The sequence below is a fragment of the Symphalangus syndactylus genome, chromosome 12 (assembly GCF_028878055.3).
Source record: "Symphalangus syndactylus isolate Jambi chromosome 12, NHGRI_mSymSyn1-v2.1_pri, whole genome shotgun sequence".
In the NCBI taxonomy this organism is placed as follows: Eukaryota; Metazoa; Chordata; class Mammalia; order Primates; family Hylobatidae; genus Symphalangus; species Symphalangus syndactylus.
The window spans coordinates 69,023,165-69,086,018 of record NC_072441.2 but is presented as its reverse complement, the minus strand read 5'-3'; the positions used below and the strand labels follow the sequence as shown (position 1 = coordinate 69,086,018).

General features: G+C 44.4%; 1 protein-coding gene, 2 long non-coding RNA genes and 1 other non-coding gene across 5 annotated transcripts; 2 read left to right on the top strand and 2 right to left on the bottom strand.

Annotated features, from left to right (window-relative positions):
- The first annotated feature begins 3,628 nt into the window (after positions 1–3,628).
- On the top strand, positions 3,629–12,647 carry LOC134733850 (uncharacterized). The gene is made up of 2 exons (XR_010117393.1): positions 3,629–3,799; positions 12,186–12,647. It is a non-coding gene; the product is annotated as an uncharacterized lncRNA (long non-coding RNA).
- Positions 4,965–13,674, bottom strand: LOC134733852 (uncharacterized). Its single transcript, XR_010117395.1, has 4 exons — positions 13,421–13,674; positions 8,800–8,940; positions 7,080–7,295; positions 4,965–5,092 (listed from the first exon to the last, which is right to left on the bottom strand). It is a non-coding gene; the product is annotated as an uncharacterized lncRNA (long non-coding RNA).
- LOC134734982 (U6 spliceosomal RNA) lies at positions 8,454–8,557 on the top strand. Its single transcript, XR_010117849.1, has one exon. It is a non-coding gene; the product is annotated as a U6 spliceosomal RNA (small nuclear RNA).
- Positions 13,675–17,593: 3,919 nt separating the features above from the next.
- Positions 17,594–49,499, bottom strand: ATP1A1 (ATPase Na+/K+ transporting subunit alpha 1). 2 transcript variants are annotated; one of them, XM_063624664.1, is made up of 23 exons: positions 49,151–49,499; positions 38,568–38,678; positions 37,845–37,904; positions 34,892–35,095; positions 34,161–34,274; positions 33,626–33,760; positions 33,379–33,496; positions 32,691–32,959; positions 31,987–32,185; positions 31,507–31,616; positions 29,401–29,535; positions 28,637–28,829; positions 27,060–27,235; positions 25,629–25,765; positions 24,334–24,484; positions 23,591–23,759; positions 23,296–23,450; positions 22,838–22,961; positions 21,378–21,523; positions 21,120–21,250; positions 20,726–20,827; positions 18,396–18,487; positions 17,594–17,952 (listed from the first exon to the last, which is right to left on the bottom strand). In XM_063624664.1, exons 1-23 carry the CDS (start codon positions 49,160–49,162, stop codon positions 17,924–17,926), a joined length of 3,072 nt encoding a protein of 1,023 aa, XP_063480734.1. In that variant the 5' UTR covers positions 49,163–49,499; the 3' UTR covers positions 17,594–17,923. The 2 variants fall into 2 exon arrangements, with proteins under 2 accessions (XP_063480734.1, XP_063480735.1); XM_063624665.1 differs by lacking the exon at positions 49,151–49,499 and adding an exon at positions 48,434–48,805.
- Positions 49,500–62,854: the final 13,355 nt, after the last annotated feature.

The window sequence follows — 62,854 nt, the reverse complement described above, 5'->3', positions numbered from 1 at the left end:
TGATTCTCTATTTTTAAAAAATGTTCCTCTGCTAAATGAAAGCTTGAAAGCCATTGATACAGATGAACTTTATCCTTTTGTCTACTGCTAAAATTCTCAGATTTATTATTTCACTTTAAAAAGGTAGATTATGGAGAAATATTAGACACTTTCTTCTTTCATGGTAGCATCAAGACAGGAGGGCCAAGGGTTATTCATGTGAGAGGTTGTTCTGTTCCAACTGCTTCTTCCTCACTGTTCCTGCTGCGGCCTCGCCTATAAGTGAGCCCTTGGGAAGGAAGCAGATTTGCCCAGTGTCTTGGTCTCCTATTGCTGCTGTAACAAATCACTACAAATTAAATGGCTTAAAACAACATAAATGTATTATTTTACAGTTTTTTAGGCTAGAAATCTGACATGGGCTTGAATAAAGGTGTTGGCAGGGCTGCACTTCTTTCTGGAGGCTCTAGGGAAGAATCCATTTCCTTGCCTTTCACATTTTCTGGAGGCCACCTTTATTCCTTGGTTTGTGACCCCCTTCTTCCATCTCCTCCAGCAATGGCGAGTGAGTACTTCTCACATCTCCCTGATTCTCTTCCATAGTCACATCTCACTCTGATTCTCTTCTGCCTCCCTCTTCCACATCTAAGGATCCTTGTGATTACACTGAGCCCGTTAAATTCAGTATAATCTTCCTATTTTAAGATCACTTGATTATCAACCTTAATTCTATCTGCAATCCTGATTTCCCTATGCCATGTAAGTCGTCTTTGGGGCCATTATTCTGTCTTCCACACCTAGAAATAGGAGTTGTAGTGTGACAGGGCTCGTGAGAATCAGAAAAAAAAAAGTGGCGCAAAACAAGCTGCAAATCTATAAGCTAGCCTATTTTGAGTTGTGACCTTGTCCCCATGTTATTGCTAGATAATGTTTATTAAACAAGGGACTTATGGAGTAGCACATAAATATTTCATGTGGGATTGGTGTCACAGGTTGAGCTTCCCAGAAGCTGACCCAGAGATGGAAACTTCCATGAGGGACATTTATTAGGAATACTCTTGGGATTAACACCTTTGGAATAGAAGGAAAATGAGAAACAATTTGTGCAGAGAGAGGTTGGGCTGCAAAGCAGTCTCAACAAAGGTCTCTGCTGACCCCATAGGGAACTTTGAAGGTGGGGTGAGGGTGCCAGACCAGTATACCTCATTAGATGTGGGCTGCTCCAGGAAGGGGGGTGAGGTGTGACTTTGAGTGAGGCATCTGTCTTCAGCTAAGGCACTTCCTGTAGGGGTCTGTCTGCCAGCAAATCCCCAGCAGCTTGAGGGAATAAGTTCACCAGTTCTAAAGAGAAATCTGGGTGGTGCATCCCAATGCCCACTACAAAAGGACTCTAGTGTAGGGAGCTTGTCAATGTACTGGGGGGAACTCTCCAAGGCTTAGGTCCTAGAGCAGAGAAAGTGTGGATAGGAAATGTAGAGATTTGCCCAGACAGGCAAAGAGTTGATTCAGAAGGGATATTTTTTTCATCTTCTACCTATACCCTAGTCACTGCAGAACTCTGAGGCTTCCTACCCATAGGGAGACAGTATGCCTGCTGGTCACCTCCTACTCATCACTGGGAATCACAGACAGAACAAGTGGTGGCAACACCGGCCTGAAGATTCTGGACAGTGAGTAGATTTACACAGAGTAAACAAGAAGCTGGACTGAGTTTGGTTTAATCTGTCACTCCAGAAACCCACAAGCTGACAGCAGAGTCAATTCCACAGTATTTATGTGCCTTGATGGCTGCTGCTCATGGTGGCTATTTCCCGTGATCACATCTCATTATTCTGTATTACCTTGTCATGTGGAGGAGGAAGGATATCATCATCAATATTCTCTGAATTCCTAAATTATTTCACTTCTTCCAAATGAACTCTGTCTCACCAGCCTTGTGACCTTGGCATCCCTCAGAACTCTACCCAGGGCTGAGAGTCTAGTTTAGCCTTAAGTGAAGGCAGAATAAGTGGCTCCCCGACTCAGGGTCACCAGAAAAATCCTAACCCGTGAGAATCTTCCTACCCTGTTTTCTGATGTCTGAAGTCCCACCATTAGGGCACAAAATTGTCAACTTCAAGCTCTGATCCCAATTAAATGTAGACACATTCAGAAAGAGTCACTATCTCTCAATGAAAGTGCATTTTAGCCAGGCGCGGTGGCTCACGCCTGTAATCCCAGCACTTTGGGAGGCTGAGGTGGGTGGATTACAAGGTCAGAAGATCCAGACCATCCTGGCTAACACGGGGAAACCCACTAAAAATACAAAAATTAGCCGGGCATGGTGGCGGGCGCCTGTAGTCCCAGCTACTCAGGAGGCTGAGGCAGAAGAATGGCGTGAACCTGGGAGGCGGAGCTTGCAGTGAGCGGAGATCGCGCCACTGCACTCCAGCCTGGGCGACAGAGAGAGACACCGTCTCAAAAAAAAAAAAAAAAAAAAAAAGTGCATTTTAGATGTTTCCTGGGGGGGAAATGGGATATAAGTAGCAGTGTTCCAAGTACCAAAACCTCCCTGAGTCACCTGTGAAAAGCCATTTGGCAATAATACCGAAAGCTTTTAAATGTTCACACTCTGACCTAGCAGTTTCACTCCTGTGAATATAACCTAAGGAAACTGATCTCAGTACTGAAAGGACTTTATACACAAGAATGGGCTGGGCGGCCTGGCTCACTCCTGTAATCCTAGCACTTTGGGAGGCCGAGGCGGGGTCGAGGGAGAAGCACCTGAGGTCAGAAGTCCGAGACCAGCCTGGCCAACATGATGAAACCCAGTCTCTAATGAAAGTACAGAAATTAGGTGGGCGTGGTGGCAGATGCCTGTAATCCCAGCTACTCAGGAGGCTGAGGCAGGAGAATCTCTTGAACCTGGGAGGCAGAGCTTGCAGTGAGCTGAGAACGCGCCACTGCACTCCAGCCTAGGCGACAAGAGCGAGACTCTGTCTCAAAAAACAAACAAACAAACAAAAAAAAACAGAGAATGAATAATTTATAATGGTGAAGCTTTGGAAGCCACTTGAATGTTAAACATTTCCAAGATGCTCAGAGAAGTGACAGCGTTATCAACCCAATTTTTTAAAGTCTTGCCGTTAAAAATTATAGGTAGGAAGCGTTTGTACTAACACGGTGAAAATGTTCACGTTACAAAGTGGAAAACAACCCTGGATTCAGCTTAGTATGTGCGTTTTACCACCGCTGTGTAGAAACAAATCCATACACATGGACATCGAATGAAGTGAAACGCGTGCAAGTGGTAATGGTGCTGTGCTTGGAGGCAGAATTGGAAGCAGTGTTAAAGTTATTTATCATCATTCGTGTTTTTAAAATGCCGTGTGATGGCTGCAATACTTCTGTAACAAATGATGTTTAAGAACGGAGCCCTTCACTGGCCGACGCGCGGATGGGAGATAGGAGCCGCGCCCAAGCTCAGGTGGCTGCTGCGGGCAGGGCCGGCTGGGGCCGCAGCCGGGCGCGCTCCCGGCGGCGGACCCTCTGCTATCCTTGCAGACAGAGGGAGGCCGCGCCAGGTTGGGAGGCGCCACGCAGCCTCAGGCCGAGGACCCGCCGCGAAGCGCCGCCTCCGCGGGTTGATCCTCGGCAGCCGCCGTAGCGCAGAGACGAATCCGCGCTCCCCCAGGCTGCCGCGCGAGCTACTCGGAGGCTCCCACGTGAGCAGCGCATCCTCAGGGCCTGGGTGGGCCTGGCCTCCTTGGCTATGAGATGGCACTGCGACAGTGCCCACCTCGTGGGCTGTGTGAGGGCCGAGTGAAATCGTGCATTTGCGGTAAGAAAGTGCTTATCACGGTGCCCAGTCCTAATATGGGCTGCCAGCCTAAGTACAGAGTCACAGTCCCAGCCCAAAGGCCAGTTTCCAGGTGAACCCCTGTCGGGGAGACGACCAGACGTAACAGTCCCAGTCTACACTCCTGCACCGAGCAGGGGACAGTGTGGACGGCAGAGAGGTCCGAAGTCCCTTTAGAATAAGGTTGGTGCTTCAGGGTTGTTAAAAGGATTAAATGAGATGATATCTAAAGGGATTAGCACAGTGGCTGGTGCTAAAATAAATCATTTTCTCTACTGCCACTGCTCTTACAACCAGACACCTGCAACAGCCTGCTGGTTCGTCTCCTCATGTGTAAGCTGGAGTTAGTAGGTGTGTTGTGAAGATTGAGAGAGTACGCATAGGCAGAACCTGGCGTTTAATATTTGGGAAGTGGCAGCAATTCTTTCTTCACTAATCTACAGGCTGCACTGTGGTAGGCACATACCCTTAGCACCGATTCTTATAAGTGCAGGTAAAGAGAGAGAGAAGATATATTGTGTAAGTCGAAGGAGCCAGCCGTGTCCAGGGCGCTGCAAAACCTCAACAGTACTGTACCAGCCGTGTCCAGGGCGCTGCAAAACCTCAACAGTACTGTACCAGGGCCCTCTTCAGTGAATGAATCTCCTCTTTGGCCTGTTTGCTGTCTGTTTGCATTTGCTGCACCGATCAGTTCCCAAACCTGGTCTCTAAAGTCAGGAGCTCAAGGATGCTTGTCCCAATCCTAGAAAACAAGTACAGCATACACCAACAGCAGCATCCCTAAAAGCCAGCCCTACTGGCAGTGCGGGCCCTGCAACCCGTAGGTAAGTGGGACACTCTAAGCTTCTTGGAAACAGCTAACTCAGGGCCTGATTAGCTTACTCCCACCTCCTCTCTTCAGGAAATCAGACTGTGTAAAGTAAGAGAGAAAAGAAAATTGACATAAGTCTATTCCACTGTCTAATGAAATGTGTTTCCCTTGTGTTTAAAGTGAATTGTGGGCTGGCATGATGGCTCATTTGCCTATAATCCCAATGCTTTAGGAGGCCAAGGCAGGCAGATGGCTTGAGCTCAGAAGTTTGAAACCAGCCTGGCAACATGGAAAAACCCCATCTCTACAAAAAATACAAAAATTAGCAGGGTATGATGGCGCATGCCTGTAGTCCCAGTTACTCTGGAGGCTGAGGTGGGAGGATGGCTTGAGCCTGGCAGGTCGAAGCTGCAGTGAGCTGTATCCACGCCAGTGCACTCCAGGCTGGGTGACAGAGTCAGGTCCTGTCTCAAAAAAAAATAAAAGTGAATTGTAGTACCAGCTGCATTTATAGAGCCCTTTCTCTTTACAGTCATGGTGCTAAACTCTCTGATTTCATTTAATCCTCACAACCACCCACACAATGCTGTGTCCATTTTACATATTGAAAAACTAAGAGTCAGGTTAAGAGAGACTTGTTGAAGGTCACAGCTAGTAAGCTGCAGAGAACCAGAAAGTGAATCTGGGTTGATCTTGACTCTAAACAGTTTGCTTTTAACAACTATACTCCTTTGAACATATTTACCCTATTTTCTTCATTAAGTAAAATGCCTTCCGTATCTTAATTTTCAGAACCTCTAATAAAACATTTTGCAGAACATATTTTCTAAGTATCCCCGATCCCCACAAACCAGGCTGCCTTCTCTAACCTTTTAGTCATTGCAAATACATAATAGATGCATGCCGAATTTGTGAGCTTGGCACCACACATGACAGGCTTTGGTTAGGGAATTCAGCTACAAGCAACCAAACCCTCAGAGCCAAAGCCAGGGGTGCTAGGACCCCTGGCCCTGCAGTGGCCCTAATATGGCCTTTGTGTCCTGCCTCAGAGGCCTTTCCCTCCCCACAGTTACTGGGACAAAATGTCCTATGCTTTCACCCTTATGTGGCTCCAGATGTAGGATTTAATTTTTTAAAAATCTGCAATACTGCAGCAGAAATGTAGTTATGAGTCAGGGATGTGTATGTGTGTGTGTCTGTGTGTGAAAGCCAGTCTCTCAGCACCAGCTAAAAATGTGAAGCAGCAAGTCTGTGCTGGGAATTGAGGACACCATATGCTTGCATTTCTAGGTCTTCCTAAGAGTTATATAACTGCCCCCAAAGCCAGGGGGCAGGAGCAGGGCCAGCCGTGGGAGACGTTTCCAAAGAGGAATGCTGAGGAAGGACTGACCTTGAGGAGACAGGGAGTTTGCCAGGCTGTGGAATGTTACCAGCCTTGGGGCTTAAACAAAAACTGTATTCAGAGGGTGAGTGCTCTGTTGAGAACAAACCCTATCTGCCTCCTGCTTTGTCTCTGGTGCTTATCAAGGTGAGCCCTTTCTCTGCAGGTTCTGGATATTGAATTTAGAGGTGGGCACAGCTGCCAGAGCAAGGCCCTAGTAATCCTCCCAGCCATCTCTAATTAGCCGACTTCAGGGCCCTCCCCGCCCCCCCAGCCTTCCGTGTCCTGAGGGTCAGGCAGAGGGGAGATAAGAGCTCTCATCTATTCATAGAATAAGGTTGCAGAAAGGCACCCTGGGAGGAGAGCTGTGGGAGGGAACACAACCAATCAACAAAAGTTATCAAGGGCTCACTCTGTGGTCACCCTTGGGGGAGGGAGGTATCTGATGGGCCCCATCCTGCTGAGGGCCTCTGTACAGTATTCTTTCCTAGAAAACACCCTCCCCACCATCCTCGCTCCCTACTGCAGATCTTACTTAACTAAAGCCCATTATTCTTACAGGCCTCAGTTCAGAGGCCTGAGACCTAGAGCAATGTTTTTCAAACTGTGGGTCATGACCCATTAGTAGCTTGTGTAATTAATTTAGTAGGTTACATCGAGCATTACCGTCCCCCACACCCTCCAAAAAAACAAAGACAAAAAGAACAAAGGAAATAGAAAAGAGGCTATCTGAGCACATTAGACACCATGAAGTTAAGTGTTGTTAGTTATGTGTATGCAGGATCATGATATAAAAAGCCAAATTCTTAGTGGTGATTGTGATTAAAAAAAAAAAAAATTCAAAAACCCCTGGCTTAGAGGCTGCATTTGTCTATATCCTTTTCACTGCAAGTGTCAGAAACCCTGGCTCAATCTAACTTAGACGAGGAGTACATTTATTATCTCACTTAAAGGGAAGACTAGAGGCGGTGCAGGCCCCAGGGTGGTTAATACAGTGGCTCAACTCTGCCACCAACAGTACCATGACTTCATGGTGGGTTTTATCCTCAAACTGGTAGTAAGATGGTTACCGAAGCTCCATGTCATATCCAGAGAACACTCAGTGGGAGGAGAGACAGAGACTAGATCTTCTTGTGTCTCTGAGGAGTGAAGAAATTTTTCCTGGAAGCCCTCTGGCTGAATTCACTATCTCAGTAGAGAATTGTTCACAACTGTATTCCTAAATCCATCACTGGCAAGGGGGTATTGGAGTCTCATGAGTAGATGACACTGTGCAGGAGATCCCCCTGGAGCCGAAGGTGGGAGAGAAAGGTGGATACAAAAGTGATCAAAAAGTAGGACCAAATGACAGAATGGGAGAAGATGCTTGCAGTGTCTAAAACTGACTAATAGCTAGAATACACAAGGAATTCCTACAAATCAGGAAAAAGACAGCAACCCCATAGAAAAATGAGTAAAAGATACGAACATGCAATTTGTAGAAGAATTAACCCTAAAATCTTACAAAATATGATAAAATGCTCAAAATCATTGTTAATCATCAAAAATACGAATTTAAATGAGACTTTACATATGTTAGGCTGAAACAATTATTAATAGAAACCTGCGAGGTCTGAGAAAATTAAAAAAAAAGAAAAAAGAAAAAAAGCCAGCTGGATAATTCCAGTGATTGGCAGGGTGTGCAGACATGGGAACCTCACGCTGCTGGTGAGACTGTAGACGGGTGCAGCCATTCTGGAGGGCAGTCTGGTCTTCTTGGTGAAATTACGTAAATGAATATATAATGTGACCCACAGTTCTGTCCCAGGAGAAATTCTCACAAAGCCCAGGAGAAGACCTGTGTGAGGATGTTCCTGCAGTCTTATTAGTGGTGGAAGGGAGTTGCCCACCAACTGAGTGTCAATTATTGTGAAAAAGAATAGGTCAGATGTGGGGCGTGCACACAAAAAGCACTGTGCAGCAGTTAGAAGCAACTGGAGTATCATAGGAAGGATCGGGAGTACTCATAGCAAAAAAAAAAAAAAAAAAAGAAAAGAAAAAAGAATCTACTTGGTGGTTATGAGTTTTTTTGAAAGGTCATTTTCTGTTGAACATGCATACTGAGATGTATAATGGGTGAAACCATGTCTGGGATTGTCTTAAAATACTTCTGAAAGAAAGAAGTAGGGATGGAGAGGAGAGACTAGATAAAACACAATTGGCAAAATGTTGGTAAAATTGTTCAAACTACGTGATGGCTACATGGAAGTTTGTGATATTATCTTCTCTACTTTTGTGTACCTTAGAGAATTTTCATGATAAAAGTTTAAAAGTGCATACACACACACAAAACAATACCCGTGTTGCAAGAACATATTGAAATAAGAAGATAAACATTAAAATGCTTGGTTACCTTTTAGGAGAAGAAAGGAAGGAGAGCTGAGTGTGGTGCAAAAAAGTGCAGAGTGCTGGCTTTGGAAGCATGTATGCTAAAACTGGAACCACACAGAGATGACCATGACCCCTGTGCCAGGATGCTGTGCAAATTCATGAAGCATTCCATATTTTTATAAGTAAATAAATGGAAAAAAGTGTAAAGAAAAAAGGTCCAGAAAAATTGGGATACCCCAGTGGAGCATGGGATGGGTAAAGGCCAAGGGGATGGCATGTACATTTGGCAGGCAACCAGCAGGGCCTGCCCGGAGCCCATCTTTATTTTCCCCAGGAGCCTCCTCCCAACCCCTGAGGCTTGGTTAGGCTCCATCTGTGGTTTTCTGTGGTACCAGGGGATTCTCCTCTTCTGGCACTTACCACACATCATCTTAAGACCTGCTCATTGCACTGTCTTCCCCACCAGACTGTAACAGGGAGTGGGCCTATGTGTCTGTTTTGCTCAATTCCATGCCCCCAGCATGTGGCACAGGGTCCACCATTCTGGGTGCGCTCTAAAATCTGTTTAGTGAAAAACAGTAGTCAATGTTTGTTGAGTATTATCTCACTTTATTCTCACAACTCTATGAAGTAGGAAATAGTATTTACACCCGTTTGATTAACAAGGAAATGGAGGAGGCTCAGAGAGGTTAAGTGACTTGCCTGAAGTCAGAGCTAAAGTGTGGCAGAGCAAAGATCCAGGCAGACCAGCTGCCATTAGAACCAGTGTTCTCAATCCCTGCACCATACTGTCTTGAAGAGGGATGGAGGCCAGTGGTGTCGAGAAGCTAACACACTTGAAATATTTTTCAGTCACCATCAGACACTCCCAAACCAAGAGCTAATGTGGTGGTACAGGCTCTGGGAGCTGTGTGGTTGAGAAGGGAGTGGAGTGATCAGAGAGATAGGGAACATTGGAAAAGAGATTAATAGAATGTGATAGAAAGTGATTACAGTTGAATCCAAAAGCATCTTCCCTAAATTGTTATGGGGTTGAGATGGTAGGCTGAGGCCCAGCCCACCCCTATGGGGGTGTCTCTTGCCTTCTAGGTAGTTCTTAATTAGTGGTTCTCAACTGGGGGTGATTTTGCCTCCAGCGGACGGACATTTGATAGTATCTGAAGACACTTTTCCTTGTCACAACTGGAGGGAGAAGGGTGATTAATGACATCTAGTGGGTAGAGCCCAGGGAGGCTGCTAAACCTGCTAAAATGCACAATGCACAGGATAGCATCCCCCAAACAGATTGATCTGATCAAAAGCTTTAACAGTGCCGCACTTGAGAAACCCCACCAGTTCTTAACCTGAATGATGGTTCTGACCATTCACCCACTCTGCTTCCACAGTCTTTCTCTCTCAGCTTCCAGAATCTCTAAATACAAGGACATGGCAAAGACACAGTGTTGTCAAGAGAAGCCTGCGTGTGGGCTGGGCGTAGAGAGCCTCACATGATGGCATTTCCTTTGATGGTTCATTACAGCCCAGGGCCACTGTATCATCATCCCACCTTTCTACTCTCTGATGCTTAGTCCCAGTGGTGTGCTGGTTAATGTTTAACAACCAGCTCTCTGGGAAAACAAGTCCTGTTTTGTAGCATTTGACAATTTCCATGGTGTAACTATTCCAACCTTGGCCAATTTAATGTTACCAATGAGAAGTCACCTTGTTTGCAAAATTCCTGAAAATTTAACAAATGAGCTGGTGTGAGCCAGCTCCTGCACACCACTGCTTAGACCCCACCTTCCAATCTTCCATGTTCTCTCATTAGCCACATAAATGCGTACCCACTGAGTCAATGGCTTAACACAATGAAAGTGGGTTTCTCACACAATAGTCTGATATGGGTGTTCCTGATTGAGTGGTTCTCCCACATGGCCCTCCTCCAAGCAGCGACTCAGGACCAGCCTTCTTCTGTCCTGTGGCTTACTTCCTCTAGAAGTTCTCAAACTTCAGTATGCATCAGAGTCATCTGGAGAGCTTAAAATCCAATTCCCCAGAGTTTCTGACTCAGTGGGTCTGGGATGGGGCTTGTGGATGTGCATTTTATAAACAGTTCCCAGGCATTGCTGGTCTTGCTGGTTGGGGGACACATTTTGAGAATCATTGCTCTGAGGCAATGATTTGATTTTTTTTTTCTTTTTTCTTTTTTTTTTTGAGACAGTCTCACTCTTTTTGCCCAGGCTGGAATGCAATGATGCGATCTCGGCTCACTGCACTGCAACCTCTGCCTCCCGGGTTCAAGCAATTCTACTGCCTCGGCCTCCTGAGTAGGTAGGATTACAGGTGCCCGCCACCGTGCCCAGCTAATTTTTTGTATTTTTAGTAGAGATGGGGTTTCACTATGTTAGCCAGGCTGGTCTCGAGCTCCTGACCTCAGGCGATCCACCTGCCTCGGCCTCCCAAAGTTCCCAGCCTGAGGCAGTGATTTTATACGTTGGCAGCACATTGGAATCACCTGGGAAGCTTTGTTAAATCCTGATGCCTGGTTCCACTTCTAGAGTGTCTGTTTTAATTGGTCTAGGATGCAGCCTGATAATGGGGCGGGGGGCGGGGGGGGGGGGGGTGTTTAAAGCTCTCATGTGATTTCAATCAACAGCTAACGATGAGAACCACTGCTTGAGGGCCTTCCAATTTCTTCCACCATGCATCTGGTAGGTATAGAAAGAGAATGCTTTTTTGTGGAAGGGCTTATGGGCCAGGCCTGAAAGTGATATGTACATCAGGCGAACTCCTGTTCCGTTGCCTAGAACAGTCACATGGCTCTACCTCCACAAGGTGGGGTGAGAAATGTGTTCAAGGTGGGTGCTTAGGAAGAAGAAGGGGTATGGTTTGTTGAACAACTAATAAGTTTCTGCCATGCCTACCTACTAGCTACTTCTTTGGAATAAGTATACCTAGCTAGCTGCTCAAGTATATGGACCCACAAGAATCTGATGAGTCCACATTAGTATATGGGAGTCTCTGGCTTTAGGGTATGTTGAGGTAAAAACCACCAGTGGCAACACAGGGTTCTTTTATGTCCCTAGTGGGAAGCAGCTTGATCTAATGGAAAGATTAAGGCTTATAGATATGTGTTCAAACACACTCTTAACCACTTCTTACAGGCTACTAACCTCTCAATTTCCCCTCTGCAAAGGGGATTATATTTACCTCTAGCTACTTCATAGTATGAAATGAAAAAGCCCCCAAAATAGTGCTGTAGGCAGTAGTACATGTTCAATAAATGTTGGTTTCCCTTCCCTTAGAAAACATTGCCTTGTTGGCACCAGTGATAAGGGAGCTGGATTGGGTGACCAGCAAGGACTCTGGGCTTCTCTCCTGGCACATGCACATGGGGTGAAGAGCTGGCTGTGAGCATTTTGCTGTCTCTTCTTTGGGAGAGAACCCATACACAGAAGACTTTTATAGTAAAGGATGAATGTTGGTTTCTGGGACAATATATAGTTGGCAATAATGTCTTCATATGCCTGTCATTTTAGCAAAACCTTAAAAACTTGCAACCGGCTGGGCGCTGTGGGCGCTGTGGCTCATAGCTATAATCCCAGCACTTTGGGAGGCCAAGTCAGGAGGATCTCTTGAGCCCAGGAGTTTGAGAGCAGCCTGGGCAACATAGTGAGTGAGACCACATCTCTAAAACAAACAAACAAAAAAACACCAACAACAAAAACTTACGAGCAGTTTTAAATAGAGCAATAATTTATACTACAAAGACATTCTCTGCATTTACCGAATAACCTCTTTAAACAGCTCTTCTTTCCTACGCACAGATTAACTGTACTGCGTCAGAGTCCTAAATGGGGAAGGGAAGAGATGAGAAGGGATGAGATCCCTGCTTCTTATAGAAGACAGAGCCGGGAGGGACAGTATTAAAACTTCTGTCAGCTGAAGGACAATCATGAACACAGAGGAGGCCTCTCTACAGCTCACAGGAGGCAAGGGAGACATCCCTGTACGCAGACAGCCGCAGCCCGGGAAGCAGATCTGCCCATTCACCTAACAGGAGAGGCAGTGCCGAGCTTGCCTGGGATTAGAGCCTCCCACCTTCTTGCTCCCCAGTTACGCAAGTTGCAGCTTGATCACCCAGCAGCTCCTGGGGGCAAATCCATTTGAGTAACTGTTCAACAGCATGTGCTTAATTTCCAAGAAACTTTCCATGATCTTATGTTTTAACACCAACTCTAACCTTCCCTGTTCTTTGTTTTTCATAAAAACACTGCCCTTCTCCTGTTCTTGGTCCCTGCTAGTGCTTTCTACCACCACAGCCAACACTTCCCTAGCATGTTGGGAGCCCAGGATTCGAGCCCGTCTGGGTTCAAGGCAGATTCGTCCAACTCCGCCACTTTGTGGCTGTGTGACTTCAGGCAAGTTACTTCACTTCTCTGAGGCTCAGTTGTTTCACTTGTGAAATGGTCAGTTTAGGACATTGCCTGGCATGTAACAACCACTATACAGTAAGTAGCTACTTCCATTAGGTGGGAACAGCAACGTGTTCCCCTGTGTTTATCTTCAGGAGACACCTGGAGCACAGTTTGGGGTGGAGATGTGTGTGTGGGCGGGTGTAGGAGGTGAGTGACCTTTTGTTGAACTATGACGAAGGGCCAGGCACTGTACTAAGCCCTTTCCACATTTTCCTTCACTTAGTCTTCATGATAGCCTCATGAGGTAGGAACGGGGGTCACCTCCATTTTACAGACAGAGGCTTGGAGAGACCACATGACTTGCACAGAAAAATGTGCATTGTCCACCTAATATGCCTAGGATCCAGGCTTCCCAACCCACTGCTGAGACTTACGCTGCCTCCGGGCACATGGGTGAGGCGGTGGGGCTGAAAAGGAAACCCAGTGCTTGAAAGTCTGTGGGCACAAATCCTGTGCAGTCCCACCAGCAAGCCTGAGCCCAGCCAGGAGATGCCTCCCACTGTGAGCGCCCGAACATCTATGCACTCAGGTTTGCATCTAGGAGGGTGGCACACAGCGTAGCTGGTGGGAAATGTGAGACCCACCCATTCCAGTCTTGTTCCAGCCTTGCCTCCTCTTCTTAAACACAGGACACCATGGACAAGTCCCTTTGCCTCTACGCCCTCCTCCTTCAGTAGGGAGTGTTGACGCCCTGTGCTAAGTGCTCAGTTTTCTTTGTGAGGCACTGAGCTGAGCACCAGGGATAAAATGGAAAGAACAGATTGGCTTTATGACCTCATAAAGCTTAGCAGGAAAAAAAGGGATATTAAATTAATAATTACACAACTGAGTAATATAATTAATTAGAATTGTGAGTTCTTTGAAGAAACAGAGAGTACTCATCAACTATCTGATGGGAGATTTCAGTCTAGTTGGGGGAAGGGAGGGGTTTGTTGTGAGAGCATTAGAGGCCTAGGACAGGGACTAAAAAGCTCTGGAACCAGGCAGGTCCAGGGCTGATGTTCCTCTTGGTGTCTCTGCCTTTGTGGATCTCTTCTTTACCTAGTACCTTTGCTTGCCATGGGTACCCACTCAACTTTCTAACACCCTAATTCCATGCATGACTCATTCTTACCTTCTCTAACTTCAAAGTCTTGAGAGAGGAAAGGCCTTAACTCACAGACAGGTGGCAAGCCGGGGCATGGATTTCCCTTGGGTAAGGTGTCAGCCCTAAGCCAAGAAGTGGACTCAAAGTAAATGTTAAATGTTAAACATTTAACAGTAAAATGTTAAAATGATGGCTGTTCGGGCAACAGAAAAATGTGCATGCATCCATTCATTCAATAAACATCCATAGCATTAGATGCTGGGGAGGGTATAGCCTGGTCCATGTAATCTAGGAATTCATTATCTGGGAACAGGCAAATCAACAGAAGTGGAAGTGCTACACTAAGGTGTGCAAAAGTGAGGATCCAGACCCAATGGGTATTCACAGGGTGAGTGGATTTGCCAAGTGAATGAAGGTCAGGGGGAAGGTGGGTGGGTTGGGAGAATGCCAAAGGGATTTACAGGATGGCAGAAGAAAGGGTGTCTGGCATGTTAGGGGACTGCACAGGAGTTTGGCTGAGCAGAGGTGGGTTTATGTGTTGGGGTCCAGTGTGAAGATGGATGGTGGAGAGGGACAGCCATATGGGCTTGGAGGATGGATTAGAGCATTAGTTCTTAGATTTTGCTGTGCATCAGAATCACCTGGAAAGCTACTTTTAACAGATTGCTGGGTTTCACCTCCAGTTTCTGACTCAATAGGTCTGCATCAGAGTTTGCAGTTCTAACAAGCTCCCAGGTGATACTGATGCTGCTGGTCCAGAAACACTTTGAGAACTACTGGATTAGAGAAAGGCAAAATTAGGGATATCACCAAAAAGCTGCTTCAGGCACCCAGATGTAAAGGGCACCGGCAGTAGAGAGAATGAATTATTGAACAGCAGCCACTATGAGACTCCCTTTTATGCATAATTTCACTTAATCCTTTTAACAGCTCTGAAAATTCTAGAGTAAAGGAAGCACAAAGAGGCTAAATTCTGTGCCCTTTGTCATCCAGTGATGGGTCACTGTCTGTCTGTTAAAAGATGCAAAGTCCATGTTCTCTACCACAACATTGGAATCCACAGTAATTGGGTGGGGGGCAGAGCAGGAAAAGAGAGGGCTCACCCACCTTTCTGGTTTCTGGCTTAGGCAGTAGGGTGCCAAATGTCATCAATGCCTAAAGCATATTTATTTGTGGAACCTCAAACTTAGGCTTGCCATTGGTACTAAGACTCAAGTGTGCCATGCTCTTTCTGAACAAATGCAGATGTCCAGGACACACTGGATTTGTACATCTGGGGCTCAGGAGAGGACCAGATCAGAGCTGGAAATCATGCCAGGAAGAGTGTGAAGCAGGGAGAGAAGGTGTGGAGGCCCTCCCTGAAGAAATGAGGGGTCGAGCAGGTGAAGAGGGGGCTGAGAGCTAAGGAGTGCACAGAGACAATGACAGAAAGACGGGAGGTCTGGTTTCAGGAAGGGTGTGATGGACGCAAGAGATGCAGCAGAGGTCAAGGAAGGACTAAGATGCATCAGGAGGTCAGTATGGCCTCAACCAGACAATTTCGGCGGACTGGTGTTCATGGGAGCTGGAAGAGGCAGAGGGATGATGGGGAGGTGAACAATTAGGAGGAGTGGCAGTGACTCTTCTAGTTCATCCATGAGGGAGGGTGACAGCCAGAGAAAGGGGTAGGGGTCAGGATATAAGAGGGATAAGACTCCAATTTAAATGCTGAGAAGGACCTTAAGAAGTTGAACATATCAGCGAGGACTCATATATTGAAAAAGATATGTGGTCAAAAGTGTTAGGAAGGCATTTAAAAGGGGGGTCAGAGACAGAGATCTGTAGGGAATTGACAGTGCTGAGGGCCATTGTGAGAAGCTGCTTGTGATGGCTCTGGAGTGATTTTAGCTCCTAGCGACAGGGCCAGCAGGAGAGTTTGAGCGTAGAGGTAGAAATGAGAGCCCAAGCACTCCTGCTTTTAGAAAGCTGGGAAAGCTCTAACCCACAGCAGGCCTGGCTTTGGTGCCAGCTTTACCCCTGAAGAGCAGCACACTTACCTGCTCTTCCTAAATCAAATGTTTGGTTGTAGAACTTTCTATTCAAAGGATTGTCACACAGAAAAGGGCAACGTCTGGTGGAAAATCGGGTGTGAAGTTCAGAGCCTTCCTTTTGCCTGACTCCCTTCAGGGTTTCCCAGAAGACCAGGGCTTCTTAGAGCTGTCAGAGAAACACTGGCTTAGTGTTCTCTGGGGTCCCCTTGTCAGAAGCTAAAGTCTCAGAGTGTTTCAAATCTTTTGCATCAAGAAATGCCCATGACCTTCATCACAGCAGCGTATGTGCGCTGGTCTTCTCCAGGGATGCCGAAAGTAGACATACAGGGAGTCGTGGTATGGATACCACCAGTGCCAGCCTGACCTCACAAGAGACGTCTTGTGTGACTGGCCCTGCCGTCACAGCTGGGCCAGTAAAGTGCCTTCCAGGAGGATCCAGTTGCTACCTGACTCACAACCTTCTAATCCCATGATCTTTTAGTTCTGTTAGTTTCCTCCTAGTTTCCTTATCTTGATCTGAGCAAATGGCTCATTTTAAAGATGACTTGCAGACAAATGTAGAGATCATCCCAGGGGAAAGTGCCCCAAGAAAGGAGAGTCCAAGACCACCTGCCCCTCCCAGTTCTGTGGCTGGAGTGGGTGGGTGCAGCAACCACAGCCCCAGCGTACAGGAATCACCCCTGCCTCCTCCTGCATCGGCCCAGCTTGGAAGTGCACAGCAACCAAGCATGAGGACTGAGTTAAGCTTTTCAGCGAAAAAAGACACTATGATCATCTGGCAGATCACGATCACTGTTTGGTGCCAGAGGTAAGGAGTTTGCTTGTTGTGTTTGCTTGGAGGCAACACTTGGCAATGACAGCCTGGGAGAAGCACCGGCAGTTAACAGCACTCTGCACCACTCATGGCTGAGACTGAGGGGAGCCTTTTACAGCAGCTCTGAAAGGAGGTGTTCTCAGACTTGACCCTGAAGTAAACACATCTCTTTCACCTTTTTCTTAAGTGCCTGCTGGCACATAACCACTTGCTGAAATTGTGTCATTGATGCTAAATTAGGAACACGTTATATGGAAGCAAGGGAACCACTTCTCAGCACACATGCCCAGGCAGACTGTGTGGGGATAGATTTCTGCTTCTCAGATAAGCCCTGGGCTAGAGACACTTGAGATGTGGTGGTGATCTCTGGAGGGAAAGCAGGAAGGCTTCAGGTCTCTGTTTTAGACTGGAAGAGAAGGGCCTCATCTGCAGTTTATTATACTCTGAGGGTCTGGAAATCCTTTAGGCGAGGTGCTTTTCCATCAAAAAGCCAGATGCTAAGGCAGCAGGTGGAGTTACAGTCCTATCACCCCAGGCAGCAGCCAGAAAAAATGGGTCAGGTAAACTCACCTACTCCAAATAAAAGAGCACGGGCACAATGCTTCCTCTTAGCCAGTGGATTCCAAACGTGAATGTGAATCAAAATCACCTGAGGGCTTATTAAGCCACATTGCTGATGCATCTCTGACTCAGTGGGTCTGGGCCTGCCTTCCTAGCAAGCAACCAGGTGATGCTGATAAACTGCTGGTCAGGGACTCATGTTGAAAACCACAGCTCCAGATCACATAGACATCTGTACCAAAGAAGCGACGAGGGCACAGACAAATTCCATTATAATAGCCATCTTTATTTGTAAAAATCCAGATATAAAATGTATTCTTTCAGTCTTTCCGGGTGTTCCTTTTTTACAAAAACAAAAAGGCACATAAAAACCTTCCCCGCTGTCATTTCCACAGATGGATGGTTTTCAGGCAGCCCTCCCCCCTCCCCCCATAGAGCTACATGCTTCATTCCAGGACGTCTTGCTTCCCCACATGCTGCGGTGCTTTCCTACCAGGGTAGAGTTCCAAACTCCAAGACTGAAGTACACAAAGAGGGGGTGGGTGACGGATGCAGAATGTGTGGCCTGATGCTCCACGGCGTGCAGGACGGGGGACTAGTAGTAGGTTTCCTTCTCCACCCAGCCTGTGGGTGGCAAAGAGACAGACAAGACACACTACAGTGAGTCTTCCTTGCTCCAGCATTACAGAGGGAAACGGATGAAAACCAACCGAAGGATGATGGGGGTCGGGTGTGTTAAAATCCAAACATGGGACCTCAACTGTACTTATTTAAATGTTTTTAGGAATACCAAGTTACCTGGAAAGATGGTTTAGATTTCTGACAAGTTTTCACTAAATCATACTTGGTTTGCATTTTAAAGTCTAAAACATGACCAGTCCTCAAACTGTAACTGAGATCTACATTCTGAAGATGTGACTATGGTCAGTTTGCTGGTCCAATCACCTTAGCTAATCAGACTGACCACTGAGGGAGCCCAGACACCTCCCTCGAGGGAAACAAAAAGCCAAGAGAACTACAGCCCCTCCAGCTCCTCCTCCAACCAAAGTCAGAATGCGCATAATTACCTCCAGGGCGTCGCCTGATGATGAGTTTTCTGACTTCGTCATATAGGAAGATGAGAAGAGAGTAGGGGAAGGCACAGAACCACCAGGTAGGTCTGGAAATAGAATGAGGTACCAATTTATGTGCACACAAACACAGTTCAAATAAAGAGAAACTGCACGTCACCAGTGACAACGAAATAATCAGCCTGAAAGGAGAAGCCAAGTACAGTCACAGTTAACTACTGAGTCATTAGCAGAACAAATAAAAATGTCTTAAAACAGATTGCTGCTCCATGTGCCCAGGGCCTAGAGACGCAGAGGAAATCACTCTGCAGACTTTGTAATGGAATCCCTACTCATCTTCAATTTGGATTTCATTAAGACTTGGTTTATAGGATGAGCAGAGTACATTGTCTGTTAACCATCCCAGAGCAACTGAACATTTTCTTTCTTTCATTTCTAAAGTGTTTAAGAAGCTTTTAAGACCATCTGCCTAATATCCCAGCATTTGAAGATAAAGACCTGCCAGTGTGGGTCAAAACCAGTTTATGCATTCCCCAAATTTGATCTCTGACAACAGCATTTGGGATATGCAGCTCTGTGTTCTGAGTCCTGGTCCTGGGGACTGAAAAAAGCTGAGCCCAAAGGCTTCCAGGGGGCCTGGAGGCTGAGCCACACAGTCTCTAGCCTGCTGACAGGCTCCAGGCAGCCTCCGTGATCACCAGCTCCCTGCTATGGTGTGAGAAAGGCTGTCCCTGGGCAGGACTCCAGTGGTCTCCTCTTCTTCCTGTGTGTCTGACATGGCAGCTAAGAGAGATGACCACATTTGACTCAATCACCAAATAACTGAACCACCTTCCAAAATTGGGCAGGACCTGTCAGAACAATCTCTTTGGTGGTGGCAAAAAAACCACGGAAGGACCCAGAAGATGGAAATGCCCCCTTTTCAGTGTAATTTTCCATCAGCCTTTTTGGAAAGCTCTGTGACCTCTCCCAGCCCCATCTTGATACATAATGGCCCAAGCTGACAGAATTCAATTTGGAGACGGCTGGCCCCTGCTGTACACCAGCTTTGTGTAGGGAGCTGGGGATGCACAGAGAAGAAAGACACTGTGGCCCATGCCTTCTAGATTAAAACCTAGCAGGGAGGTGAAATGACAAAGCAACAAGTAATGCCAGAGAAGAGGTGCAAGTGCACAGGCCCTGGAGGGACAAGCTCCAAGGAAACGGGCCCTGAAGGGACTATCAGGATTGGCAGGGTAAGAGGGAACAGAAGGAGGGATGTGGGGAGGAAGGATCTTACCAAACAAAGGCAGAGGAAGAAAGCTGAATTCGCCTAACATGAGCTTGGATGGGTAAGGGGTACAAGATAAAGCTATAAAGACAGGTTGGGACAATGAGACTGACTCTGGATGCCAGTCTCATCTTGCACCACAGACGATGTCTGCATATACCCCACAGGAAGTGAATGAGGCTGATGGGTTTTGGTTACTTTAAGGATAAGATGAGCTGAAGGAAGTGCTGGCAACAGGGGATTGAGAGATGGTCCAGACGGGTCTGAGCAAGGATGAGGACAGCGGGAATTCAAAGGAGACTAATGCTTTAAATCAAAAGCTTCAAAGGAACTTGTAAATGGGTCCCACAATCTGTGGCATTGCACGTTTTAATCAAGTTGCAGTTGCTTAACCTCAACCAGGTATCGGTTACCAGGTATCACCAAGCATACTCAAGGTTGCAAAAAGCTAATGGAGTTTGTGATAAACCCTCTATTTGAAAATTCAAGTTTATCTGAAATGCAAAGTCATTCACTGTGTTTAAGGCCAAAGACTAGCAGTATGCTTCCTTTGATCAACTCTACCCATGACTGATTATAAAGTAAAAGGACCTCAGATCTGTTTCTCCAACCTTCTTTCTTTGAGAGCAGAGGATTCAGAGTCCTAGAAAGGTGGATGACTTGTAATGGGACAGTGACTAAGCAAGCAAATCAAGATTTGAGCCTGGGCGCCTAAGCTCCAGCATACCCCCAGTTGGCCTCTAAAGACAACTGGACTACAGCTGTGGCGGACCTGAGTGCTCAATGTGGTTCACTGTTGAGCAATTCATGGAGCTAGAGCCTGTGTGGCTTTATCTTATCTTGGGCCAAATCCTAAGCACTAGCTGCTGTCATGGAAGCCTCAGGATTTGTTAGTCTGATTTACTGACATGTCAAGCTTTCCCAGTTTTCCGACCCATAGGAATTTTTGTACATACCACTCAAAATTCTGAAAATAACAGCTATTACCACAAATAATGGAGGGAAAAGCCACACATACTATTTCATACTCTTTGGAGCTACAAGAGGATCAACTTACTTGAGGGGATACATCCTAAGAGCAACACCCATTCCAGGGCAGTAGGAAAGGAAAGCAGCCAGGGCCGTCTCTTCAAAGAGGCCAAATATCAAGATCTTGTTCCTAAAATCAAAGTGGGGGAGAAAAAGCTTGAAAGATGCAAATAAAGGTTTATTTCTAATGCTATGCATTAAATTGGCAGATCAACATCTTTATGTATTAGCTGTACTTGAAAACTTGGAGGTCAGATGAAAAAACTAGAAAATTACATTTCTTGCTTCCTAAATCTGCTCTATAAACTAGAGATTCCAGAAACCTGGCTATATGTGTCACATGTTTAGTTTTTGGCAAAGGGTTTACAAATCACCAGTCCCCTTCTTTGAGCCAAGGCCTTGACATGTCCTTCATTACTTACTTCATCCCCTGCTGGAAGACCGAATTCCTCCTGGTCTTACAGATGACCAAGTCGGCCCACTGCACCACCACGATACTGACGAAGAAGGCTGTGTGGCAGGTGAACTCCACGATTTTCCTCTGCTCATAGGTCTGAAATGCAGAAGACAGAAGATGAGCGAGCTCTGGCTCTTCACCTGCATGGCTGGTGGCAGTGTGGCCTCAGTCTTCTGGGGGTTAAGGAGCTCTGACACTGGTCAGGTCAGAGGTGCCCACTCACCCACTGCTGCCCGTAGCTGTCTTCCACATCGTTGATCCAGCGGTCATCCCAGTCCACTCGGAGGCCCAACAGGTGAAGCGGGAGGAAGCCGTTCTCAGCCAGAATCACAAAATAAGTAAAGAAACCGCCCAGGGCCTGGATCATACCTAAGTTGGAAAAACAAACCCGATTACTAGAACCTCACACACAAGGGTACCTGTATAGCCTTCAGCTGATTACTGCGGCAGGCCTGGGAGAGCACATATGGAGGACTGTTTCCCCCTGGTTGATAAAAGCACAGGAAAGAACTGCCTGGTCACTCACAGGCTATGAGGGATGGGATGAAGAACCCCAGGCATACACTCCAATCTCAGGGCCCTCTGCTTTTTGAGTCACTTTTTGGAGCCTACACAAAGACACATGTGCCTTGCTCTCAAAATGCCCACCTGTTACTTGACCAGCTGCTTCTAAGGGCATGACCTTTAGGGGAAATCCACTTCCCTACTTTTTAATCTCTGACAAATGATAACTTCTTTTCCATCTTTCAAAATGCCTACATGCTGCCATTTTTCTAGCCACTGTGGCACTTTCTGACTCTCCTCCACACCTTCAGGACCCTCCTCCCCTGGCATCCAATTTAACCACGCTGCTCCAAGTTCCTCAGGGCAGGGTTTCATCCTAAACCACCAGAGACCTAGTGTTCCTTCCTCTCAAAAGTAGGCCTCCTTGGAGAAGGTCAGGATGGGCCACCAGCCAATTACTTTGTTGCCAACAACTGTCTAATGAATCTTTGCCATAATTTCCACAATGTTCTAATCTGTTCTACTTTATCCAAGTGTTCACAGTTATGTGACCCATTAATCCAGGAGAATAAGACATCCATGGTGGCTTCGCCAGGTTCTCTTGAAGGAACCCTAGGCAGAGGATTTAAAAACAAATGGCATGCTGATTGCCCACCACCTAGACCACCTGTTAGCTAGTCATGCTGCACTGCGGGGGCAGAAGTCCAGTGTGAGCTGGATGGAGGATCACCCTTTGGTGGTGACCTACCAGCCAAACTTTCAAACACATATACTTTCTCCAATGCCTGACTCCATCCAAGTGAGTGACAGATAAGTATGTATCTCCAGGGAAAGCAGCCTGTGCGTCAGTACACACAATTCCTCAGAACCATGCCTCATGTTCCGCAAGGCTCAGTGAGGAAGGACATCCTCATTTCTCAGGCAGAGTTGAGCCTAGTTCCAAGGTGCTCGGTATAGAAAACCAGTTTCCACAAAAGGTAACTGGGCAAACAGCAACAGATGTATTCTCACATGGAAGAGAGTTCAGAGAAACTCCACAGGCTCACCCTGTTAGGGCTCATCCTAGACCTGAAAGTCGCCCTGGATTTGCAGTCTCTGAAATCAACCACAACCTGAGGTGGACACCATCACCTCAGATGCCTTAGATGTGCCAGCTTACCACTCCAGGCTGCAGCTTACCAATCTGCCCATAGGCCATGCTGATCAGCCGCTCATTCACAAGTTTGTCTGTTTTGGGATTTCTGGGCTGTCTCTTCATGATGTCACTCTCAGCCTGCTCATAAGCCAGGGAGATGGCAGGAACCTGGGCAGGGGTGGGGAAAAGGAATTTAGTTACTAAAAATAAGGAAGCCAATATTGTGAACCTTTTGTTATAAAATTCTTGCCCTCCCATTTAAAAATCTTTTAGGTGAGTATACAAAAATAAAGATTCCCATCTGATAAACAAATGTTAACTGCTGCCTTGAAGAGTGGTAATACTGATTCTGTGATACTGGGATTGGGACACACACTGGATATTGGTCCTGAGAATTTCTTTTCCCAACGCCAGCCTCATGGATGCCGGGAGCACAGTGCCAGTGAATGAAGACACAGCTCACACCTCACTACTATCGATCTGTAGCTGTTGTGACACTCACCATGTCAGTGCCCAAGTCAATGCAGAGGATGGTGACAGTCCCCAGTGGTAGCGGAATGTTTGCAATAATAAATATCAGGAATGGGGTGATCTCGGGAATGTTACTGGTTAAGGTATAAGCAATGGATTTCTTCAAGTTATCAAAGATCAGACGACCTATGAAAAGCAAGATTTTTTACTGTTAGCTTATGAGACAAGCACACTGGAAACTGAACATATCCAAGAAGTATACAGAAATGGATGCTAATGGGCAGTATCTGAATAAGATCTTGGTGTACACCTTCAATAGCTCTCACCTTCCTCTACTCCAGTCACAATTGAGGCAAAGTTGTCATCCAAAAGAATCATGTCAGCAGCTTGCTTGGACACATCTGAGCCAGCAATCCCCATAGCAACCCCAATGTCTGCTTTCTTCAAAGCTGGAGAGTCATTCACACCATCACCAGTCACAGCCACGATAGCACCCTACCCCAGAAAAGGGAAAATGGGTTAATACCCATCACTTTTTCTAGCGATGGAAATAGTGCAATGCATGGCCCCACTGAGCACTCATTACAGACACTGCTCCTTTCCTGTTGAGACGATGAAGCCTGAGAACTGTCACAGGGAAGTATTTACACAGGCCCTACACCAAATAACAGAACTGAGAAGTGACAACAAACATAGCCCCCGGCATTAACAAGAGCTACTCAAAGTACTGACTCTGGTGGGTAGCACTCCAGAAAATCCCATTCCTGTATGCACGCCCTGTAGTCTGACCACTCACATCTCTATTGCAAATATTAGGACCCCATATCAGATGACTCCACGGAGGGGTCAGGCTCTGGGACACAGTGGACACCTGGACTTTAAGATGCTTCTGTCACTGCTAAACCATTAACAAGTCACCCTCTCTATGCCTAGGAGCTTCCTACTGGCCTATTTATACTGAGTCTAATACAGTGAGGTATGCATCCATCACCATTGCTCTGTTTCCACTGGAACTCCAATCCCTAAAGGCAATAGTGCCCAAAGCAGCCTGATCCTTGTGCTGGCTGACCTGTCTCTGGCAGCCTTCCACAATGATGAGCTTCTGCTGAGGGGAGGTCCTGGCAAACACAATCTCAGTGTGGTACTTCAAAATGTCATCCAGCTGCTCGGAGGTCATGTCCTTTAGATCACTGCCATGTACTACGCAGGCCTTGGCATCCCTAGAATTAGGACAAAAAAAAAAAAAAAGTCACGCATCACATCACCACCACGTGTCCATCACTTCAAGAGGGGATATTCTTATGCAGATCACTTTGTAAACAAAACGAAGAAAGAATTTTCCCCAGCACGTAAAAACTATTAAGTGTTCGGTACTTTACAGGTTACAGAGCATTTTCTCATTTCAGGCTCATGATGATCTCTAAGGCAGGCCTGTCTGTATTCTTCCTTTCCCTATCTTTATAAGACATGCTGAAATATAACCAAGTTTTAGCTGGGTGTGTGGCTCATGCCTGTAATTCCAGCACTTTGGGAGGCTGAGGTGAGCGGATCACTTGAGGTCAGGAGTTCGAGACCAGCTTGCCAAAATGGTGAAACCCCATCTCTACTAAAAATTCAAAAATTAGCCGGGCATGGTGGTGGGGGCCTGTAATCCCAGCTACTTGGGAGGCTGAGGCAGGAGAATCACTTGAACTCAGGAGGTCGAGGTTGCAGTGAGCCAAGATCATGACACTGCACTCCAACCGGGGCGACAGAGCAAGACTCCAAAGAAAAAAAAGAAATATAACCAAGTTTTAGAAAATGGCAGAGCTGACAAGACCAAACTCTCCTCTAACCCTAACATAGGGTGAAAGGGCCCTAAACTTTAAAACCAATTTGCTATTATCTATTTTACGTCATTGCCAAATGTTTCCTGTGTTTGCCTGAATGGCCTAAGTAATTGTCCCTTCCTTATTTTATTATGTTAGTGTGGACCTGGAAAGTGTCAAGATGCTAGGTGCTAGGCAGCAGAGCTCGGTGGTTAACAGCATGAAATCAGAAGCTAGACTGCTGAATTTACTGCATGACTTCACCAGTTGTGAGGTACTTCAAAAGCCTCTTGAATCCTTACCTTCCCTGCTCTGCAAATAATAGGTCACCATATCAAGCTCTTAGAACAGTAAATACCATCTAAGTGCTAATTATTATGACTTGCTCTTACTTAAAACCCTCCTTAGGAATGACAAGGTTGCTTTCTGGCAGTGCAGGTACATTTCCTACTCAGAGCAAGCCTAGATGCAAACCATTATAGAACCACGCTGAAGATTTTAAACCATCACTATTTGCTCGTTCACAGCAGACTGTAATTTGAACTTCCTGCCTTACCTGGGGTTCACCTGGCTGACTGGGATGTTGAGGCGGGCAGCAATGTCTTCTACGGTCTCATTGCCTTCTGAGATGATGCCCACACCTTTGGCAATAGCTTTAGCTGTGATTGGATGGTCTCCTGTGACCATGATGACCTGTAATAAACAAGACAATGTGTTGAATGCAACTGCCAAGTAAATGACCTTAAAGTCTTATATCCAGTAGGCAAGAGTAAATACTAAGGATGATTCGGCTTAGACTATCAAAAGGAAAGGAATGCAAATATAAAACTAATAAACATCGATTAGCCAAAAATATAAACATATATATCCACAGAAAGGAAACACAAAGGCAATACTCAGGTTTTATCTTGGTACACAATCACTAGCATACACAATGTCTATTTTTCCTTCTGCAGAGTTATATAAAAATACTTGAAAATTACTAAAACCAGCAAAAAAAAAAAAAAAAAAGGGATAAAAATCTGATGCTGGTGGGACTGTGAAGACACCACATGCTACTGGCTAGCATTCTCAAATTGGCACAATTTGGAGGAAAAGCTACATGTGACAAGAATTCAAAATTGTTATTTTTTGATGCAGTGATTATACTTAGAATATACTTTAAAAAGAAGCAGTCAGAATGGTGAGGAAATAACTTCTACAGAGCTTTTCAGGGCAGTATTAATCCTGAGAGTAGGTCGGGTGTGGTGGCTCACGCTTGTAACCCTAGGTGGGCAGATCACCTGAGGTCAGGAGTTTGAGACCAGCCTGGCCAACATGGCAAAACCCTATCTTTACTTAAAAATACAAAAATTAGCCGGGCATGGTGGTGGGTGCCTGTAATCCCAGCTGCTTGGGAGGCCGAGGCAGGAGAATTGCTTGAACCTGGGAGGCGGAGGTTGCAGTGAGCCGAGATCGTGCTATGACACTCCAGCCTGGGCAATAGAGCAAGACTCTGTCTCAAAAAATAAATAAAATAAAATCCTGAGAGTAAAAACGGAAACAAATCAAATACCCAGCAACAGGATATTAGTGCACTTGAGTAATATTCAGCTACTTAAAAAAAGACAGATACAGAGAGGACACCAAACACTCATTAACAGTTAACTGAAAACACAGAAGATATGCCATTCATTGCATAAGGTACATTAACTTAGAATAATGCAAGTATTTTAAAACTTCAAGTCTTTTGCTGTTTTTTACTTTGCTTACATTTCTTTTTTAAACAACTGCTTTCCAAAAAAAATTTTAATTCCTTGTGTGTTTACACCATCATATTTTAATACTATTTGGTCTTTTCTGGGTGGAAGTAAAGCTTTGGAGATGAGAAATTAATACTCCAGGTGAGATAAAACAGCTGGCCATCTGGACCTCAAAAGGCAACATTCACTGAGTAGGGTGTCCCAAGGCACTAACAGATGAAGCCAAGGAGGCGCCTGGGCACTACCTTAATTCCAGCACTTCGACATTTGCCCACGGCATCAGGAACGGCCGCCCGTGGAGGGTCAATCATGGAGATGAGCCCAACAAAGCACAGATTATCGATAGGGAAATTCACATCGTCAGTGTCAAACTGGAACCCTTCAGGAAACTGTTCATCTGGCAGAAAGAGGTGGCAGAAACCTGCGAGGAGGACAGGAGCCTTTGAAAATTTCAGTGACGCCGGGCAGTAAGAAGGACAACAGCAGCCTATTCAGCCCACCTACCTCTCTCTGGAATGTTTACTTTGGAAAATTTTTAAAGTCTATATTTTTATAACAGAGTGAGGGTTTTGTTTAACATTTATGAACGATAGAGTCACTGAAAAAAAAAAAAGCATTCGAAAGACAGAATCCATCACACCAGGCCTCAAAGGAATTGGAAATTGTTTAATGTGGAGAAGACTGAATTGATAACACTAACTTTGAGCACCAGGATATTGGGGTTCTAGACTTGCCCACTGATGATGACATTAAGTTATTTGGATTTGGCAAATCATGGAATTATCTGCCTCAGCTGCCTTCTCTGGAAACATTAAGGCCATACCTCTGCTCTCTTGTTCATTTAACTGAAACATTACCGAGCACCAGCGTGGGACATCATGCTAGCTACTTTTGAGGATAAGTACAGATCAGATGCATTCTGCCCAGAGGGTTTATCATCTAGTATAGTAAATACAAGAATCAAGATAATGTAAGACATTCTTTTCAATGTTGTATGATGTTACAATGATCTTTAACGTGCCACGTGGACTCAAAGAAGAGAGACTGCTTCCACTTTGGGGTGGTGGAGGTAGGGAAGTGAAAAATAACTTAAGAGAAGATAGCAATCCTTCGGTTGGATAGACACATATGAAAGATACCATGAGTTAGATTTACCCAAGTTAAGAGAATAGGAAGCATTATATAAATAATGAATGTAGTATCTGTCAACCTACAAAGTATTATAAATGCCACTTTCCCAAATACATTAGACAATGGGTAAAGTGAACTTCTCAGCCTCAGTAGCTGTCAGGGTAGAAAAAAATAGGTAGCATCTTAGACTAAAAGTTTACCGTTAGTCTAGTTTCTGAGCTGAGCACATTAAGTGCTCATGTAAATTCACACCCATTCCAAGGCAGTCAGGAAATAGTATATCTAACTTAGACACACTAAGAATTAATTAACTTTAATTTAATTAGGCTTATTAGTCACGTCCATAGCAACAAAGGTTAGATAAGAAAGATCTTCTTCCACCACTTTTTTTTTTTTTTTTTTTTAAAAACCAACAGAACTGACTAGCATGAGACCAAAGGTCTAAGTACAAGTCAGAAGCAAACCATCAGGACGTTGTTTCTCACAGCCCAATACGCTGAACATTTCTCCAGCACTTATTGTTTTCAAAATAATAGGGGGCAAATAAACAAATAGGAGGATTGCCCCTAAAAGATGTACAGGAAGGTCAACAAGACATAGAGGTTCATAGGATCATTTGTTAACTGTCTACCAGACTAGGTTACTGGATAGAAACGTGCCCAGGCACTCTGTTACCAGGTTATCTGCATACCTAGGACTCGTTCTCCGAGGCCCCCCAGCTCCAAATAGGCATTCTGAAAGGCGTCTTTCAGCTCCTCATCCAGGGGCTGCTCCTTGCCGTGGAGGAGGATAGAGCTGCAACGGTCTAGGATCCTTTCCGGGGCGCCCTTCATCACCAACAGGTGTCGGGGCTCCGACGTGTTGGGGTTCTTATGAATGGACAACTGTGAAGGATTGTTGAGATATAAACATTGGATGGTTGGATGTGTGGCAGTCCATGGTGGAAAACAAAGCTTCACTTACTATTTAGTATTTGCTATAAAAGACCCAAGATCCCTTCTTTCTGAACTCTCAAGTATCTTATACCTGTAACATACTTTGAATGCTACAGAAAAAAAAAAAAAAAAAAAATGAGCACTATGATGTATTCATAAATTCCTGACACTCATTCACATTAAAAAAGAACACATACAAAATTTCAGAACACAGGGATTGGGGCACACTTGTGCACACACACCTCCAGCCCCCTCCCCACACGCCCACACCCACCCCACATGCCCACACCCACCCCAAACCACAAGTATTCAAAAGGGCTCAACAGTGTTTTGCAAGAGGCTTCATTTATCCTGCTGATATTCAACTAAATTATGACATTCTATATGTAATCAAGGGCAAAATTTAAAGCTAAAGCTTATAAAACTCCAAAGGGAGAATATTTCCTCTTCCTGCTCATGTACCTCCTCTCTTTGTCCCCCAGCTTGCCCTCGCCCTCCGTGTACCCATCAATCTTCAGACCTGGTACTTGTTGGTGGAGTTGAAGGGTATCTCGACGATTTTGGCGTATCTTTCTCTCATCTCCTTCACGGAACCACAGCACAGCTCTATGCACTTTAAGAGTGCTGACTCAGAGGCATCTCCTGCAACTGCCCGCTGTGAACAGAGACATCATCTGTAAATTATCTCCAAAAAATTTCACTGAGGCATCACTAAAAAACAGGAAAAATAACTCAAGACACATTCCAATCTTGTCAGAGGTAGCAGAGGATGGGCAAGAAGGAAGCAGTGGTGTTAAGTGGGACAGGAGTCCCTCTAGCCCAGACTACTGCTGTTCACAGCGCTTCAGACTCAAACCCCAACGTCCTTCCCCGCCCCACAGCAGCTTCTAGTGAAAGAAGGGTGTGGGAAGGTGTCACCTTCCCTAGAAGAGGTATAACACACCCTTCCAACCTACTGCACTCTATTTCTATCTTTCCCTGGCCTACTGAAAAATCTCAAAGCCAATGCTATTCCCAACTACCTATTTCTGGTTACTTATCTGAAAATACCAAGTGAGAGACTAAACATTTATAGCACCTTTCATTACCGCAGAATTCATAAGAAAATGCTTAAGGTCTCAGGACTGGGGACAAACTGCCTGTGTCAAGGGCAAAGTAGAAGATTGTATATTCTAATCATAGCTGCGCAAAATTAACTGGGCCTGAAGGATGTGAACTGAAAGCTATTACCAGCTCCAACAGTAATAAAATCGAACCACGTAACATTGTAGTTAAAGCCCATGCTTCAGTGACACACACATTTTCTGTGATACATGATGACACACTTATATTTTGACATACTGAAAGCATTTTCAGTTGTAAACAACTTTTATATAGGTAAACCTTTCAGAACTTTAACATGTAAGGCTGCATATGCAGATGAACAGATCAATGCTCAGAAGTATAGCAGCTCCACAGAGCAAGGAAGTTGGCTGGGTTTGGAAAGAAACACAAAATAAGTGGGGGACATTTTAAATAAGAGCCAGTTATTTTAATAAAAGCCATTTTTAATAAAAGCAGAATAGGGCTGCTTCCCCCTCCCCGCTTTTTAGTAATAATGCCATCAACATGGCCAAACTCCAGAAATACTTGGAATGCAGCTTCTGCTACCTTTCTGGGGTTTTTAATCAGGAAAGATTTGATCCTTGTGGGACCTGATGCTCAAAGCCTAGAACGTTTCCACTTTGAGGTAAAGAAAAACATAAAACATTTATCTCAAGTTTTATTCCCAAGATAAACAACATTATCCTCAAATCAGTATCAATTCAATGCCAAGAAAATCTCCTTTGCAGAATAAATGAACCCTGTCCTCACCACAGAAGGCATTTGAGTTACATCCAAGCCATATTCCCTTTGGCAACTTAGTTTATACCCACAACTACTACAGGCAGCTTCGCAGAGAATGTGGGACCCAGAGAGCCTCACATAGCTTTCTTCTCCTATAGGACTTTGTACAATTCCCGATCCTTCTGAGACTGCATCTTCACTTGGGCAGCATAGTAAAATCTCAATCATTTCAAACTGCATCAGAATTCCACAGGCTAAGGCTGGGCTTATTTTGGCCTGGAGCTTATTTTTACATCATTAGTAAACAAGCTAAGAACCAATAAGATAAGATAAGCTGAGCTATTTCAGGAAAATAAATGGCTTAAAGGATTTACTGGAATCTACTGTATCCTAATATGCAAATACGCTTATGGAGTCATTACAGCCCTCAGCTCTCACTGTCCACTAGGTTAGGTGATAACATATAAACTCAGAGTAGTAAAAGTAGATGAATTAGGTTTTTCAACAATAAAGACTGTCTTCCGTCTCCTCCCATCCCACTTTGATCATATTTTTACTGCATCTTCCCTTTTTAATCAACCTATATGGAGCAGGGGGTCCTATAATACATCAGGATCTACAGGCAACACAATGTAAGTTACACACAGCAAAGTACTGCACAGACCACTCCAGGTGTTCTACAGTGAACAGTCACACAGACCACAAAGGTAATTTGCTACTTTTAACACTCAAATGGCAGTTCTCGTGTGCTGTCTATATCCCTCCAAAAGGCAACCCATTAGTTAACTCTTGAGTATACCTTAAGAATAGGTAGGTTTTCCTGGTTAGCCTGAAACACTGCCCTGTTACAAAGACCTGCAATTCTGGACAGAGCAAGCCAGGTAGCTGAAGTCTTGTCAAAAGAGACACCTGATGGAGGCAAGAAAACACAACAGAACAATAATGCATTAACTTCAAAGGCTATGTTCTCAGTTCTCCTATTAAAGTCCCATAGAAATCTGCAGTGATACATCTCATTTCCCAATTAATGAAACCAATCACATTTTAGGCATTCTTCAATCACATTTGTAGGGCAATTTAAAGTTTCTACTGACATGCAAAAAATCAATATCCCATACCCTTGACTCTTCACTAAATGATAAAAAAAAAAAAAAAAAAGAAAGAAAAAGCTGAAAGCTTAAAAAAAAAAAAAAAAAGAAATTTCATGCAATTTCTTAAAAGAAAAAAAAACCAAGCAAAGTGAGCAGGTGGCTGAGGTGTGTGGTAGCCCTGGCCTTACCACTCTGATTCTCTGTTGTATCAGCTTCATGGATTTGATTGTCAAACCACATGTGGGCCACTGTCATCCGGTTCTGAGTCAGAGTTCCAGTTTTATCTGAGCAGATGGTGGATGTGGACCCCAAGGTCTCCACAGCTTCTAAGTTCTTCACTAAGCAGTTTTTCCTCGCCATGCGTTTGGCAGTAAGTGTCAGACAGACCTAAAAAATATTAGGAAGATTATTACTTCACTCAACCAGGTTGGAATTCTACACAGATTCTTGCTATACCCTAATGTGGAAGAAATTTGTCTAAAATTAAATCTCTCCAACCGTCTTCTGAAGTTTGAAGAAATAATAAGGGGAACCCATACATGAGGCTTCCCCTTCCTTCCAGAAAAGCAATCTATTAAGAAAAATAGTAACAGGATTCTACCATATCCTATCCCCCTACTTGATCCCAAGTTCTTCTCCTTTCTCCACTGCACTGTTCTGGACCACGTGATAATTTAAAAGCAAAATGTATGCTTTGGGGTTATCTTACGTATAAACAAATGCTGAGGTTTTCTCACTGTCAAAACTCATCATGTGATGTGGCTCTCAAGAAAAACTATATCAAACATCCAGAATAAAACATAAGTTGGCAATACCTTAGAATAGGATAGCGGAAGAGTGTAACATTCATGCAAGCTGATCTGAGTCAGGGTGACCATCACCTGCCTCTTACCGTGACAGTGGCCAGCAAACCTTCTGGCACATTGGCTACGATGATACCGATGAGGAAGATGACAGCCTCAAGCCAGGTGTACTCAAGGATGAGAGAAAGGATGAAGAAAGACACACCCAGGAACACAGCCACACCCGTGATGATGTGGATAAAATGTTCAATTTCTGCAGCAATGGGGGTCTGGCCTCCTTCGAGCCCAGAAGCAAGTGTGGCAATTCTTCCCATCACAGTGCGATCCCCAGTGTAGACAACAATACCACGTGCGGTGCCTTAAAAAGAAGGGGAGGGAGAACTGTACCTAATTGTATCTAACCTAAAGGAAGCCACAGATTTTACACAATTACATAGGATGACTAAAAAAAGAAAAAGAGTTGATAAAAGCACACTTTTTAAGGGCCAGCTCTTTGGTTGTACGTGCTGTTTGGCAAAGGGACTTCTCTCCAGTAGCAGGACAGCAGCTCTAACACCCATGCCAGACTGGTGTTGTTGACAGAAGGCAGGGTGGAAGTGGAGGGAAGGGAAACTGCCACAAGGTTTCCTGCCAGCTAGGAAAACACCTCTGCTCTGTGCTTGACACAAGTTGTCAGAAATGGAGCCAATAAAACAAGAGATCGTCCCTATGGTTTTGATTTTGTTAATGCCCAAGAGAAATACCACGCCATGCTCAAAGTGCCCAAAAATGGCCTACCTTCAACACAATTGGTTGAAAAGAAGGCAATGTTCCTCGTCTCCAGGGGGTTTTCATTTGTGAAATCTGGAGACCTAGTCTGGGGTTCTGATTCACCAGTGAGTGAGGAGTTATCCACCTATATGTGAGGAAAAGAAGAAAAATGTCATGTGAATACACCAGCTTTATCATGGGCTACTGTACCCCTCAAATCAAGCTGCCCAAACAGCAGAGCTAGCTATGAGGTTTGTTAAAATAAAAGATCTACCTTGCAGCCATTTGCAGATATGATTCTGAGGTCAGCAGGAATTCGGTCCCCTCCTTTTACTTCTACCAGATCCCCAACCACAACCTCCTCTGCATTTATGCTCATTTTCTCACCATTTCGAATCACAAGGGCTTGCTTTGGAAAGGAAACCATTTACACTGTTAGTATACCAACAAAGAGAAGGTAGTTTCCAAAACAAGAAAATAAAATCAAAAATAGTCATAATCCTAATTACCTGAATACAAAACAAAGGTATTATTCACTTTTTTATTTACACAAGTTACAAAAGCTTGCTCGCCAGTTTAAGAGATACTGCTGTTACATGGTGTGCCTGTATTCAGAGTTTACATTTAAAAAGAAAGGCTACCACTTTTTGGATAGAAGGAAAATAGGTTGGTTTTGGGTGGGGTAGAAGACATTCGTCTCTCTGATGAGTCATGTAATACTTGGAAAACCTTAACTTCACACTAATTCACAGGCTGACATGCTTGGGGCTGTCAAGTCATCCACTGGGGAAGGACAAAGCGTCTGGTACCTGAGGGACCATGTTTTTGAAGGATTCCATGATCTTTGAACTTTTAGCTTCTTGGTAGTAGGAGAAGCATCCAGTTATGATTACAACGGCTGATAGCACCACACCCAGGTACAGCTGGAAGGGAAAAGACAAGTTAGGGCCCGTGGCTCTACACAATAATTAGGGACATTCAATTAATTTTTTGACTGAATAAAAAAAAGATTTTTAATAGAGAAACCAAGATTTCAGAAATACAGAACTCGTGTTTTCTTATTTATCCTGCTAAAGACCACACAGGAAGGGTCAGAAATGGAGTCAGTCACACCAACACTTGATCAGTAATTGAACTTTTAGAAAGGTTCTAGATGCATCAGTTTCTCCTGCTTTATAAAACAAAGATTGTTTTTCAACCAACTTGTGGATTTTGAAGAATGGCCACCAAGCATTTCTGGACAGGTGAATGTGCCAACATGAAAAGCTGTGCTCTGCCATCCAGTGGGTGGCGGCTGGGGCCTGAGCAGAGCTGCCTGCTCACAGGAGCACATGCAGGTGGGCATCCCACTTGTAAGAGCATCTACAACGTGGGTGGTAGAGAGAGGAAGTGGAAATGAAGGAAGAATGGATGAGCCCTGAAGGCAACAGCTGTTCATAACCATTAAGTAATGAGTGGTAATTGAGAATAAGTGGGAGACAAAGACGGAGAAGATATCTGATGTGTACTACAAATCCATATGCTGAATTACAGAACTCACATTATCATTTTGAGGTTCCTCTTCTGTAGCAGCTTGGATGCTATAAGCCAAGAAACAAAGAATCGCTCCAATCCACAGTAACATTGAGAATCCCCCAAAGAGCTGCCGACAAAACTTGATCCATTCAGGAGTAGTGGGAGGGGGAGTGAGGGCGTTGGGACCATCTCGCGCAAGGATCTCAGCTGCACGAGCACATGTTAATCCCTGAGAAGCAGTGGAATATAAATAACTAAGGCAAACTGTACCAGCACTTACAAGCCAATATACCTACCCGGTAGCTGGACAACTGCAATAAGGATTTAAGGAAGAAACAAAATGTCGCAAGCTATAGAGCCAAGGTAAAACCTAGCAAATTCCTCCATGAATAATTCTGCTGATGAGCCAGCCCCCACAGGGTTCAGGCAAACAATATGCCCAAGGAATCCATAACACCCAGATTAAAACTCTTTAAATTGATCCATCAATAAATTTGAATTCAGCCTGGTTTCTTGTAAGTTTTAGATCAAGGGATTAATGTCAAATTGCATTTCTGCCAAAAAGGTATCTATTTTTACAAATCCATTCAGTTTTGCAAATGAAGAGCTTTGGGTTTTCTGTGTATTGATTTTGTCGGGAGGGGAAAAAAACCCCTCTACAAACATCAAAGGAGAAAAAAACTTCCTGTAGAAATCCTTTGGGTTAACAGCCAAGTTTTAAATATACAGCTTGATTCTTTGCTTGTCTGGCAGGGAAGGGCTCACCTCCATGTGCATTTTAGCCAACTCCCAATAAACCTGTTGACTGAAAAGTACTCACTGGAAAAAACCACTCTACTAAAGCCTGCTATTTTTCTTTTTTTTTTTTTTTTTTTTTTGAGACGGAGTCTTTCTCTGTCCCCCAGGCTGGAGTGCAGTGGTGCGATCTCAGCTCACTGCAAGCTCCGCCTCCCGGGTTCACGCCATTCTCCTGCCTCTGCCTCCCGAGTAGCTGGGACTACAGGCACCCGCCACCTCGCCCGGATAATTTTTTGTATTTTTAGTAGAGATGGGGTTTCACTGTGTTGGCCAGGATGGTCTCAATCTCCTGACCTTGTGATCCGCCCGCCTTGGCCTCCCAAAGTGCTGGGATTACAGGCTTGAGCCACCGCGCCCGGCCAAGCCTGCTATTTTTCTAATGGGCCTTAAACCCAAGATTCACTGACAGCAGACAATAACATATAAGCTCTCATTAAGAGATGAAAATATGATCACTTTTATACTCTCAAAATAACAAGTCAAAAAAGAAATATTTCTGTCTAAAGTTTCTATCTGTATTTTGTGCACGTTACCAAACATTTGAGTGCTATCTACATGCCAGGAACTGAATTCAGTGCTTTAATTAACTTGTTTAATTCTCATGACAATCCTTTTTTAGGCATTATTAACCTCATTTTACAAGTAAGGAAACAGACCCACAGCATTTGAGTAATGGGCATAGGTCGGAGAGAGCACACTTCATTAGGACTCTAATAAAAACTTAAGTGAGATGTGAAGTGGCTAGAGACCGCCTAGCACACAGTGAGCACAGAATCACCGTTGGCATGTTGTTCTGAGTTGAGTTGAGGCCTCCTCTTGGAGCTTAAAGTGCTTGTGTCAAGAAAAACGCTCTCAAACCACGTTCTTCTCTACTTTTTTTTTTTTTTTTTTTTTTGAGACGGAGTTTCACTCTTGTTGTCCAGGCTGGAGTGCAATGGCACAACCTTGGCTCACTGCAACCTCCACCTCCCAGGTTTAAGCAGTTCTCCTGCCTCAGCCTCCTGAGTAGCTGGGATTACAGGCATGCACCACCACGCTGGGTTAATTTTGTATTTTTAGTAGAGACGGGGTTTCTCCATGTTGGTCAGGCTGGTCTCGAACTCCTGACCTCAGGTGATCCACCAGCCTCAGCCTCCCAAAATGCTGAGATTACAGGCATGAGCCACCGCACCCGGCCTCTTCTCTACTCTTACACCACAACAATCAACACAGAATATGACTTCTGTGAGCAAAGGTGTGATGGTTTCTCCCTACCACCAAGGTTGCCTCCAATTCAATTCCAACACTATCTACCTGGAAAATCAGAAAAGTGGAACAAGATTAGAGTCCTGCCTTGCGACAGGTGAAAAGGAGGGCAAGAGAGAGATCCTGTTTCTTGAAGCCTGCTGCTGAGGTCTAACACACCCAACATTATAACAAAAGACTGTAATAAGGGCTATGGGAGTTATGAACCAGGAACTGTGGGCAAAAACCAATATATATCAGAATACCACAGTACCCATGGCTCTTGATGCCTTACTGAAAAAAATGCTACATATTGGCTTGCTATTCAAGTTATTCCCAGACATTTCAGTGATTATCTGGAAATAAGACACCCCTAGACTATTTACTTTTGTAACATTTGCTACCCATTTAGTATCAAAATCCTCTACATAACAAGGATACATAACGCCTATTTTATGAAAAGGTTTCTTTAATTTTTGTACAAAACAATTTCCAAATAAATGACAGAATAACTAAACAAATGATAGTATAACCATAACACATTGCAATGGGCTAGCTGGGAAAAGTACAAAAATGTGAACTGTTGAAGATTCAACTAGGTGAAAGATTCAACTGAATTTAACAAATGTAAAAAAATAAAGGGAAAATTTATCATCAAAAGGTCAAGGCATAAGCATGGCTTTGAAACCAACTGCAAGTCCTGGTGTTCCCACTTACTAGCTGTCAACTACTATAAAATAGGGAAAAGAAAATAACATCTACTTTCCAAAAGTTTCAGGGAAAAGAAACAGTAGCATATAAAAGCCCAAATTCTGTGCATGTCACATGGTAGATACGCAGATGGTGCCTGTCATTTTCTTACTAGAGCCCCTGAGGTTAGACCTGTATGTAATACAGGGGAAAATATAATATGGAAAACTAGGATTTTGTACAACAGCTTTCAAACTAGAACTTACCCGGCTCAAGTCTGTTCCATATTTACGATGAAGTTCATCAAGGCTAAGTTTATGATCATCCTAAGGGGAAACGGAAACAAAGAAAATAGTTAAACAGTGTAGTATTAAAAAATGACAGAAAAAATAGCATTACTCATTACTATCATTAAGCTTATTAAACAAAGTGCAGATGTTTTCTTCAGTGCAGAAGTTGGTACACTTTTCACCATCACTTTGTGGCTTCGCAACCACACAGCTATCATTGACAGCTCTTCACTGGAAAATGGCTAAAGCTGAGTGACGGTGGCCCATTACTATTTGCCATAACACTTCAGAGAAACCCAGCAGCTCTCAGGGATCTAGTAAAACCTTATCTGCCTTCTCTGATGACCAGGTCGATTCTAGACAGGTTAAGTCTATGGAAGCTTCCATTGCCTGGAGAGGCTGAATTTCCCAATGTTTGATATAATACAGAGAAAAGCAAAGACTCATGATATCAACCTAAGTTCCTTCTGTTATCTCTGGTTATGCCAGAGTGACTGAATAAGTTTTCCTACCCTCTAACAGCTTTTAAAAAGTGTATGTTCAATATTAACCTCTACGACTAGATGAGATCTGTACAGCTGCTGTGATCTCTTTTAATATATAGGAGTTCTTTGACCAAAGAATACAGTGAGGTCTGGGGGATTAAAAATCATGGATTTTTAGTAAGGAAGGGAATACAATATTCCTCCTAGTACTTACCATAGAAACTTCTTTCTTCAGTTCATCCATGTCCCTGTCTTTTTTGCCCTTTTTGCCCTTTTTATCACCTTGTTCTGAAACAGCTGCGGGCTCATACTTATCACGTCCAACCTGTAGGAGAACGTGGGAAAAGTGAGGCTATGAATTATGAACCTCATCTGAAACTGAAAATTCTGGAGCAGGGGATTTTGGTAGTTTTTAAGGTAGTCATAATTTGGAATAGTCATTAAGATAATAGTCACGAAAATGTATGCCAGTATATTGCCTACTACATAAGCAAAGCAATCTACTATTAATACATTGGCTCAAGATACATTCTCTCCATCCAAGAGCATTAAGAACACTTCTGAAGCTACTGGTAGGCTTCAGAATGGCCCTGCCAGCGCCATTTCCTTTTGGGGTTAATGAGGAGATTTTTGCTATCAAAATCCCTATTCTGCAGCCTTCCATCTTCCCTACTGAAATAATGAAACTAACTTTACATTATTAACTTAGAGTGCAATATTGTGCTTATGAGTCCGTATTCTCAATCAGACAGGCTTGAGTTAAAATCCTGGGCTTTACCACTTACCAGCAGTGTATCCTTAGGCAAGTTACTAACTCCTACATTTCAATTTCCTCTTCCACAGCGTGGAGATAAAGAATATTGCCAACCTCATTTCATGTTTTTAAGGATTAAATGATACAATACATCTAAATGCTAGTACTTTTATATTGTTTATATTCTTTGCTTTGAAAAGACATTATTACATATCAAATTTAAATATCTTTAGTGCTCACATAAGAACACTGACCTTTACCAGCTTCTCATATTAAAAAGTCAGCCTAAGACTCCTTAAAATTCTTTGCATAAGAGATAAAAAAGGGAGCGCCCAGCCCATTCTGTAGCCTGAAAATAAAACCTCCAAAATGAAAGTCTCTGGAAATGTTTTGACATAAGCAGGATGTAGGAAAAGCGTGTGCATTATCACATAATTCACAGGATCCACCTACGCCTCTCGAAAACTGGAACAATTTTTAAAGAAAATGTTGATTCTATAGTTTAAATTTAGATTGTTCCACTCCCCCACCCCTGTTGAAAAATCCTTGAGCTTATATCTACACAAAGCCTGAACTTGGTGCTCCAAAGCTTAGCGGAGCAGAAGAGCCCCTTGTTCCAGACACCTCCCGCTGAAGCAGCCTCCCACAACTACAACTTAAGGCCAAAAAGTAGACATTAGCAATTTTCTTAAAATGCATGACATATGGTGCTATTACTATTATTTTGTGGTTCTCCTTTACTCATTTCTAACTTTCCTAAGTGCATTACCAGCTACTAAAGCAATAATTAGGAACTCGTGTCCAGATTATAATTTTATTGTGCTGAAATGAAAAACGAAAATCAAAACGTATATGTGTGTTTCAGTCATAACTAATACAGTCGCAAATAAAATACAGTGTTCGCTTAAATTTAAAAATATCCTCTTAAGACTCCAAGGAGAAATCCTCCAAATTCACCGGAGTGGCCCACATGTAGAGACACATTATTTACCTTTTTAACTTCTGTGGTCACGTGTGCAGCACTACTTGACTAATAACTTCTTCCAACTGGGTGAGTTCTTTAGTTTCTATCTTATCTATTAATGAAGCAGGTCTAAAGATAGTCAACATTCTTGACATTCTCTCCATTATGGAGCAACCACATCTGTTGGTGCCTCTTTCGGTACAGCTCTTGGTGCCAGAGTTTAAATGAAAAATAGTAACACATACAAATGGACAAATAAAACAAAAAGGAAAAGGCAGGTCATCTACCAGAAAGGAACCACAGCTAAAGTGGTATATTTCCTTCATACCTTTAATGAGAAAGCACAACACTTAAAAAACATTTTAAAGACATTGCCTAAGGAGCTCTAAAAGATTTATGTGACCACTTTGTATTGATTTTCTTTTTTTTTTTTGGGATGGAGTCTCACTCTGTCGCCCAGGCTGGAGTGCAGTGGCGCGATCTAAGCTCACTGCAACCTCCGCCCACGGGTTCAAGCAATTCCCTGCTTCAGCCTCCTGAGTCGCTGGGATTATAAGCGCTCGCCACCACGCCTGGCTAATTTTTGTATTTTTAGTAGAGACGGGGTTTCACCATCTTGGCCAGGCTGGTCTTGAACTCCTGACCTCGTGATCCACCCGCCTCGGCCTCCTAAAGTGCTGGGATTACAGGCGTGAGCCACCGCGCCCAGCCTGTATTGATTTTTAAAATACAGCTCACAGATTCTCTCTGAGCAAGTTGAATATCATTGAAATATATTTCAATAAATGAAATAGTTATAACCCCTCAGCTTCATCATCTGCATGCTTTGCTTATTCTCAGACTTCCAATATCTTCCACTTCAGAAGAGAGAGGATAACTAGAGCAGCTAGGCTTTGAACACGTTCCAAAGTTTTACCCCAACTTACAAAATAAATGTCTTGCCCATAGCTTCACCACTATCAATGCTAAAGTTAGCTGGGAATCTAGAGTCCCTAATAATTCTCCCTTTTCTTTATCCATTCATGCTAGGTAAGGCAAAGTTTTAAATGAGGCTATTTGTGGGTGAGACACATGGTAAGTATTAACAAGTGAAACTGCTATTTCTTCAAAATTTTAATTTTTTCATTAGGCAATGTGTGTCTAGAAGAACCAGGCACCTTATACAATTTAGTTCTTCTCCACAAGTAAAATAATAACTTAATATTAGCTTATTCTGGTGGGAACCAAATATTACTTAAATCCCTATCAGTCTCAATTACCGCAGTCTCAAAGCTGCAAAATTCAGAGTCAGGGAGTGCACACTGGGTGAGATGAACAGTGGTAGAATCAGGTAGGACAATGTTTCCTTATTATTTTTTAAGGCATTAGGGAAAAAAAAAGGTCATGGGAAGGGTGAATGATAAATATGGCATTTCCTCGATCAACTACAGTAAACTTCCTGTTCATCTGGGCAATGGGCACACACTTCCTACTTTTTCAATTAGAAAGTTCAGGTCACTTCCCCCCTCCCAGAGGACTGGGAGTGATTAATCCTCACTCTCATCATGTTCCATGTAAGGGCACCCCCGCCCCTTTGAGCATCTCTGAGGAAAGGTATGATGGAAACTCAACAGATTATACCATTCTCTGAAGGGCTACTCATAAAAATGAAGTTGGGTTATGGGTTTTGTTTTCCCCTTCCATTCTAATTTAGGAAGTGGAAAGTCACAGCAAGGGCAGGGGCTTACCCATGGTGACACAGCTTAGCACAGCGTCATCATTTCATCCTGTGCTTCCCATGGATTCTATCCTCTCAAAGATTAACTAAGAATTTTGCTGTTTGATCTGGGTAGAGGGAAAAGGTGCCCAAGACATGAGAAGATAAAATTCTTGACAGGAGGAACCAAGGTTAAAACATGTGACAAGGTTCACTCACTTAAAAATATATACCAAATCCTCACAGTCCTCACAATGAGTGAGACATTCCCAAGACCTGCTAGAGCTGAGGATGTTCCTTCCTCTTTTTTGGCAATTAGCTATTTAATAGGGACAGGGTTGGGTATAGATATGACAGACATAGAAATTATCCCAAAATAAGCAGGAGCTTCCATCCCAGAGGTATATTGCTTCAGGTCTGCATAAGCTATAGCCACCGCCAAAGGCCTTAATACCCATCGCAAACACCAGCCTCCAACAGGGCAGGATGCGAAGGCTTTCTCAACCTGCATTTTTCCCACCATATCAGCACAATGTCCCGTGGCCAGCAGGGAGCTCAGAATTCTTGAGACTTCTGAAATTCCTGCTGAAAAAGTCTAGAGGGTACTTGAAAGTTCAAGACCCACCATTCCCTCCAGACAGGTCTGCTAATGGTGTTGAGTCTGCCAATTTATTCTAGTGTTGCCACATGCTGGCTACATGACCTTTGCCTGTCAGCCTTAGTTTCCTCATCCCTAAAATGGGAATAACACTTGGTATAACTATTAAAGAACCTAGAGAAGGCATTTTCATAGTCTGATTAGTCAAGAAACCATCAACGCTGAAAAATAAAACACCTTAAAAACTGGACTATTTCCAAAGCCCACAAACAAAAGCTTTTGACAGGCAAGAAGGGCCAGAAGGACGGCAAAAGGAAGTGCCCCAAATGCAGCCCATTTCAGAGTTGCCAAGAAGATTGCAGAAACAACACCTCTGGACATGATTTGGCAAATACCACTTTAGCAGGAAAGTTGTGTGATGGACTCTGATCTTGCTGGTTCCCTAGAGTCTGCCAAGTCTGGGCTACTCTTAATGTAAAAGGTAAGGGGGAGGGGTGCTTTCTCATTTTCCTGGTCGATACATTATTAAATCATGCAACACAACTGTGTATGTAGAAGTACTCTCAAAGCGCTACACAAAGGCTATTATTATAATTTGGTCTTAATTAACATATACATTACTGCCATTTTTCGCTTTCTACGAAAATTCTTTTCAAACCTTTGAAGAAAAAACTCCTTTGGCATTATTTTTCATTTGATCTTATCAGTGAAAACTTAAAGAAAATAACAGTCAAGAAATGATCTAGCCCAGTTTATTACATCTCCATTTGCTCCTAAATGACTAAGTAGTTTAGTTTATGTGCAAGGAATTGTCTAGCCAGGGACTGGAGGGCTAAGGGATGGCCGGGGTTGAGGGAGGACACTGTCATAGTACCATGGCTGCTATCCAGCCCCAGCAGCAGCACATCACTGCAGGAGCAGCAGTTCTCTGCAGAGGAGGTGAGCCTGAGGGGCCACCATGCCTTCATATTCCTTCTCTTGCCCACCCAAATATGCATCCTGGAGAATATAATTTACCAAGGCCAAAGCAGTAGATCCCTTTGTGAGCCCAGTTTAGTATATCCAAACTTGGGCAGCCCATCAGCCAGCAAGGGTCAAAGAACAGCGACAGCTCTAGCCAGCAGGTTCCCTCAACCCAAAAGAACATGACCTAACCTTCCTCCCCAATCTGCCTGCATGTCAATTCTTAATGAGCCTGACAGCCTACCCTACCTGCAGTACTGTACATCCATGATCATTCAAAAAATAAAAATTCTAAAAGGTGTAAAGAATCAGTGCACTTTAGATATACTTTTGCTTTTACAGTTATTAAGAACAACCAGACAAAAACTTCAGTTTCTTCAATGGAATATTCTACCTCTACATTAGGTGCATGGGTTATGAAGGGTTAAAACTTTATACTTATTCCTTAACTCCCCCTATTTGCTGACCACCTTACCTTCCTTTTTTTCATTTTACCAGATTGCTCTGGTTAGAGACAACTGATTAATAATCAGCGTATGTATTATGAGAGGACTAGAATTCCCAATAAGTCCTGATCACTCCTCAATTAGTACCCTGAAGCCTAGGCTACGAAGGAAAATGACTGCCAGGCTGAAGAGGATAAAGGCTGTCCAAGGCCCTAAAGAAATGTCACATGAATTGAATAAAACAAATATGGTACCATGGAAGCATCATGTGGAAGATAAAAGAAACACACAAGAGGATAACCCCAAAGTGCATTAGGGACCTGCCCCTACATGGTAACAGACTAGAAAGAGAAACCACAGCTCACCGATCTACATAGCAAGGCCCACTGAGTCACAAAATCTTACACTGATTATCAGGCTCCCAAACAATACAAGTCCCAAGGACAAAGCACAAGTTACCATGAATCAACTTATCAAATCACCGAGACAGCCAATAGTCATTACTAAATAGGGTTTGAATAAAAGCAGAAAGAGATCACGTGCGGATATATTTCATCATAAGTCACAAAGGAACTAGTGAGTGAGGTCTAAAACCAGATAAAGAGATTCACTGTAAAGTCACAAAGGAACTAAGGAATGAGGTCTATTGATCAAAAATCCCTTTGCTCAGGACGCAAATAAAAACCAAACCAAAGACAAAGTGTAGGGTGAAGGGTACTTCTTTCGTAACAGAATCTGCTATCCGAAACACCAAATAAATATGAAGAACTTCTTGTGGATTCCTGACAACAGATTTCAGCACAACTAATGAGGTGAGTCATATGCTAAGAACAGTCTCTCTCTGACTCCAGCCAAAGAATACACACTTCCTCTCATACACTCAATTCATAGCAACGTGAGAAAGTTCAGACCTGACTAGGTTCCATATCCCTCCCCCAAAATATATAAATGGAGAGTTTTAAAAATGAGTGAGTAGGTTTTACAGTTCTCTCTACTGCACATTATCATGTACTGGACATGTACTTTCAGTGTAATCTAGAACTGGACAGCTCTGGCAGGGATGGGAAACATTTTGCCTGGTGCTTTGCCGTCCAAACCCAGCCACTCTGATTACTGTGAGCCCATCTGATCTGACACTCGGGTTTCTTCTTCTAGCCTGTTGGCTGGCAGAGAGCCCTGGGCAGCTAGAAGAAGTCAGCACAGCACAAATGTTCAGGCTCCCTCTCATCACAGAAGGCCGAAAAGCCCATTTTATTTCGCAAGACTTCAAAAACGTCAAAATGATCATCAACCGCGAACAAAGTCCTTCACCTGAAAAGTGAAAGTAGACAGAAAGATGCTATTAAACAGGAGATTTCCTTGTTGAGCGAAGATAACAGTTGCAATAATGTCAATTGACACCTCTACTTGACTTTCCTATGAAGGGCAATTAACAGTATTTCCCATTATTTTCAAACCTTAATATGTTCTCATGGTGACAGAAAAACTGCTCTCTAATTGTGAAAGGGCTAATGACTTACTGACGAACAACAAACCCAATCTGTAAAGATTTGATCTTCTCTTGGCTCTAATTACTATACCTATGTAAGCCCAATAACAATAGCCACAACTCAGGCTGGCACGGCACTCCTTCCATAAACAGAACATAGATTACTTCACTTGATCCCCAGGATGAACATTCTATCCAAGAGCCAGATGAGAAACTGAAGCTTCAGGGCTTTTATTTTATTTTATTTTTAAACCTGTTTGTTTTTAAGTGAAGAAACCAATTTTACTTTACCATACAAAATCCTTCAAAGCTATTTTAGTTAAAGCCTTTCTTATTCTTAAGTTTAGATATATTTAAAAGAACATAACCTGATTTGAATAGAAAGTCACTTATCTGTTCATTTGTTGCTACAATAATCAGAAAACAATGACTGAGGGTACTGGAATGGAGCATGGATGAGTGCCAAGCCTATTGTGCTATATGATGTTGAGTTCACTTTTATTTTTAAATGCAATTTAGGAATAACCTTCCCAGGAATCTGTATATTTTAAGTGTTAGCCCTCATCTGGGCAAACATCTAACTGGATTTTTAAAGGCATCTTTTTTTGTTGTTTTTTTTTTGGTTTGTTTTTTGGGCTCTCAGGTTTACCACTCTCTCCCCATCTTCCCAGGTTTAGGAGGCAGGCCTCTCCCTTTCCTACCCTCCCACCCGAAGGTGAGTCACTAGAGTGTTACAAGCTTACTGGCAGGGAACACTACAAATTAACAAACAGTAAGTTACCAAAAGGGGATACACCCTTATAAAAGGGTACAGAAAGAACCTAAGAAGCAGGGAACTGTTACACGCTGAACAACTGACAGGCAAAGGGTGAGGCACAAGTGCTCTCTCCACCCCCCAGCTCTAGGCACTAGTTCTTCCTGTAACTTGCTCCACTAGCTCCCGGCCAGGCCCCGGCAACTTTCCACTCTGAGGCCTCTGCCTTACAATGCTTTAAGTCTAAAGTACTAGCTTTATATAGCAGCCAGAGGAGCTTTAGTCACACTTTGAAGCTGTGCTCCAAAAGGGCAGCTGATAACATTACCATACAACCAGGATTTCTGCTGACATGTGCATCCCCCCTGCCACCTTCACTGGAATCTTTTTTCCCTGCGCCTCCTTAAATCACTACTCATAAGCTATAATTTATTTTTTAGGCAAATAATATTCAAACTAAATCCAGAATGCAGTGAAAGACCTGGTGAGACCCCCCTCCTCATCTTTTACACACTTGAGAAGACAAACTTTCCCAAATTTCTAAACAGTTATGGTGTGTACCTCTGGTGAGTGAAACAGTTGCCGGTGGTAGGCCTAGCTGACGGTTTAAGCCGAGTCACTGGCAATAAAACCCAGTAAGAAAAAAAGAGACAAAATCCTATTTCATCCAGGAATGATTCAGCAAGAGCTGTTCTTTCATTTTCTTACCAAATGCTTAGGAACTAGACTTTTAAGGACATATAAAATCACCTGAAATATCATCAAAAGCTAGGCCACAAAGGGTACTGAGGAGAGGAGGGGAAGAAATTTACAATGACCTTAAAAATTAGCTGCCGGCACAGGCTTCCTGGTTAACCAATTATCAGCAGGGCTTTAGTCACTCTCCACCCACATTTTAATCCCCATGTGGAAAAATCCCAACATGAAATATTCTTCTGAACATTTGGACGCTCACAGTAAGTCACTGAGGACAAACACACACACACAAGTAAACTAATGTTCAATGTATCAGAATACTCAAAATGCTAACTACCAGCCAGCAGCCAAGCAGTTCAACATCCCAGTGTTCGCAGCTGTAATTTAATCTTGTGTTTGCTAGCCACTATACATTTTGTTGTAAGACATCTGGGTTTAAGCTCTACTAACTATTCAGGTGGGTTACTACCGCATCACTACTGTGCATGTGTGTCTGTGTGTGGTTATAAAAGACAACTAGATAAATGGACATAACTTAGATAGCCAAACCATCTCCATGGCCTATTAATTCAACATCACAAATACCCCAGTTTCATCCGAAGAATAAGTTTTGAGTTCTGTATAAAGAACTCAATGTTAAAGAGTAAATGTATGTTCAGGCTCGAGGAGACAGGCTGTTCAAGAATCAGGGACGCCTAGTCTGTCACTAGCCAACCGTTTGACCTTGAGCAAGTCACTTCACCTTCCTAGGCTTGGGGCACACATCTGTGATCTCTAAACCTCCCAAAATTAGCTCAGGAAGTAAACTTTTTTCTTTTTCTTTTAAGGCAGGAGAGACAAAGAATGAGCTTAAGTGCTTGTTTGTTTACAGAAATGATCAAGGGTTTGATGGTGAGGTAGAAGCACAGGCCACCAACCCAGACTCCATCAGGGGAATGGAGAGGCCCTGTACTCCGCTCTTTGATGCCACTTGACCTGGACCGGCCCTCCACGCTGTATGCTTTTAAAAGCGAGGCGAGTTGTGCATTTCCACTTGTGCCTGTTCTCCCCACCAGGTCCAAGTCTTTCAATTACCTCCTTTAAAACTCATTTAGAGTCCCCAAGGAGTGCAGCCTCCCTCTGCTCCCGTCACTCTGTCTACACCCAGAAGCCTCAGGGCCTTCAAAGACCTACTCAGAGTCTGCACTGTGCTAAACCCTGGAGACAACGAAGTGGATTCTCTCCCATTTGTATTCTCATGACATGGTCACTTTCACCCCATGAATTCCGAGGTTATTCGGTGTAAATTTTTCTCAACTGGACTTTGGCTCATTTGGGGTCCAGGTCCCAGTCTCCTGCAGTAGCTACGGGTAATAGCTACGGGTAATCAAGTCTTCGCTACAGAAATGTAGGAAAGCGGCGTTGTGACGATATTCCCACCACGCTCCGCGCCGCTCTCCAGCCCCAAGACCCCTCGTTTCCCTCAGCGACCGCCCTTTGGTGCTTCCGCGACGCTGGAAACCGGCAGAGCATTCCTACCACCGTAATTGCCTGCAGCCTCCAGTCCTTTTTCGGGTTTATTGTACCCTGAGGCCCTGGTGGGTCTGCCCATCCTCCTTCAGGGCTCGTCCCTTCAAAAAAAATCTGCATGCCTCTCCCCAACGTCGGACGACAACTCCAGTTGCTATCGGTGCATCCTGTGTTCACGGAAAGTGGCCCAAGAAAACCCTCAAAAGTATACCTTAAAGGCCATCTTAGGGCAGTGAAGACACACCCTTTCTGGCACCAGCCTGCCCAGCCGGCTTCGCACTCAGGAGAAGCCAGTTTTTTCTTTGGGGGAGGGCGGCCGCCTCTGCGCGGAGCCAGCTAAGCCCCAGCGCCTCCAGGATGAGCCCCGAACCCGGAGGCTGCCCCCGCCGGAGCCGGGGCCGCGGCGGGAACGGAGGCCCGGGAGGGGCCCCAGCGGAGCGCCCCAGGGGAAGGGGAGGAGCGCGCCTTTCCTCAGGGCACGGAGGGCGGAGGGAAAAGGAAGGAGAAGGAGGTGACGGCGGTCACAGGGAGGGGAGCCAGGCTCAGGGATGCCGGCTCGGTCCCGGGGCCGCCCCCGCTGCTGCAAGCCCCCTCCTCCCGGCCCCGCGGCTTCCCAAGCACCGCCTCTGGGAGCCCCCGGCCCGCTCGGCCTCGGGGGCGCGCAGCCCCCGCCCGGGGGCCGCCCACCCCCCCCCAAGCAATGCCGCGCTCCAGCCCCTCGGCGCTCCCTTCCCCCGCCCCCCCGTTACTGCGCTCCCTCCATTTCCAAACTGCGTCGTCTTTTAAGCCGCGCGGCTCTGCCAGCCCACTCTGCGCGGCGCCGCTTCCTCCTCCGCCGCCTCCCGCTGGCCGCGGTCGCCCTCCCGACTTCCTCCTCTTCCCCTCGAGGGCTCCCCAAGCCCCCTCCCCGAGCGCGCCGGACACTCACCCCCTTCCCCATGGTGGCGGTGCTCGGTGCCCGGCGCCGGGTCCTGTCGCTGGAGAATCAGAGAGAAAAGCACAGAGCAGCTCCCGGCCGAGCGAGCGGGGCCGGGGGAGCCGAGTGGAGGGAGCTAGGGCTGCCGCGGGGCGGGAGGGAGGGAGGGCGGCCGGCGGCTCGGGCCGATGCCGCCGCCGCTGTTGCTGCCGCCGCCCGGGCTGCTACCGCTGCTGCTGCCACGTGTCCGCCTCCTCCCGCCGCTCCTCTGCGCCCCAGACCCCGCCGCAGCTCCAGCCCGCGCCTCCTCCTCACTTCCTAAAATATGCAACCTGCGTGCTGGCCCCGCCCACGCCGCGAAACGTCACCGTTACCGGAGCAACCTGACACCGGCCGTGGGCCTGGCTCCGCCCCCTCCCGAAACCCCGCCCACGGGCCGGGACAGCGCCTGCTACGGCCAGTCCTGGCTCCCGGCAGGAGGGCGCCCGGGTCTGGGACAAGCGTGTCCACCGTGTCCTGGGAGGGCTGCGGGGCGCTCCTGCTGGCTGAGCAGCGGGGACTCGGCGGCCTTGGCCCTCCCACGCCCCTCCTCCCGCTGCCCTGCGTGACCCGCCTACTATGTAGGGCCCAAGAGGTCCGCAGTGGGTGCGGTACGGTCTCGGAACTGGGCTACCCCAATCGCCGCCGACCCGGCACCAGAAGTCGTGGGCAGAACGGCTTTTCCAGCGCTTCGGCGATCTCCTCTGGGACTCAAGGATGCTGGAGGGGGCTGGCGCTCGGGTGTGATTGCAGCCAGCGCCTGACTGAGGGACTCCGCCCCTCTGTGGAATCCAGGCCCCGCGCCCACCTGCGGATGGCCTCCCCAGGCGCTTGGCGCTTTCAGAGTGCCTCCTGTGACTTGGGGTCCTCTTTATCCACTTCCCACTTCGTCATAGCTGGAATGGATCTGAACTGGCATCGCCAGAAGTTTCAAGCGCCCTCCTCCCACCACCTCTCTGTCTTTAAGATTCCAAAATGAGAATCCAAAGGGCGACCAGCGAATTCATTCACGCTATTGTGTGAATGTAACCTGCTTGTCCAGTGTGGGGATTCTCTTTTTAGGGAAGAAAAACCTGAAACCCTAAGGAATGCGTATTTTAGCTAGAGGAGCTAAATCAAGGGGGAGGCGTTTGAGGACTTGCCAGGTGCCTCTCCACGCCTCCACCTGTCGTGGCAGCATCTCCAGCACAGCCTTGGGTTCTCTGGGGGGTCCCAGGAAACCATCCCTTTCCCTGGAGATCCCTGGTTCCACTGCACTTTGGGGCTTCTCTGTCATTATAGCTTTTGCTTCTTAGCAAGAGGCTGCAATGGCTGAAGTTCTCCAACATTTTAAAAAACAAAGTATTATTAACAAGGTTTGCAGGAAGTCAAGTACTCTGGGAAAGGCCAGGATACTGACTGTCTAAGCAAAGGTTCCTAAGTTAAAGCCAACTCTATCAACTTCAAGTATTCATGTAGCATGAACAAACAAGGATATGAAGCTGGAAAAAATGGGGAAGGAAAGAAAGAAGGGAAAAACTAGAAACTGTGTTGTCAGTTACATCATTAGGGTAATTCTCATCCCTTCTTACAAGACAGTTTCTTACAGGAGTCTCTTCTTCCTCAAGAATGTATTGTTAAGGGTTGATGTCTCCTAGAGTGATCTAGAGACTTGGTTCAATCATTCTAGGCCATGGAGAGCAGAGGAATTGTAAATAGAATTCAAAACCCTGACTGCCTGGAGAAGAGCCCTCAAATTCAGAACAGAATTTGGGGGCTCTGGACTGTTAATAGAGGGTTACAGAGTGTTCAAGGATTCATCTCTAAGCTTCTAGAAAATGCTTTCTTTACATGCTTGATAGCCTCAGTTACTGTACTTTGTAAGATGCTTTTGCTTGCTAAAGATAGCTTGTTTAAGATTAATTACTCCTGGGCCGGGCACTGTGGCTCACGCCTGTAATCCCAGCACTTTGGGAGGCCGAAGCGGGTGGATCATGAGGTCAGGAGATCAAGACCATCCTGGCCAACCTGGTGAAACCCCGTCTCCACTAAAAATACAAAAAAAACTAGCTGGGCATAGTGGCACATGCCTGTAATCCCAGCTACTTGGGAGACTGAGGCGGGAGATTCGCTTGAACCAGAGAATCAGAGGTTGCAGTGAGCTGAGATGGTGCCACTGCACTCCAGCCTGGCAACAGAGTGAGGATCCATCTAAAAAATAAATAAATAAATAAAAATAAAAACAAAGATCAATTACTCCTTGGGCCCTGGTCTGAATGGGAAAAGTGCTGCGGCAACAACTAAATATATAAAGCATGAGTTGGAACAATGTAGATTTCTCCTGCCAGCTGATCTCCTTTTTCTCCCCTCATAAGTAAACTTCCCATTCATTCACTCAACAAAATAACCCTGATAGATCAAGGCACTTCCCTTTGTCTCTAGAGCTATTTATTTGGCAACTGAAAATTGCTGAAGGTCCTTTCAGGAGGATCCCAGAGTTCTAGCTGTGTTCCGGTGTGAAGAAATGGCAAAAAATATAAGAAACATTATCTTAAATCTGTATTTTGCTTTTGATGCCACACAGTAATTTCAGATGCACAGTGCCCTTGACCCTTGAATTCTCAGAAGTCTTTGAGGTAAAGAAAAAGGTAAGGCATGACCAAGACTGAGGTGCAGAAAGAAATCTCAGATGTGAGAGAGACACCTTGGAAAATAGGTAACCAAAGGAGGAAAAGTCCTTTTTTTTTTTTTTTAGAAAAAGCCTTCTTTTCTTCCCTTGGAAGAGGGCCTTCTGAATGAAATGAAACCTTATAGATGAAATATCAAGCTCCCTCATTTTATGATGAAGAAACTGAGGCCCAGGGAGTAATTGGTATTGAATATTCCAAGAATAGTGGCAAGACTTTCAGGTAGCTTTTCTAACTCCAGTGCAGGCGACAAATTTGGATTCTAGAAGAGAGGGTGAAGATAGCAAAGGCTCTCTATTCTGTCTGCTGCTTATCCTATCAACTCTTTTCAAGCTCCTAGCTTGGGGCACAGTTAAACTGATTGGCCTGGAGACTCAGCATTTATAGACCTTAAGGCTGCCAAGTATGGATGGCTTCGAGGAGAATTTGATCACAACTGTGGATGGTTGCTCCAGTCATTGTGAATAGAGTCAGCAGATGTATGAAAAATATGATGCAAGTCAGTTTTTTGAGCCCAGAACGCTAGCACTTTGAGTATTTGCCAAATTGAATAAACACACCATTGCAATTAAGGGCTTTAAAATATGAGTTGGAGCCCACACTAACTTAGCATTTTCCATAGGACACAAAAATTTGGGGGATCTATGAGCTAGAGATCTGGAAGGACAGAATTTTCTTTGGCTTTGCGTGCTCCCGAGTTAGCATGGAAACAGTCATAAGCATGCATCTTTATCCTTTACCTATTTCCAACATTATCCAGAATTTTCCATGTTACCCAGAAATCCATTCTTGCTGCTTTAAAGTCAACTGTCTTCATCATTCAAAGTTCCTCCTAGCCATTATCTGTGCCTCCATTGCAAATCTCTGTGCCTCCACTGCAAGTCTATTTCCTTTTCTTCTGTTCAGCAGCAAACATATCACCTGTCTTTAAAAGCACAGTTCTGGGTGCATTGCTGACTATCAAAATCTGTCAGCTAAATAATTGTGACTCCTATAACTTTTCCTCCCAGACTCTCCATTTTTACTTTTTTTTTTTTGTTTTTTTGAGACGGAGCCTTACTCTTTTGTCCGGGCTGAAGTGCAGTGGTGTAATCTCGGCTCACTGCAACCTCTGCCTCTCGGGTTCAAGGAATTCTCCTACCTCAGCTTCCTGAGTAGCTTGGATTACAGGCACGCACCACCGTGCCTGGCTAATTTTTGTATTTTTAGTAGAGACAGGGTTTCACCATGTTGGCCAGGCTGTTCTCGGATTCCTGACGTCAAGTGATCTGCCCGCCTCAGCCTCCCAAAGTGCTGGGATTACAGGAGTGAACCACCACGCCGAGCCATTTCTTCCTTTCTTTTTTTTTTGAGATGGAGTCTCGCTCTGTCGCCCAGGCTGGAGTGCAGTGGCATGAACTCGGCTCACTGCAACCTCCGCCTCCTGGTTCAGGCGATTCTCCTGCCTCAGCTTCCCTAGTAGCTGGGACTACAGGCGCCTGCCACCACGCCTGGCTAATTTTTTGTATTTTTAGTAGAGACTGGGTTTCACCGTGTTAGCCAGGATGGTCTCGATCTCCTGACCTCGTGGCCTGCCCGCCTCCGCCTCCCAAAGTGCTGGGATTACAGTTGTGAGCCACCATGCCCGGCCCCCGGAGCCATTTCTTAATCCTTTTGAAAGCTCCTTGGTATTCTTTTAAACATATTTTCTCCTGTTAGTGGTGGTTGAAGACTTCAAGTTGTGCCTCTGGGAAACTGGGAAATTTGAAAGGGTCTGCATTTACTTGGTAACTGTTATAGGTTATCACCAACCACAACAGAATCAAGTCCTTGGTGTTTTACTCAGCATCCTTTTAACCCAGCTGCCCTTTAAATAATTTGCTGTTATTAGTAGCGGTCTTTGTAAATAAAACAGTAATAAAGGATTCTTTAGTTGTTTCCTGTGTGTTTTATACCAGATCCTGAGCCAGGATTCTGCCTTCTCCTTTAGCACTCTCTCCCAATACAGTTCTACTCCCCTTACCCTAGTTCACAACACTATGTGATGTTACAATATGCTACATTTAAAAACTCACCAACTGTTTTCTGCAAATCAACAACCACTGAGGCATTGGAAAAAAAAAAAATCAAATGGTAACAAAGAAGGGATCTGGACTGAAAAATATTCCACTGCCAGAGTCCCATCTTCATCCAACCAGCAGAGACACAGCTTCAGGCAGCCTTACAGCTCAGAAAGGGCAAGCCCAAAGCTGGGAAGAGGTGGCAGGAGGTAACTGGCATCTAACCCTTCCTGCTTTCCAGGGGGCACAACCACAAGCACTAAGGAAATAAGTGCCATCATCATGGTGGATAGATTTGCTATTCTTGGCCTTAAACTCTTCTATGGAAAAACAATTGAGAGAGTTCTGTGGAAGTTGGTCCTACTGGGAATAATATTCTTCCATAGATGCCTTTGCATTGAAGCTGGGTTTCAGAGACTGTGCAGATTTTCGTTTCAGTAAAGAGCTACCTTAAGAGGAGAGAATACAAAACCATCAAAAAATGGTTTGGTTCATTTATAAGAATGGAAGTTTTTGCAACAGCAGAAGTAACCAAAAAGTAGGTCAGGTGCAAAAATAGTAACCAGCTCAATTCATTTTTAACAGCTTATGTTTTACTCTGGAGGCTTCCATTTTGGCGATGGTGACCTCTACATGTGGACTCTTACAAATAAGCTCCTAAGAAGGGTTCCCCCTTTTCCCCCCCTCTTATAAACAGCGTACTCCAATCCTTAACTTTGGTACTGTATAGTATTTAACAGAAGTAAGAACTAATTCATGCAAAAAATCAGAATAAACATTATTGAGTATCTACTCTGAGCCTAGCACAGTGCTTGTTGCTGTTGTATAAAGATAACTAAGACACATTCTCTACCCTCAAATAGCTCACCATCTGGTATAAAAGAAAGACATGCAAAGAGATATTAGTAACACAGTGAGAGGTGCTGTATATATGCAGGCCTTCATGGGGGCATGAAGGAAGAAGTGGCTCTGTCTGCAGAGTGGGAAAGGCTTCCCTGGCTGGGATTGTGAAAGATGGATAGGAGTTCACCGAATGGCAGCATGTTAGTCAGGACCAGGGGGATGCAAGCAAAAGTAGCACATGGGTAAGGTCTTCAGGACAGAAACAAACCGAGTGTTGGAGGACTGGCCAGAAGATTAAAATGGCAAGAGCCTAGGTTGTGAGAGGAATGGCAGCAGGAAGTAAGCTTGGAGAGGTGAGCAGAGTCCAGATTGTGGAGGACTTGGATGCCATCAAAGGGCTTGGACTTTATCCTATGGGCCATAGGGAGACACTGCGGGGTTCTAAGCAGGGGCGGGTCATGATCAGATTTGTGCTTTGGAGAGATTTCTCCAGTAGATATGCCTTCATAGCCAGCACATGTATGAAAGCTTCTCTGATCACATTATTGAATTCAGAATCTCAAGATACCTATATCTCCTTGTATATTTTTGTCATAGTATGCTAATTTTATTTTCTTCCTTTTCTTGTGCACACACAGGCAGCATGCCTTAACCCCCATTACCATCCCTATTGTCTACTACTTCTCTTGAACAGAGCTTTTGAATTGCTAGATATGATGAAAAACTGGAATTAGGACATAATAATTGGTCAACATACAACTCCTTAGCCCTCAGAAGATAGTTCAATTTGCGGGGATGGCTCAGGCATTTTATCTGATTTCCCAGTGTTTTTTGCTAAGCTGAATTCCAAATAGGCCAAGGACTTCGTTGGTTTCCAGTTCTCTCAGAATCCAGCGCTTGATGCAACTCCACTGACTAAAGAAATGTTAAGCTGCCTGGTAAGCAATCTCATGTTTGAAGACCAAAATTATAGAGGATAAAGAAAGGAAGGAAGAAGCCAAGTTAATGAATAATTTAGCTTCAATTGTCCAAATACTGAGGTGAGAGGGTCACTTGAGACCAATGATTCAAGACCAGCCTCAGTGATATAGTGGGACCTGCCTCAAAAAAAAAAAAAAAGTTGTCCAAATAGCTCAAGTTAAAGATGTCCCTGCCTAACACATCTCAGCTTTTTGCTTTTTTGACAAGTCCCTGTCAACTTAACATTTGACGTCTGGTCATGGACACAGTGTTAGAGTTAACAGTGAAGACAGCGACGGTGGTGGCGGTAATGAAGGTGATGGTAGGAGGTAATGGGATGGTGGTGATGGAGGTGGTGGACCCAAAATAGTTGATCACATGACAGGATTCTAACCAAATACCTTCTTCAAACAATGTATGTAAGCATGAAGCTTTTTATCTAGAAAAACTATCTAACTTAGTAACTCTACCAGTGGGCTGCTATGAGAAACAATTGACATGATATACTTAAAGCACTAGAACATTGCCTGCCATGTAGTAACTGTTCAAAGAGAGTAAGCAATGATCTTGTCTTGATTCCAAATTCCTACTCAGCCTGGGAGATATAAGGTCCAAGGAAGAATGAAGGCAGCTACAAAAATTTGTCTACAGGAGAGAATGAGAACAGAATTTACTTTATGCTGGCTCACCTCTTCCCACATCAATCTCCTTTATCCAACAAAGAACCCGTCTACTGAAACACAGCCAGCCAAGTGCACCGAATTGGGTGGTAGAGGTCAGTCAGCACTCCACCTGTCTGAACTGGTCTGGTTATTACCAAACTTCAGGCGAGGACCAGGAAAATAAGTCCACTAAAACATCAGAGCCGTAGCCCAGCTGATTGATTTTCACCTTCAGAATAAGAAGCCTGAATATCCAGGATCTAGACTGCATGGGCTTCCTCAGGAGAAAGAAAGCATTGTCTCTAAATGCAATTTAAAACCTTTAAAACCTTTTCTTATTTTTCCTTTTTACTTAAAAAAAAAAAAAGATACCATCTGCTAATGCAATCACTAATTAGTGAGGGAGAGTTATTCTAGCTTCCTAAGAACAAACCCAACAGGAGGCTGAGTTTCAGGACCGTCACTCCTGCTCCAGGAATAAGCAGCCGAGTCAGGCAGACACAGTGCTGCAGGCTGGAGCTGCAGGGAGCTGGCAGAGGCCAGGGACCCAGTTCCCTCCCCTGCCTCTAATCTCATAAACCAGAAGTGCTCAAGCTCAATGTATTCTTTTTCCCCTGTCATTTTTCATAATGGAAAAAAAAAAAACACTGTTAAAGTTTTGAATTAAGAAACAGTTGCCATCTGGGTAATTGAATTCTGCTTGAAGCAGGCCACCTGGTTCACATCAGCGGCTCTTGGCAGGTATGGAAGTGTCAGCTAAGGTCCTGCATTGACTTCTAAACACAGGCTCACATTCCATGAGCAGTGGAGAAACCTTAATTTCAAAATAGTGAAAGCGGTTTTATATCAGGTTACCTCAATGCATGGTAGATTTCTTAGGCTGCAGACACGTAAAATTATAGCAGTAATGATTGGTCATGTCCATTCCTAGCCACGTGCTGCCTTAAAAAAAAAAAAAACTGCAAAGCCAATTCCCTTTGGCTTCCTGTTTGGACATTCATGTCACAGAAATATGTGTGACTTAAATCACCTTGCTCTCCTAGAGGATTCAGGAGGCTGAGTGTTTCTAGCTCCTCCAATAGTGGAGAGAGGAGAGGGCAGCCTGGGAGAGATGTCAAGGATCTACCTCAGGTTTGGATGCCAAATCCTACCCTTCTCTGCTGCTTTCTTCATTGCCAGTTTACTCCTGTTCCTCCAGGGGAGGCACAATCATGCAGCATGAACGGTTTGTGGAAGTTGCCGTCCTGTTGCCCCACCTCAGACTCTCATTTATTAAGACAAACATGCACCTCCCCAGCCGGAGCTGTCTGGGCCAATGATGCTGTCCATCTACATGCACAGACAGAGCTGATGTCAAGAGAAAGGGTTGGCTAGGACAAGATATAGCATAAAATAGAACTGCTGTGAACTTGGGTGGTCTTAAGCAAGTCCTTTGAGTCCATTTCCCATGTGTCTGAAATGTCTGCAACAGAGTTGAGTGCAAGTAGGAGCTTTGCTCAGGCAGCGTTGGATTCGTGAATTGAGAGGGTAGATATGCATAGGATAGAGCTCTTGTTCACAAGTAGGTTGGGTTTTACAAAGAGCACTGAGCTTATGGAATGAGAATTCTACACCAGAAATTTCCCCTCCTCTTTTACAGGGTGAGATTGATGCTGAGAGGGTACATGTGCTTTCTCCAGGGTCACAGAGCTGCTGCTTAATGTCAAAGCGAGATCCCCAGCCCCTTCTCTTTCCACTGCATCACGCTGTTTCCTTAACATTAGGGGCCACTAGAAAAGAATCAATTCTGAGAGCAGAAATATTTTGCTTCTAAACAAAAAAAATGAGGCTTATCCAAAACATGTAATTTAAAAGACCAGCTCCTTTAAAACAGAATTTTCCATGATGCCCTGTGTACTTATGTGTCACACAAACACACACACACACAGACAGACACACACAAACTGTTTTCAAGTTGAGAGAATCCATGGAAGCATCTTCCTTTTAACAAAATGTTGTCAAGGCAAAATTATTGTTATTATTATTATTATTATTATTTTTTTTGAGACAGTCTTGCCCTATCACCCAGGCTGGAGTGCAATGGCGTAATCTCGGCTCGTGCCTCGGCCTCCTGAGTAGCTGGGATTACAGGCATGTGCCACCACACCCAGCTAATGTTTGTATTTTTATAGAGATGGGGTTTTGCCATGTTGGCCAGGCTGGTCTCAAACTCGTGGTCTCAAGTGATCTGCCCACCTCGACTTCCCAAAGTGCTGGGATTACAGGTGTGAGCCACCACGCCCGGCCTTGTCAAGGTAAGGTTAAATTAAAAATTTTTTACAGGGTTCACAGGCTCAGGATTAGCTCCCTCAGCTTCTTTCCTGGGAAGCCACTTCTCCCTCCAAAGACAGTCCCCTGGGCCCTGCATCACACCTGCACAGGGGCTCCTCAGGCTGCTGGGTGATGTTGCTCAGCTCCACTCCATGGCCATCTTGGCTCCAGTAGAAGCCAAGGAGAACAGGAGGATCCTACAGAAAAATTCTGATGAGGACAGGCAGGGCAGCTGCTTGAGGGCCCGGGCCTAGTGTGCAGGTGGAGCAGGCCTGAGCAGATACTGGGGATGGGGAGTGAGGCTAAGGCAGCCTCACGTAGCCTGGACCAACTCCCAGCAGGCTCACTCAACCTCATGATCTCCTTTCTTAATCCAATAAAGGGCCACTTGCCTAAATTTGAAAAGGTGCCATAATATTATTTCATCCACAATATCCTGTCCTCAGGCATTTAAGTTCATGAACTTCCTCCTCAAAACTAATTTCTGTCCAATAAGACTCTTCCAATATTGATCTTGAATCACTAACATTTTCAGCCTCTGAGACATTATTGTCTCTTCATTCTCCTCCTTCTTGCCAAATGAACATTATCTCAACTCTCCTGGTTCCTTGGCCCACTCTTACTTCTCTCACTGATGCCATGGAGTCTATCTATCCACATCTTTGCCTTTATGTAGAATAGCCTCTTCTCCTGGCTTTAATCAGGTAAGACTCCAACTTCTCACATCTGAATCCTTGCTTAGAATTCAAAAAAATCAGATTCCTTGTGCTTTGGAATAGAGCGGTGGTGGGGAAAGTACTGATTCTAGGTCCACTTGCTGGATAGGGATGCAGGGAAGCTGGAGGGACCTGGAGTCTCAGTACCCTAGGGACAGAGGCTGTTGTCTTAGCAACACAACTCCCCTCTTTCAACACAGGCATTCAGAGATTCCTTGGGTAACCTCATTTTCCTTGTTCAGGCTACTCTTCTTACCATATCTCACTGACAATAAAAGATTAGGCTTTTGTAGGAGACCCATATTATGATTTTTTTCCTGGGTACTCCCACAACCTCTACAAACATCAAGGAAACAGGTCTCTCCTAGGTACTTTTTTTGAGGGTATTGGAGCATTGGCCAAGTATAAAATATCCAACAATACTGCAGTACATTTCTGGAAACCACATGGAAAATCCTAAAACTGATCTTACCCGTGGGATCTGTGTTATAATTGGATGTTGCATTCTTGACCAAAGACTTGGCATCAGATAAATCACAGATACTAAATATGTCATAGAGGCAAAGATTCACAAAGATTCACAGTTTAAATCAGTAGTTCTCAACCCTGGCTGAGCCTTAGGATTGTCAAAAGAGATTTTTTTAAATACCAATGCCTGCACATCATTTGGGACCAGTTAAAGCCAAATCTCTATGGGTGGCGACAAGTAACCAATTTTTTTGTTGTTGCTTATTAAGAGCCAGGACCAAAAGAAAGACATAGTTGTCATTTGGCACTTTAAAAAGTTAAAGGAGCCACTTGAAAGTAAGTGAAAAGATTTACTGATTCTCCAAATGGAAATTCAGAGATCCCACATTTGATGAACACGCCATCTCACATGGTGGTGAGACAGGGCATATGGCACGTGCTGTCCACCAGCACGTGAACTAGTGCCCCTAGGTGCAATGTTTGAAGGCTAATGACTAGTGAGTTAATACATATTTACAAATATTTCATGATGAGCATAATGTCTCTGTATTGGGGACTGGTTTAGGAGTCTTTGGAAAAAAATAGGCGTAGTCCCTGTTCTCAAGCATTGTTCAGGGAGACAAGAGCACAGTGATTCAGAAGTTAGGCTTCCAGCAATTTAGCAACATGGAAACATTGCCCTTTGCTGACAGTAGGATTCGTATCTGAAATTATCTCAACCGGATAGATCCAATTGTTTAAAAGTTTTGAAAATCTGCAGCTATAGCTGGGCGCGGTGGCTCACGCCTGTAATCCCAGCACTTTCGGAGGCCAAGGCGGGCGGATCACGAGGTCAGGAGATCGAGACCATCCTGGCTAACACGGTGAAACCCCGTCTCCACTAAAAATACAAAAAATTAGCTGGGCATGGTGGCGGGTGCCTGTAGTCCCAGCTACTTGGGAGGCTGAGGCAGGAGAATGGCTTGAACCCGGGAGGCGGAGCTTGCAATGAGCCAAGATTGCGCCACTGCACTCTAGCCTGGGCAACAGAGCAAGACTCTGTCACAAAAAAAAAAGAAAAAGAAAAAGAAAAAGAAAAAGAAAAAGAAAAAGAAAATCTGCAGCTATATTCCAGGATTCTTCCCTTCCCTTAGTAGAAGGTTAGAGACAGCTGACCCACGGAGGGAAAGCCTTGGGCTCACTCACACACTGGGCCTCCTCTAGAGACACCCAGTGCAGAGAGGAAGGCAGTCCCGCAGGGCCAGACACCCAGAGGCCCCAGGGAAAGACTGTCCCTGAGCATTTCTCACCAGGTTTATGTAAGTAAAGAGGAGGATAAATCCTGCCAATCCAGGAGGTTGGTTTCTATTTCAGATTCCAGTTCTTTGCCATGAATTATATGATTAGAAGCCAGGCATTTCATGATGCCTCAGTATTTCCATTTAAAAAAGAAGAATAGGGTCTATTCTTTACCTATTGAAACAAATACCTTACAGATAAATTAAATTCTGTTCAAAGGTATCTAAGCATTATTACGAATTTTTTTCTGATTTTTAGACTGACATGTTTACTAAAGACAACTCAGAAATTACAGAGAAATAGTTATATAAGAAAACAAAACTCACTCATAATCACACTCATAATTCCATAATCATTTCAAACACAAGAAAACACAAAGACATTCTCTATGTGTGGTTTTATACCTGTTTATACAATGATTAAGATTATATAATGAACATTTTTGTGTATCTTAGAATAGCATTTAAAACAGATTATTTCATGACTGCATGAGAGCCTGCTTTATGGCACTACCATGATTTGTTTATTCATTGTTAGATACACAACATAAATATTTTTTAAATTTAGGGGAAGGTTAATAATCTAAGAAATTTTGTTTACTATTATTTACCATAATCCATCTGGAGATTTTAAAAATATGTGGACATCAGTTGGAAATAATCTCAGAAGCACAGAAAATGAGATTTAAAAAACAATCAAGAGCAATTTTATTTTTAAAGGTCAGTTCACTTATAAGAGACACAGAGAACATGCAATAATTGCCTGTAACTACATTTCCATTGACTTCTGAGTGGTAATTTTATCTTTAACACCCCCTGCTGGTTTGCCTTGTGGTTTTAGTGTTATCACTTTCTTTTTTTTTTTAATTGTAATTTCATTAGAAGTCTGACATTTTCCCAGTCCTATTCTCTTCATTCTCTCCCTCGAAAAATAAAGTAAGAGGGGTATGAGCAAAGGAAAACCAGAATAACTGATTATTACTTTATAGAAATTCACCCCTCACAACTCCAGCCACCGTATGTAAAGGAAATACGCCAGAGAAGCACAAAAGAATGAGGAGATATACTCAGGCTTTCTTTTAAGAACTTTATAACTTGTTGCATTACTCATTTATTCAAGGTCATTGCCATAGACTCTATGTCTCATATTACTCCACAATAATTATCTGAAAGATAAACCCAGGAAAGTGTGGATTCACAGGTCAGGGCCAATGTATGGTCATCCTTTTTTTTCCCTAAGGTTACAGGCAGATCAATTCAAAGCAATGCTTGAGACGGCACTTACCCGAACAGTTGTTTGTTCCACCAAAGCACCTTATAGTAAGTTTCTGTCCTCTCATTTTGCTTCCTACCACAAAGATGCCCTCTAATGCCCATGTATGATGTAAAAAAATCAAGAAACAGCTATTACCTCATTTCTGATAGATCTGGACTCCCTTTGTTCATTCAGATAGCATTTATTGAATGTCCATTCTGTGCTTAGCACTGATTGACGCACGTGAACAAGATAGGTCATGTCCCTGTTCCTCTAGAGTTTCCAGCCTAGTGGAAGAGATAAATAATAGCAAAGGAAACAAACAAACAAACAAACAAATAAGCAAGATAATACAACATAGTAATCAGCTCAAAGAGAACCATGAAGCAGGTGGTCGTGGTATGATAGAGTAGCTAGGGAAGAGGCGGGGTGGTGTGGGGAATATTTTTGTTAGTGTGGTCAGGGAGGGCTGCTATTGAAG

Excerpts from the sequence above, each read along its gene's own strand:
- ATP1A1 (XM_063624664.1), bottom strand. Across the intron at positions 32,186-32,690 it reads GTTTGCTGGCCACTGTCACG|GTCTGTCTGACACTTACTGC; the intron begins GTAAGAGGCAGG and ends AATATTTTTTAG. Across the intron at positions 21,524-22,837 it reads CATGGCCTATGGGCAGATTG|GTATGATCCAGGCCCTGGGC; the intron begins GTAAGCTGCAGC and ends TTTCCAACTTAG.